The sequence below is a fragment of the Moschus berezovskii genome, chromosome 28, assembly GCF_049115385.1.
Source record: "Moschus berezovskii isolate FMDL1 chromosome 28, NW_MosBer_1.0, whole genome shotgun sequence".
Lineage (NCBI taxonomy): Eukaryota > Metazoa > Chordata > Mammalia > Artiodactyla > Moschidae > Moschus > Moschus berezovskii.
Genome location: NC_142487.1, coordinates 25,128,770 through 25,200,553, shown reverse-complemented (window position 1 = coordinate 25,200,553; position 71,784 = coordinate 25,128,770). Strand labels below are relative to the sequence as shown.

General features: G+C 46.3%; 1 protein-coding gene across 1 annotated transcript; it reads right to left on the bottom strand.

Annotated features, from left to right (window-relative positions):
- Positions 1 to 15,495: 15,495 nt before the first annotated feature.
- Positions 15,496 to 24,213, bottom strand: ST8SIA3 (ST8 alpha-N-acetyl-neuraminide alpha-2,8-sialyltransferase 3). The gene is made up of 4 exons (XM_055416863.2): positions 23,763 to 24,213; positions 22,159 to 22,278; positions 18,634 to 19,191; positions 15,496 to 15,778 (listed from the first exon to the last, which is right to left on the bottom strand). Exons 1-4 carry the CDS (start codon positions 23,939 to 23,941, stop codon positions 15,496 to 15,498), a joined length of 1,140 nt encoding a protein of 379 aa, XP_055272838.2. The 5' UTR covers positions 23,942 to 24,213.
- Between the last annotated feature and the right edge of the window lie 47,571 nt (positions 24,214 to 71,784).

The following is a 71,784-nucleotide window of genomic DNA, read 5'->3' as shown; positions in this document are numbered from 1 at the left end:
TGGACCAAACAAATCTCTGTGGCCCTTTCACTGTCTGATCTTTCTCTCCTTTAAGTCACTTAGTCACCCTCCTTAACTGTCTTCTACACTTCATTAAAGATAGGTTCAGTGTGTTCCATTTCTGAGAAACATATCTCCAACTGAATTTCCACCTTAGTTCCCAATAGGCTTTGCTTACTGATTAAGTCGCAAAAGTTTCTGGAAGCTAAATTGGAAGTATTAGTGTTTGTAACTACAGTTGCTGAGATCTATATCTATATATCTGTGAAGTCTGCTACAAGATGAGAATTAGTTTTAAATTGATCTCTAAGTGTCGAACAACCATGTCCACTGGAATGTTTTAGACATCTCTTCTGAACTTATCACTTCGTGTCATGGGTTGGTCAACTTTCATATTTTCTCCATATGTTTTTTTTCCCTTTCGACATGGTACATGTACGCCAGCCAGAAAACCCACTTATCCAAGAGCAGTCTCCCTGGCACTGAGCAACACTGTGGTATGGGAAATAAGTTCTTTGTATAGTAGGAGCATTTTCAGAATTTTTTGATTTTGGTGGTGGTGTTTGATTTGTCCCTGAATCCGCTGTTGGAAGCACATCCATTTATTGTCTATAGATTCCAAAAAGCTCTGTAAAATATAACGTAAGGACATGATTTGCACCACTCAGTCAGGCTGTTGGGATTTTGCAGTTTGGGACTGTGAAGGGGAATAATGGCACCTGGAGCACAGCGGAGCCTGTGCCTCACTGAATGGGGTTCCATGGGTTCTTCTCTATGGGTCCTTGAATTCCTTGGTGGATGGGGTAATGTTGTAAATGGATGTAGTGGGCTGAATTGTGGTCCCTGAAAATATGTCCACTTGGAATGTGACTTTATTTGTAGCAAGGGTCTTTGCAGATGTGATAAGGTGAGGATCTTGAGATGACATCATCCTGAATTAGGGTGGGCTCCAAACTTCTTATAAGACAGATCCAGAGAAGACGAGAGAAGGGGAAAGGTACAGACACACAGAGAAGGCCATGTGAAGATGGAGCCAGACGGAATATGTAGCCGAAAGCCAAGGAGTGCCAAGGGTTGCTGGCAGCCCCAGGAGCAAGAAGAGAAACATCAAACAGTTCTCCGTCAGTACTTCCAGAAGGAATCAACCTTTCTGAAAACTTGAATTCAGATTTCTGACCTCCAGAACTATTACAGCATAAATTTCTGTTGCTTTAAGGGAGCAAGTTTGTGGTAATTTATCATGACAACCCTAGGAAACAAATACAATGAGGGTTGTCAAATGAAATATTTTACATATAGGAAGGAATGTGTTATTTAAAGCAAGGATTGGCAAACCAAAGCCTGAAGGCCAATCTGGTTGCTTACTATTTTTGTAAATAAAGTTTTATTGAAACACATCTGTACTCATTTCATTTATGTTCATTTATGTATCCTCTCTAGCTGTTTTTGCCCTACAGTGGAGGGTTGGGTAGTTGTGATAGAGACTAGGAGACCCACAGTAATGAATATATTTACTCATTTTGGGGCATGTAAATACAGGTTTACTTAAGAGAGGGGATGATGATAGGGAATGGGGAATTCTGCAGTTATCTCATTGACCTCCCTTAATAAATCTGCTTTGAAAGTTTGTATGTTCAAATTTTGAATTTGCTTAAAGTCACACCTCTCTTATAGAAGTGGAGATATTGATTTTAAAAACTTCAACCAAACAGCTGGTCTATGGGATTTATGTAGCCTTAAGGTAGATTATTTACTTCATCTTCCTCATTTTGACTTCTTGGACTTAATGTGAATTGAAAGCATAATTAGTAAATAATAACATACTCTCAGAATAAGGCAATGAGCTATCTATCAATATCATTATATCGAAGGCCCGTCTCTCCTAAATGGTCCTGGTGTTTAAGGACGTGATTGGATGGACTTCCTCTTTTTGATGTGTACAGTTCTCCCAGCTCCCAAACAAGAGATGTAGCAACTGAGTTAAGTAGCACACAACAGTAGCTACTTACTTACCTTAGGATCATATACAAATAAGCATTACTTCTCTGTTGAGGAGTCATCCTGTTGATGAAGCATGCTTTCCCCCTAAACCTTGTGCCTTTTTAAAGCCTTTAAAACTTTTCTGAAATAAAGATTTACAAATTTGGGCATTGAACTTCTTGAATATTTCTGACCAGTTTTGAGAAAGACTTCTCTTAAAAAAATGAGTCATATCTCTTGAAAATCTACTTAAAGGGATTTATACAGAGAAACAACCATTGATGTTCAAACATTCAAAGACGTTCACATTCATCAAAGCACTATTTATAGCACTATTCGTGGCAAAGAACTCAAACTTAAATTTGAAACAATAATGGAGAATTAGTTAAATAAGATAGAGCTTCCATTCTGTGAGTTTATCAAAGACTATTTAATAACATGAAAGGCTTTCTTGATATATTTTTAAGTGGAGAAAAAGCAAAAGAACGCAACAGTATGCACGGTAAGGAACAAACACACACTCAGAAAAACAGGTGAAAGTTGTAGCTGGTTTTTACGATTCTTTTGCTTATCTCTAGTTTCTCATATTTTTTCAAAGAATATTTTTATAATAATAAAAAAAGAGATAAAGTGAGCAGATTTTGCTTTCAGATATTTTCATTTAGATTTGAGAATTGGTGATATAAAGATAACTTTGCTGTTTGGGTCCCAGAACATTAAAATGTGGCTTATGAGGACAATGCAGTTTAGGTAAGTCACTTTCACACCTAAGCCTCAGTTTCTTCATCTGGAAACCAGAGCATTGAATTCATTACATATCTAAGTTCCCAGTCACCTGTGACATTCTGTGTGGTATGAGGTAGTGTTCAGAGCAGCCTGTCCATCAAGGTAACTTACTCACCAAAAATGCCTGCCTGCTGTCGTGTCTGTCTCTCTGTGACCCCATGGACTGTAGCCCACCAGGCTCCTCTGTCCATGGGATTCTCCAGGCAAGAATACTAGAGCGGGTTGCCATGCCCTACTGCAGGGGATCTTCCCCACCCAGGTATTGAACCCACATCTCTTATGTCTCCTGCATTGGCATGTGGGTTCTTTACTACTAGTGCCACCTGGGAAGCCCCCAAATGGGGTCTACCTCCACTTATTGAGGCTGGTACAGACCCTGGGGAAGGCCCACTGGAGAAAGAGCCCAGACTCTTGCTTAGACTAAGAAAGCCAATTGCCTTACTGGCCTAGGAGAGTTGGGTCAAGTTGGCCTTTCTATGGGTGAGGTTTCTTTAATCTTCTTTGTTTTGGTCAAGTTGCGGCAATGCATTTTCTTAGGGAAAAAAATTCTACTTTTAAAATTTAATTTGTACCTATTGGCCCCAGGCAAAGAGAGCCTGCAATAAACTTGGTGTCAATTTCATGTTTTGCTGAAGTTTCTGAAGGGTTTTGTTTTGTTTTAGAACAACTAAACTGCTACTCTGTGAGAGGCAATGGGGGGGCAATCATCAGCTTGTCAAGTAGTTTTCAGAAAAATAAGCCCTGAGTATTACATCTGGCCTCTAAAATTCTTATTGCCTTTGCTTGAATATAATGGGGCCATCCTTTGCTCCGTTTGCCTCGCTTCCTCCACCTGCATTCCATCCTCCCCTGGAGCTGCACAGGGTGGAAGATATTCCCTTTAATGTGCTGACCTGTTTCCCCAGTGAGATTTTTAAGCTCCCTCCGGCTAGGCGCCGTGGTTTTGTTCATTTTGTATCCTGTTCCTGTCCTGCCTGGTGTCACACGTAGGTGACCACGAGCGACTTTTGATTTGACTTTTTTAAAGAGTACTGCAGCCAGCCCTCTCTGATGCAGCCCTGTTTACCGAAGGTGGGCTCTTTCACCCTCCATCAGCTCTCCCTTTGCTTGAGATTACAATCAGGACGCTGCGCTATGGTGCATTCATATGCTGGGACATTCTTTTTTTACTCTTAAGTCTTTTAAATTTGTTACAATATCGCTTCTGTTTTATGTTTCGTTTTTTTTGGCCTCAAGGCAGGTGGGAGCTTAACTGCCAGACCAGGGATCAAACCTGCACCCCCTGCCCTGGGAAGGCGACGTCTTAACCGCTGGATCGAGTCCCCAGGATCGTCTTAACGTTGGAGCGTGCGTATTGAGAGAAACAATTCTGAGGCTGTTTACTCCTTCAGTCAACAAGTACTTATTCTCGGTGCTCGCTGAGGCCGCAGAGTCGGAGCGGAGGGACGACTTCTGGCACCTGTGATGTCCGCACAGCAATGGGAAGGGAGCGGATAGGAGCAGCAGCGGAACGCAGACTCGACGGTCTGTCCGCGCACCTGTCTATCCGTCCATCCGCCAGACACCAGCCTAAGTTCCTAGCACTGGTTTGGGCACTGGTGGCATAGTGTGATTAAAACCGTCTCGCCTGTTTTGGAGAAGGCGGAGTTTACAGTATAGTGGGAAACATAGAAAAACAGTGAATAAATAAATAGATACTGTCTTTTCAAGTGAAGGAAGAAAATCCTTCGAAAAATAACTCAGGGAGAAGCACTGACATATATGCACTTTACCAGGTGTAAAATAGGTAGCTGGTGGGAAGGTGCTCCGTGACAGGGAGCCCAGCCTGGCGGCCCGTGATGACTCTGAGGGGTGTGATGAGGAGACTGGAGGGAGGCTCAGGAGAGAGCTGGTACATGTATCATGGTGGCTGACACGCGCTGTCGTACGGCAGAAACCGACAGGACACTGCAGAGCAATTTTCCGCCAACGAAAAAATAAATTTAAAAACATAACAAAGGGAAAGGGGATGGAGGCCGACGGGGGTATTCAGGGCAGGTGGGCTGAAGAGCGACCAGAATGGCCTGAAGATGCAAGGGAAAGAGCCCTGGACTGAGAGTCAGTTTCCCGTCTCAACGCTGCCACTCGCTCTGCAGCAGGAGCCAAGCTCTTAAGCATCCTTCTCTCACCCTATTACTGATGAGATAAGCTGATTATGTGACTGTACCACTCAGGACTGTACCACATCATTATTATTAATGTTAAGGCCTGTTGCATGATTTGCATTTGAAGAACCTGGGGAAAAATTGGGCATTTGGGGGCTAGTTAGTATTAGCTACTAGTTCATACTAGTAGACAACCAAACTCAACCTTTCTGGAGTCCTGCAAGTCCGCAAGAATTCCTTAAAATGCAGGGGATGAGATAGGGAGGATGTGTTTAATCTCTTCATTGGATGCAGGGTGTGTGGAGTGTCTGTGTGTATGTCTGTGTGTGCTGTGTGTGTGTAGTGTGTGTGTGTTTGTGGTGTGTGTGTGTCTGTGTGTGTCGTGTGTGTGTAGTGTCTGTGTGTTTGTGGTGTGTGTGTGTCTGTGTGTGTGTGTCTGTGTGTGTGTGTCCCGGAATGGGACAAAGACAACCAGTAGTGCTTTCCAATGCACAATAAAACAGTTTATTTAAAAACAATGCATTCAGTACTGTGTTTGGCACAGGAGGCAATGAGGCAGGCACGTTCACACTTAACAGGTACATTTGGGAAGCTGTCGAAGCAGATCATTGCATTTTCTTCACAAACTACAGTCACAATATACACGCGATTACCTTTACGAAAGAAAAAAAAAAAAAAGATCATCCTTGTTCACCAAGAAGGCAGGAGGCTATTTACACGTTCCTCAGTCCAGCGTGCTGGCTTCAGTCTGGTCTCTGCAGCCCTGTCCGTCTGGCAGCTCGTTTCTAAGAATGACTGAGGCTGCCGCTCCTAAGAGATGTGAGTCTGAGTCCTAGGGCTGAAGCTTCGTCCAGAGAGCAAGGGGTCTCCTGGTTTGCTGGAAAGGAGTAAAGCCTTCATTGCCAGTCTCTCAGCAGGAAGTAGCTTTTCCAAAACAAATGCATCTGGTGCGTGGGGGAGGGCTCTGTGGTTATAACAAACTTAAGCATTTATTTTTCCTGACACATGCTTCTTCCTCATTTCTATTATGATTTACAATCACTGTTCTCCTACCTTTTGACCTTTTGGTTCCATCATCACTCTATAAAGAAGTTTGTTCCTTACCCTACATTGTTATAGCATTCTTAAAATGATGCTAAAATGAGGTGGTGAAACCAAGTAGGTTAAACGAGAGAGGGTATCGTATACATTCTTTTGTCTTGATTTCTGATTCGTGCTTCCACAATAGATTGTCAACTTCCCATCTAAAGAATGGAGGCAGAATGGGGCGGTGTTGGGAGACCCAGACTCTAGTTCCAGTTAACAAGCTGGGAACATAAGTCATTCTCTGTTTCCTGAACCTCAGTTGTCCCATCTCCACCTTGAGGATATTCACCTAGAATCTAGAGCTGAGTTAATGTCTAGATCTGTGAAGTTCTGCGTGAATAAGTGACACTGCACTGGGGTGGTTCAGTGCTTTTGTTCTGAGTCCTGGGAGAATTTCAGTGCTAATTGTTGACACTCCGTATTTGGATTTCAGCCTGTCGATAAACCCCTCCCAGGGTTCTTGGTAGTAAGGCTGTGTTCTGCCTAGTAAGGGCTTAGATCTGGATCTTGAGATGTGGTTAAAGAGCATTTCTCTCGTGGGTGCCTATTATTCTAAGCCTTGCAAAATGGTCTAGGTTCTAGGTTTCTGAGGGAAATCTGTTCCTTTCTGCAAATATTTAAATGACTTTATTTCACCTGCATACATTGACCAAACCTCTTCCACTATCTACCCGATTTTCTTCCCTACCTCGCAAGATGAAAATGTTGTGGGGCGTGGCTGGTTCCTCACTGCTGGTTTTGCTGTTAATTTCTTCCTAGTAAAACTGGGACCACTGTCAAATCGCTTCTGTTTGTAGCCGTGAGCTAACCTTCTTTGTGTAAGAGGAAAAGAGAGATAAAAGCCTACTTTGTGCCCAGGTTATATGCAAATTGTTCTGAGCGCAGAGCAAAGCATTTTAACATGTACCCGACTCATTTAAAATAAAGTGTAGTGTATTAACTATAGCGGAACAAGCTCATTTTGATAATTGTTAAGAAGGACAGAAAACAGAGGTATACCCTGACTTTTTGAACGTAATACAGAAAATGTCCAAGTTGAGTTTCAAACCTTCACAGTCTAGAAATATTTTACAGAACCTGCAGGGTATCTCACTACAGCAAGGAAAGTAGACTTGGTCCTTTATGATCTAATTTTGATTTACCACATACAGAATAAAAACTTATGGCTACTCATTGTGTGTAAGGAATTAAGTACACTTTTTTTTTCCAGCATTGCCTTCCAAAGGATTTAGTTAAACCCACCTAAAAGAATGACTTCCATCCTAAAACCTTTAATTTGCAAACGAAGCTTGTTCTGTGGCTCAGTCTGATTTCCAAACACTCAAGAAACAGGGCTTTCACTTATGACTAGTGGTAAGAAAGAAGGAAAGCCATGCTCAGTGCCCAGAGACTGCAGTGGCCGAATGTTTGCTGTTAGGTTTTTTTTTCCAAAGTCCAGCCTTAGCTAAGGGCAAGGCATCACGTGCTGCCTTCCCTTACTGTGTTCCTAGCAGTATTCTTATTGAATGGCGTTTTTATCCCACTGTGAATTTTCTGAGTGCAGAGAGAGTCCAGCTGAGTGCATACTCAAGCCCTGGGCAGGGTTGTAGTGCTTAACCGAGTGTCCCCTTGGTGAGGTAGAGACCTTTGAACCACAGAGCCTCCCCAGGTAAGGGCGATGGGTCCAGGAAAGCTAATCGGATGTCTTTTTCTCCCCCCTGCTCCTTTGCAGGCACTAATTTCTGGATGCCTGTCACTTTTGTGCCACATCAGAAGGTTGAGGAGTAAGTGGACAGGGAAAATTAGTCAAATAGGGAAAGAGGCGATGGACAATAGGATGTGAGGAAAGATCAGCCAAACATGTTTCAACTGGCAGTTAAATTAAAGAGTGTTTACCTGGAAAGTCACCTTTGGAAATCAGACAAGCCATGGCTAGTAACTCCTTAAGGTTCTGAGGAGTCTGTTGAGAGGTTCCTAAGAGTCACGTGGCTAAGGGAGTATTTTGAACCCTTTAAGGTCCTTAGCCTCAAGGACCAATAATATATTAAAAATATAATCGATCGAGGTGGCCATGCCTCTCTGTGGCAAGCAGGGTCCACGGGTGCCCCTCGGAAGCCACGGCTAGCCCTTCTATTTGGTGCTTACTGACTCAGAAATTGTTCAGGCAGTGCTGCGCTGGAGCCAGCTCATAATGGCTCTTGAGAGCATGTTGTGACATTTCAGCTGGTTGCCGTCAAGTTAGTAGTTGGAAACTGGCTATGAGGAGAGTACCTATAGCATGGAAATTGGAAAGTCCTGCAAATCAGGGCTCCATCATCCTTCAGAGCCAATTGTTAAACATTTAGCATCACACCAAAGAGCTAAAGCTGTCTCTTAACCCCACAATAGGGAAGAGAGAGGAGATCTCCAGTATCTCTGATGATGAAAGTCTTTGCAGGTGCACAGCTATGGAAAGGAGACTGGCCGAAACTTCATTAGGATGTAATTTAAGAGCAATTCAGGAGTGAAAGGTGCTCAGTCGTGTGACTCTTTGTGACCCCATGGACGATACAGTCCATGGAATTCTCCGGGTAAGAATACTGGAGTGGGCAGCCTTTCCCTTCTCCAGAAGATCTTCCCAACCCAGGGATCAAACCCAGGTCTCCCGCATTGTGGGCGGATTCATTACCAGCTGAGCCACTAGGGAAGCCCAAGAATACTGGAGTGGGTCGCCTATCTCTTCTCCAGTGGATCTTCCTGAACCAGGAATCGAACCAGGGTCTCCTGCATTACAGGTGAATTCTTTACCATCTGAGCTATCAAGGAAGCCCTTCATTAGGATGGAGGGACCTTATTTAACAGAGGCTGGCACCAGGCTACCAGTGGCAACTGACCACCCCTTTTATATTCAGCTGGTTTTAGAACCTTAGCTTCTTGTTTTTTTTTTTTTTTCTTTTTTGATTGGTTTCATTTTAACTTGAACATCTTTGCATTTGGGGGCATTTCCTGCAGGTTGGGAAATAAGACCCCTTTAGAACTATTTTAGGCTCTGGGAATGACTTCTAAGTAGAATCTGAATGAATTGTTCAACCTTCCTATTTCTCAGTCTGCCTGTTTTTAAAGATGAGTGACCTGAGATCGCTCTTAGTCTGAACCAGAGTGACATATAAAGAGCTGGCCTTGGGGGGTAAAGTAGGTTAAAGCTGTGTTCCCCACTCTGACTGTCTTCAGGCCTGCATCCATTCTGACAAAACTGACCAGTTACTCTTCACTTAAAAATTAGTGGCTGGTCAGTTTAGCCAAAAGAGTTGAATGGTTGAGTCACTAAGGCTGTGTTTCTGTCATCGTGATAAGTCCAGGGAGCAGATCTGATGATGACTGCATGAGGAGTGACACGCGTTCAGCGACTTTCGTCAACATGGTGTACATGACTTCACTCTATATATTTGGTTCCCAAATTGTGGCCACATCAGAATCACCTGGGAATCTCTGTAAGCGGGCTTTTATTCCAGGACATTCTGAGCCACAGGTCTGGGGAGGAGAGCGAGGATGGCATTAGCTCCTCCCTCCTTCCAGCTTGGCTTGCTGGTGGATGGGTAGCGAATCCAGGTCCTCTCTCCACAACCCCATTGTCATCTTAAATCGGAGTCAGTTACTCAACAACAGGCCCATCACTGTGATTATCCATTGTAATTAACAACAAGAGAATGAGCTTCATTGAGGATAAAAACATCTTCAAACACATATATCCTCGATAAGTCATCACAGTAAAAAGAAATCTTAAGGAATACTGCGTGATACAATAATGACATTCTGTTTCCCACTTTAAATGTTAAATCTATATGGCAAAGCAATCAAGGGGTGAGAGAGGCATATTTCATCATTTTGTTCTGTGGTATCAGCTCACCTGTGGCCTTGATTAGTTGGGCCACAGGGCCCAGACAGGACCAGCAGGTAACCCAGGGGCTCTAAGTCCCCAGCACCCACGACCCTCAGCCTGGGCTTTTCAGCCGCACACACGCACAGCCCCAACTTTCTTTGTGAGCAAAAGCATAGTTCTACACACTCAGGGAGAAATAGAGGCGAGACATAAACTTTGGCTTGGCACATTCAAACCGCTGCAGGGAAAAGGATCCAGAGTTATACAGAAAATGGCTGTCTCTCATCTTGCACAGGAAGACCCAGCCCCAATTATTCATTGTTATTTGTACATCTTCTCAGCATATGGAACTAAATGCAAGAATGCGAAGTCTGCTCTTGAAATTACTTATATTACATGGAAAGGCACTGACAAAATGTACTTTTACCTAGAGTCCTCAAACGAAAATTTTACATGCGAAAAAGCACATAACGGCTCTCAGCATTCAACTTTTAAATTACGTATACATATTACTAAAACAAGGTTTTATTAACATGATTAGGTGATTAAGATCCCAGCTGTCAACTGAGCACCGTCAGTAACTTCACTGTGGTTTACCAGATTTATCAGAATCATCATTTACTGAGTAGGTTTCCTCTCGTGTTAGGGGAGCATGTAGGTTATTACCAGTGGACTGCTGGATGCCTAGGCAAGCATCTCCTTTTCTGTTTTGCATTGAGAAATAATTTTTTTTAACTGGAGGGAAAATCTTTTTTCCTCTTTTTCAGCTTTTCTAACTTATTTTATTTTCTGTGCCTTGTAGACCCCAGACCATAATCACTTTCTCTTTGAACCCACTTTTATTGGATGCTGCTGAGCCAAGAAGTGCTAGATGAAGCGTCAAAATTTCTCCCCTGATTACCTGTGCAATCTCAGGAAAATCATGTGGGTTCTCTGTGTCTCCATTTCTCATTTTGGAAAGTCAAGGATTAGGACCAGAGATACTGAAAGGCTCTTCCATTTCCAGTGTCCTCGGTCTCTAGAATTCTGTCCCTGCTGCCTCTGCCCTCAAGTCAACACCTCTTTGCTGACTGTGTCTAATAATTAATACTTTGCCCAAGTCATGGAGAAGAGGGTGGCAGAGGATGAGATGCTTGGATGGCATCACTGATTCAGTGGACGTGAGTCTGAGCGAACTCTGGGAGATAGCGAGGTTACAGGGAGGCCTGGCGTGCTGCAGTCTGTGGGGTTGCAGAGTCGGACATGACTTAGCAAATGGACAACGACAACAACCCAAGTCAAGAGAAAGGCTTTTCTATTCCTCCGCTTCCCCACCAGTCAGGTTACTTCTGACGTTCACATCCGGGGATAAGTGGCTAACTGGAGGCCTGGGCACGAGGAGGCCAGGGGACCCTCTCCCTGCACAACCTGGCTGGTAGCGCCATGGTCAGGGGCCTGCCATCAGAGTCACACAGATGGCCCAGCGGTCACAGCCGGCACTGCTAGGCGCACACACTACTAAATGCACGGCACTCGCACCGCGGCCAAGGACACTGAAGACGCAGAAGAAAGCAGAGGAACTGCAGAGGCTTACTCATCAAGTACGGAGAAGAGTTTCTGCGTGTGAGAGGGGCTCTTAACACCACACCTGAACGCTGTCTCCCCTGGATCTGCATGCCTGCACAGGACACGCAGAACGACTGATGAAACCGAGGGAGTAGCGTTAAGCAGGTTGTTAAATGTTTGTGGGTTTTTTTTGTTTTTTCTATGAAACTGAGCCGGTCATTTGTGTTGGTGTCACATGTAGACAGACCTGGGGGCTTTATGGTGATATTTTTTCCAATAGTGAGGGTAAACTCTGCCATGAGTATCTGAAAGAAAAGAAGTGTTAGTTGCTCAGTCATGTCTGACTCTCTGTGACCCCATGGACACTGTAGCCCTGCCAGGCTCCTCTGTCCTTGAAATTCACCAGGCAAGAATACTGGAGTGGATTGCCATTTCCTCCTCCAGGGAATCTTCTCAATCCAGGGCTCGAACCTGGATCTCCTGAATTGAAGATGAATTCTTTACCATCTGAGCCACCAAAAAGAAGAAAGGTTCTGACAAAAGGATGCACTTAACCTATAACCAACAGAGCAAAGTCAACGGAAAAACCAGGGGTTGGTACCTGTGGCTGAATCAGGAAGGAGGACCCACAGGCCTGTCTGCCCATGCCACTGCTGCTGACCATACAGCCTTGGAGATCCTGGCTATTTAACCACTGCCTTCCTAATCTGCGCTCACGGGACCCACCAACTCTTTTGGCTGAGACAGTAGTTATACAGGTTTAATCTTTGGAATAGTCTTTAAAAACAAAAAGACTTTTTGTATCATCAGCTGGAGGCTGTTTTTCTCTATGCTGAAACTGTAGGTCAAGGGCATAACTAACCAATAAAAATAGCAGTAAAAGGTGCCATATATTCGGAGAAGGCAATGGCAAGCCACTCCAGTACTCTTGCCTAGAAAATCCCATGGATGGAGGAGTCTGGTAGGCTGCAGTCCGTGGGGTCGCTAAGGGTCGGACACGACTGAGCGACTTCACTTTCACTTTCACACATTGGAGAAGGAAATGGCAACCCACTCCAGTGTTCTTGCCTGGAGAATCCCAGGGACGGGGGAGCCTGGTGGGCTTCCGTCTATGGGGTCACACAGAGTTGGACACGACTGAAGTGACTTAGCAGCAGCAGTAGCAGTGCCATATATTGAGTGCTGACTACATGCCGAAAACTGAGATAAATGCTTTACCCACACGCTGAATCTAGGTTTTTTTTTTTTTTGCAACAGAAGGATAAAGCCTGCATATAAAGAATGGATAAATTATGAGAATTGTGGTTAACCACTATGGGAGGACTTGGGATTTTCTTCAGAGATTTTTAATGACAAAGGGAAAGGTGGTCTTTTGGGATCAGCTCCAGGAAGTCCTACCTGGGAACAGGAGATAAGCCTTATCTCTCCATCGTGGTTCTGGGAGACAGGTCTGTTTCCTCAGCATGTTGAGTTTTTGTGAAAGTGATGGATGAAATGATGGTGGGAGATGACAGAGTCCTCTCACTCTAGGTTAAAGTGGAGGCAAGAGTGAAGTGAGATTTACTCAGTCTCCCTGAACTTAAAGAAAAATCCTCAAACTTGCCATTCTGAGGACAGCTAATTTAAATGGTCCACAAATAGAACAATTAACTGGCTTTAGGGATTCTGGTCTTTTGCTCTTTTAACCTGCCCGGTTCAAAGTGTCCACATATTTAGTGAAATCTAGTGGGCACATTGGGGTTAAAACTCCAGAGTCAGGATCTGGCCCATGTTCAGTTCAGTTTAGTCGCTCAGTTGTGTCCGATTCTTTGCAACCCCCTGGGCTGCAGCACGCCAGGCTTCTCTGTCCTTCACCAACTCCCGGAGCTTACTCAAACTCATGTCCATAGAGTCGGTGATGCCAATCCAACCATCTCATCCTATTATTGGCATTATCACTCAGCTGAAACCAAATGAACTAAGTGCTTCGGAAGATCCAACTAAACACTCCCGTCAGTTTCCCATTTCCCTGTGACCCTAACAGAGAACAGCACGAAGATTGTAATTTTTTCTCTTTTTTTTTTCTTTTCTAATATAGTACTTTCTACTTTAAAGTGATAAGGGAATAAGCATGTGGTTTGGGTGCCCATAAAATTGTATCATTGCATTTAGAAGTGTTTTGGATATCTCCCCCCTAATTATTTCAAGTATCGAGCTGTTTTAGTGGCTTCCCACTTCAGAACATCCATTCCGATGTCTTCCTGTCTATTTGGATGATTGTCACTCAAACAACGGAGTGAGGTCTGTCACCAGTGGTAACACGTTTGGACCTGTATGAGTTTTCTGTCACTGGTTAGTATCTGGATCTGTGTAAGCTGCCCTGATTAGCTTTCTGGGAAAAATTAGAAGAAAACAGCCCTCTTCAGAGCCAGGCAGAACATGAGCACAAGAACTGAATCTTTCCTTATCAAATCAGACTTATATTTGGTTTGATTTTCGGTGTGATGGTGCCTTCCCAAGGAGGGGCAGGGAGCTGCTTACTGAACAATAGCAATGATTTTAAACAGTATTTGTAACATTACAAGCAATCTAGATGAGATTTCTGGAAAAGAACAAGCTACCCCACCCAAATGTATTATAAATGTGCTTGACTGGCATTTGGAGAGAAGAAAGAAACTCGTATTAAAATTTAACATCGACTTGGCCAGACTTTGGGCTGAACTGGAAGAACAAAGTGCTGCTCGGAGAAAAGCTGGGGACAGGAGTGATGTGGTTTCTGCTCCTAAGGCTGGAAGGGGAGCGGCTGAGCCCCTTGTAGCAGGCCCATGCATCTCCAGTTCCAAGGGTTCGTTTAGGACCAGTCTTGCCACGAAATAGTGGTTTTTCCTTTTGAAATGCTAGATTTGTAGAGCCAGTTTCAGTGGGAAGAGGGAATATCTGATGTCTACCATCGCCTTGGAGTTCTGGAGCAGTGCTGATGGATGCGGTGACACTCAGGATGACCTCGCCTCAGCGCCGTTCACATGGGGGCCTGGCCAGCCTCAGAGCATCTCCTCTGCTTTGACCCTGCTGGTTCTCAGAGGCCCTGACCATGGTTACAGCACTTCAGGGGCCGTGGGATCCATAACAACTTCTAAGTATTCTCCTTCCTTCCTCTTCTTCTATAAGTACCAGACTCAAACTGACTCCCTGCCTGTACGTTCTGGGGGAATTCCCAGTCCAGTGCTTGGGTTGGGGCTGTGGGAGGCACCGTGCCCAGGCTGCAACACCCCTGAAGGGGTAGCATCAGGATGATTTGCCATAATAGCACTCAGGGTCACGAGATGAGATGCCACCCGTGCCACAGGCTTTCTTAGTGATGGTCAAAGATGCCCTGGATCATGTGCTTCCCAGCAGAGAGGAGCTGCTCTGCTGCAGGATGGCTGCATGGACCAGTGAGAACTTCCTGAGGGGCATTTCTTATAAAAGGAATCACAAGGGGATCTGTCATGATCCACTCAGTTTGTCATGAAACATCAATTACCCAGAGCCTTGAACATATCAATTACAGATGCAAGACATACAAGCAAAGCTATTTCAACATGACTCCTAGCCAAATATAGAACTCCATGGTGGTAGGGCCAGGAAAGTGGCTGTAGGGGTGGAAGGGAGAGGGTGGGAAGGGCGGGGTGGGGGGGAAGAGAGAGGAAGAGAGAGATGATATTTGCAAACCAGCTTTTTATGTTTTCATTTTGAAGAGTCTGATCCCACCCAGGCAAAACTGAAATCCTGCCCAAACTTCTGCCCAGAGGCCTCTGATTGCAAGGACTCTATCCAAGCAAAGCCGTAGACGCTACAGCTCTACTCCTCACTAGAAAAAAAAAAAAGGAGGCAGTTTATTATTAAAATACAAATGTGAAAATACTTCAAACCATTTCATTAGCAGCAGAGTTCCCAATGCAACAGTCCCTTTATCAATCAAGTTTAGATCACGAGGCTTCAAAGCATCTGTCTTGCTAAGACCCTTAAAAGAGCAGGGCCGAGGGGAGAGAAGACCCCTTTGCTCTTAAGGGGCAGACAGTCCTTATGAGAGACTCTCTAGGGGTCTATTCTGACGGGCTACTTGCTGTGAGTCGGCGCACTTCCCGCTCAGAGTCCTCAGGCACAGTGTGACAGGGTAAGCTTGGTGAGCCCTTCCCCATGCATTCGGTACAATAGCTGAAACTCAGCCGGCAGCTGGTGGGACTCCTGCCATTTGGTGGTAAATTTGGTTCCTTTTTTGTCATAGTAATGGTATGGAAGATCTTCCCTTGTGTTGGGGTCAAATCCAAAAGGCCAGAATCCATACAAGTGGATCTCTTCACAGACTGCTGACGCCAGGGTGTACATGAGAATACCCGTGCTCAGCCGTTTGGGCGACAAGTGTTTGTTTTTCCAGTACCTGTGGAGTAATAAGTACAGGTGGATTCAGAGGCCAGTGTTGAAGGTTTCCGTCAGATGAGTCACTGTGACCAGTTTGGGGAAGTGAATTTATCCAAGTAACTTAACCAGTACTACTCTGAATCTATCTTTAAGACCACAAAAAAAAAAACCCCTCAGGGCAGGGTCATCTACTTTGTGAGATCCAATGCCAAATGAAAACGTGGGCCCTTTTTCAAAAAATAGTCAAGAATTTCAAGAGGGCAAAGCAGAGGATTAAACCAAGTGTCGGCCCTTCTGGGCGCGGACTTGTCTGTTACTGTGGAAGTCCCACGTTTGAAGCCGTCCCTGCTCCATGTGTGTTTAATCGCTTAGTTGTTCCAGCTGTTTGTGGCCCCGTGGACTGTAGCACGCCAGGCTCCTCTGTCCATGGAATTTTCCAGGCAAGAAATACTGGAGTGGCCCTGCTCTGGGTTCTCCTAAAGAGTGGTGTCTCTGACTTACTGGTGATGCCGTAAAAGCCCACCAATGAGAATGACCATGCCTCAAAAGGGCTCTTGGGAGTAGGGAGCAGGTATTTAATCTAAGGGGCCCTCCTCTGTTTCCTTACTCAGAGATTAAATCTTTCTTTGTGGGTTTGAAAAGATTGTGGGGCCTTATTTTTTTCTACCCTTTTGTGAAAACCACATTCCCTGTTCCTGTATCTCAACCGAGGGCTTCCAAGCCCTTCTTTGATGTGCCAGAACCTAAGAAAAGTATTTATTTACAAACTTTCTGAATTTTAAAAAAATGCTAAATAATAGTTGTTGTGCCTTCCATATTTAGATAGTAATCTGAAGCCTTGCTACCAAACTGCCAAATATCTGAGACTGCTGTGGCGTGAAGGAGTGTGTATATGTGTGCATGCGTGTGCCTTTGCACTTATGACTGGCTGTGCAAGCATACTCAAACTGTTCATGAATCAGATTTCCTCCAAGGTTTTGTTGAATCACTGTGTTTGGTCCAAGCCCAAGTGGGTCATTCTGGCTACTCCACAGGCCTCCTGAGAGGCTGGGGGCCAGGCAGGCCACACAGGCCACTTCTGGAAGGTTCTGTCACATGCAGTTAGACCCTTCTTCACATGGACGTTCCCCTTCAAGGTGAAATTCACAAGTTCAGTCTTTGTTTTCATCTTCTAACCTAAGGGGCTAGAGTGACTTCTGACGGTTCTTTTGGTACAGCTGTGCTTACATGGAGTGAGAGGGGAGCAACATGATGAAGTCAGAAAGACTGCAGGGCAGGTTGCAGGAAGCCTGGCTTCTAATTCTGGTTCTGCCCATTTTGGGCAGTGATGTTCGGTAAATACCTCGTTCTTTGTACCTCAGTTGATACGTCTTTAAACTTAGAAGCTCGGTTATATTACCTCTTAAAAAGGTAACCATACATCCTGGGAAACTGAAATAGTCCCCGTTTTTGTCTGGTATCTTTGTTGTAATTCTTAATAGCGCCCTTTCTCTTTCCAAGAAAAAGTTCCAGCGTGGACTATAAATGCTGGCATCAGCCTGCCTGTTAGATACATACCAGCTGATTACATGATCATTCTTCCTTACATGCTAGGTCAACTACAGGATCTTAAATCTGGAAGATGTTAGAGGACTACCGGATGTCTACTACGTACCCATCTGCGATGTGACAAAAATCTTAGAACCTTTTCTTCCAGACCTCCCAGAACCCACTCTAACTTGCAGTAACACCTGGAGAGTCTGTGAGGACGCTGGGGCTACTCGAATAGGGGACATTAGAGGTGAGGCAGTTTCCTCAGATGATTTATAGAAAAAAATTCTGCAATTCACCTTGTATTATAAAATTCCCTTCATTTTATAAATGTGGTGTGTGTGTGCGTGTGTGCTCAGTCGTGTCCGACTCTTTGAGACCCCATGGACCACAGTTCACCAGGCTCCTCTGTCCATGGAATTTTCCAGGCAAGAATCCTGAAGTGGGTTGCCAGGCCCTTCTCCAGGGGATCTTCCCAACCCAGGGATCAAATCCATGTCTCTTGCATTGCAGGCGGATTCTTTACCATCTGAGCCACCACGGAAGCCCTTAACTGCCTGCTCCCAATTCTGGCTACTCATTAGAATCATCTGGGGAGTTATTAAGACATATCAAGTGCCTGAACCACTGTCCTTCCCCACCAGACAAATCACGTTAGGATCTCTTGAAGCAGAGCCCAGACAAGAATATTTTTTAAATCTCTCCAAGTGATTCTGAGGTATAGCCAGGGTTAAGGCTCATCAGACTAGATGAAAATACTGCATCCTGGTTAATCTGTCTTTCAAATTACAGGAGATAACAACGAGCTGCTAAAATACTTTTCACACGTTTTGGCACTCAAACCTCCAATGATAAAAGCCAATTATACAATTTTGACTTGTCTAGGTGGTTTTCTAATCTTGGCCATCTAAAAAAAAACCACCCATCAAATAAAAAGGAACATTTAAAGTCAATTGCATCTTTAAGAAAACCACTTGATTTGTCTACTTTAGTTGTTGGCATTATTGGGACATAGCCGTTCATTCAGAGAAAATTATTGATTTGTGGTGATTTCCATGACTGCTTGTTAAGTTTCCCACCAAGGAAGGGGACGGGGGATGGAGAGGCAAAGCTAATGAAACACTAGTACCTCCATTTGACACTTGGTTATCAGCTAGGGTAGGAGATTGAACTTCTTACCTAGAATGATCTGTTCACTCATTATAAAATGTCAGAGTGTGTTCTAAGGTGCTATGCTAACCACAACAACTAACTAATCAGATAGCTAGCTCCCACCCCCAAGAGATTACGATATTGATTTGCCATCTGGTAGGGTGTGAGTTAAAGGCAATAAAACATACACACCTGTTGACATGTTGCATTATATTTCCAGGCCAAGCCAACTGGAGCTTTAACTGACCTCTGTGTTCAACAAAAAAGTCAACTAACGTCCTGGTAACAGTGGCCGACGTATGGAAGAAAAAGGCAGGGATCCAAAGAATGGCCCCATCAAGCTTTTTCAAACTGAGAAAAAAGTTGTTACGGTCCTGAATGGTCAAAAGGTTGTTGTAATATTTTTCCAGGATGCTGGGGTTGAAGGTGGTGAGGTTGGTTTTCCTTCCAACATCTCTTTGGAAAGCCTCCGTAGGGGCGAAATTGCAACGGAAAACAAAATCTGACTTATCTATCTGCGGTCCACACCGGCTCCCTGTCAGGATCCCACTATTTCCAACCACAGCGCAAATGTTATAACGCTTATTCACAATGGGAGAAACATCTGGAAGCAGTGATCGGAAGTTATTGCTAATAGAGAAAACATATTTATGGCTGGAATAATCATAGTGCATCAGTTGTCCAATCCGAACACTATTCTTGGTCAAAGAAAAATTTTTTATTACATCGACATGCTGAAGAATTTCTTGCCTAAAATAAAAAGAGATTCATTAAATGTATCCCATTCAAAAGAATTGATTTTCCATCTTAGATCTTACACTGTTTCATTCAGGCAAGAACTGTAGGCACACTGAACCCAAGAAAGATGATATGATCTTAATAATTGAAGGGAGAACTGCTTCAGGATTACAGACATGCTCTAGTCTCTCAAATTCTGGGTGTAATCCTCTAAGGCTTGTAAACATTGTGATTTATGGTTTTCAGTTGCTGATTCTTTGGATTTCTGCTCTACCCGAAAACTGTATTTGATCAAGGGGGAGGCATGGGCCAAACTCTGTCAGAAGATGCAGGCAGACAATTTACACAGACCCCAAAGAGCTCACATTAATACACAAACATTGGTGACTTAGAGCTTGCAACTAGGGACTGCTGCTACTGCTAAGTCACTTCAGTCATGTCCGACTCTGTGTGACCCCATAGACGGAAGCCCACCAGGCTCCCCCGTCCCTGGGATTCTCCAGGCAAGAACACTGGAGTGGGTTGCCATTTACTTCTCCAATGTGTGAAAGTGAAAAGTGAAAGTGAAGTCGCTCAGTCGTGTCCGACCCTTAGCGACCCCACAGACTGCAGCCTACCAGGCTCCTCCATCCATGGGATTTTCCAGGCAAGAGTACTGGAGTGGCTTGCCATTGCCTTCTCCGAACTAGGGACTACTTGTTTGCTATTGGACTATAGTGTACAAGGAATATCAAATATCACTGGTGTCCAAATAAGGGTCAAATATATATGAGTCAGTATGGTACTATCTATTATTAAAATATGAAAATGGTAATAGCAGTGGGAGTAGTTGAATATTTAATAAAAATGAGATGATAATCTCACTATTGTCCTTTGAATAATGAAAAAGGAATCTTTTTCTACTTGATTATATAGAAACCCAATTAAGTGAGAGAAACCTAATTCTTTAGAAAAAGAAACTATTGTACATCCTGAAAACATGTGTATATTCTAAGAATTCAGAGGATAAATAGGGAAGGGTGATACTTAGCACTAATTTCTGGTTGCTTTCATGTTGAGCATTAAGTGAAATTAACCATCTCCTCTTAAAGTCTCTGCTATTTAAAATACTTAAGAGAGAGATTGGTCATGTGTTACTCTGCTACTAGCTTCTCCAGTTCTAAGAAATCACATTGAACTTCCTCTTTTTAAAAAAAATATCAGGAATGAAACTAAATACTTTGCATACTATCACTTTACCTGGAATCTTACTTTTTGAAAAATTACTTCAATTTGTCAAAATGCAGAGCAACATACACTGAAGGCTTTAAACCAAACTTCCAAAGTTACTAAGTGTTCACTGCAAACTGTTACAAAGGTAAAAGTTTAAAGTGACACTGGGCAAATTAATTAAAGATTACCTAATAAATGGACTGAAAGAAGGGAAGTTTTGAGAAGGAAATATTTTTCTAATTGGTTATTTGGATCACATGGCCTAGTGTGGGGAGAACATTTTTACTGAGACAGAATTATGTTTTAGGAAATATATATTTGACCCATGACAGTTTTCTGCTGCTGCTGCTACTGCTGCTAAGTCACTTCAGTCGTGTCCGACTCTGTGTGACCCCATAGACGGAAGCCCACCAGGCTCCCCCGTCCCTGGGATTCTCCAGGCAAGAACACTGGAGTGGGTTGCCATTTCCTTCTCCAATGTGTAAAAGTGAAAAGTGAAAGTGAAGTTGCTCAGTCGTGTCCAACCCTTAGCTACCCCACGGACTGCAGTCTACCAGGCTCTTCCATCCATGGGATTTTCTAGGCAAGAGTACTGGAGTGGCTTGCCATTGCCTTCTCTGGACAATTTTCTGGGCTGCCTAGAAAATTAAGTTGGATTAAAACCACAAAAGTTAAAAAAAAATTCAGAGTTTTAGAATGAATGAATTATTATTATTATGGACTAATTTCTAATTAAATAGTGTTTTAAAATTTTTAATAATAATATGACTCTATGACAGCTTTTCAAGTAAACATTTTCATGTACCATGGATAGCTACTGAATTTGTTTTAATTCCATCATTAGATTAAAAGAGTGCGATAACTAGAAATTCCATGACCAAACACAACGCCCTAAATAGAGCGGTAACATAAACTTCTGTAAGATGATACTCATCCCCTAATGAATACACTAGATGGTTCACATTCCATTTAGCAGCATGATTATCCCACCAAGAAGGAAGAGGTAATGACTTAGCTGGGATTGCTAAGAGTAGATCAGAAATCACAGGGAAATACATACATTCGCATAAATCTCATCCTTCTTCCCTTACCTCAAAAAAGAAAAAAAGAAAAGAAAGGAAACACACACCAACTCCATGTATAAATGAAACTGCTGTAAGACAAGCTGCTGTAAGAGTAATTTTGGGTAGCTTTTACAATATATTAAAAGCTATAAAAGTTTAATGAGAACAATCAGGTTAAAAAACCAAAACCATACTTAAACATCTGAATATATTTGGACTGAGATTTTTCACTAGTAATTTGTTGGGGATGAAGTATAGTGTCTTCTGTATTTCAGTGAGACAATACTTTAAAATTTTTTTTTTTTAAAGTTTTTCTTTTTCCTGGCGAGGGGCAATGAAAATGCATTGGGTGGTCTGTTAGTCATTAACTTTTTTTTTTTTTTTTAATAAATGGTTTTGGCAGTATTAGCCATACGTATTACCTATAAATCATGGTGCTCAATTAAGTTCAAGTTAAGGAGAATACTGGAAACATCCTTTTTTCCCCCCCTTCTTTTCAAATTGGCCTTATTGATGTTTTCCTTTTATGAGGGGGCACTCCATAAACAGAAAAGGGTTACTAATCAGCCTTTGGGCAGTCAGGCCAATAAGCCAACGCAGATACACCTCGGGTTGGGGGGAGTGGATTTCTGTTCTGTTATTATTTCGTTTTTTTGGTTTTGAGCTCCAGAATTCAGAACAGCTCCTGGATCTCCTGTCCTACCTTTGATGTAAAAACGCTGTCCGATTAAATGTCCACTTAGGTCTGGCTTGGAGTTCATGAGTCACAGAATGCGGGAACGGCACCAGTGACGAATCTAGAAGCTTCAGCGCGAACTGCGACCTGGAGAGGAGCGTGAGCACACGGACAGACGTGCTGGGCTCGGCTCGGGGCGGCCGGCGGAGCCGCTAGGGCCCGGCCGGATGGCGGCGGGGCGGGGACGGCGGCGGGGGCGCGGCCAGTTGGCGCAGGCCCTGGGTGACACCCCGCCCCAGAGCCCCCTGCTCGTCTGGGTCACCTTCCGCTCCCCACACACACTCGGGAGGAAGAGGGGAAACTGGGGAAGCCCGTCTCCATTGTCCATCCCTCCGGGCGCGGGAGAGACCATAAAATGGCCGTCTCGCGGAGAGCAGGGCCGGGAGCCCGGCGCTCGGCCAGAAGCGGCTGAGCCAAGGGGACCGGGGAGTCAGCACCGCGGACAGCGGCCGCGCCCGGGCGGGAGGGCCGGGGAGTCAGCACCGCGGACAGCGGCCGCGCCCAGGCGGGCCCCGCCCGCGCCGCCCCCGCGCCGCCCCCGCGCCGCCGCCAGATTGATTTTTGGAGAAACAGGCAGATGAACCCAAGACCCTGGGGAAGGCTTGGTGGGGGGTGGTTTGGGGGGTGGTTCCTTCCTTAACCTCTTCCTTCCCGAGCCTCGGTCTGATTTCAACCCCTGTCCCTGACCGGGGGCCCTCCGGACGCCTGCTCCACTCCTTCCCTGGTTTTCGCACCTCGGGTCTGGCTGAGACCACAGGGTGCAGTTCGTATTCGCCACCCGCCCCTCTAGAGGCTCTGTAGACAGAGCTCTTGGGGGGGTGAGGGGACGGTCACAGTTGGGGCAGAGAGTCTCCACAAGCTCCGCCAAGCTTCGCCCGGCGCCTGCCTTCTCGGCCCAGCCTCGCGCCCGGCGGTGACTTGGATCCGGGGCGAGGGGAGGCGGCCCTTAGGCGGCTCGCTTCCCGCAGAGGGCGGGGGGGATTGCGGAAATCCCGGAAAGAGTTGGGGGGAGGCGGGGAGAGGCGGTGGGCGATGGCGGGGCGGGGGGTAAGGATCGAGGTCGAGGACCCCAGGGGCTGCAAGAGAACAGATCCGCGCCTCGTTTGATGGCTCACGGGTGGGGGGAGGAAAGCAGGAGAGCGCGCCAGAGGAGTCCGGCGCCTGCGCCATTAACTCGCCCAGGTCCGCGCGCGGGGTAGGCGCTCACCGCCACGCATGTCCATTTCTCCATGCCCACTCCCAGATACACACAAGGCCTCTCCATCCACCATCATTCTCCTTAAACCACCCTCCCCACCCCCACTCTCCCATTTTTGAAATGGGGGAAGGGATGCCAAAGAAGAATATGAGAATGCAATCACTTTGATGAGGACGACGTCTGGGTTTAAAAAATAAAAAGCAGGAGGTGGGTGGCGGTGGTGTTAAGAATCAGAGCGAGGCATGGAAGGACCACGCAGTTATCTTGCCCAAAGTGTCTCGGAGAAGGCAAAACATCCTCCCTCCCCCAACCCCCCGACCTCCCGCCCCCATAAACCAGATAACCCGCGGGCGCCCAGAGGCCCCACACTCACCGGAATCCCGCGTGGAGCATGTACATTCGGGGCGCCCCTGGGTTGGCGTACTTGGGAGTGGTGAAGATGCTCTCCTTTTTCAGGGACACGTAGCTGATGAGCGATAAAATCAGCAGGGCGACGCTGAGCATGACCAGCCCCAGCACACTGGCGACCCGGGCCATTTTGCAATTTCTCATCCCGGGCCGGCTTGGGATCAGGAAAAGCGGGGAAATCGGTCCATTGAGCGGCCAGCGGCTCACTGGCGTGTCAGTGTGTGTGTTCGCGCGCGCGTGTCAGCGTATGTGCCGGGGGGAGGGGGGCCGGGCAGGGGAGCTGCGCAGGGGCCCGGGGTAGGGGAGGGCAGGAGCCACAGAGAGAAGCCGGGCCCGGTAGGCAGGGGCGAGCGGGCCGGCGAGGCTGAGCAGGGAGACGGAGGGTCTGCGCGGCGCCGCGGCGCTGGAGCGGCGCGCAGTGCGTCTCCGGCCGCCGGCTCAGGCTCCCCCGCGCGTTTCCAGCGAGGCTGCCATCTCCTCTGCCGCCTGCAAGGCAAATGTGATTGGAATAATGTTACAGTTCGATCTAAGCACAGGATTTAATTAATGAACTCTAATCTCCCAAATAACCGGGGGAGGGGTGGGGGAGGGAGGGGTGAAGAGAAGGTGGAAGAGGGAGGCGAATTGAGGCTCGGAAGCCTGCAGCCCGCGTCTACCCGGCCTTCCCCGGCCGAGGGTGCTGGCGAGGGCGATGCCTGTGGCCAGACGCCCAAACTTAGTTCCGTGGAATACAGAGATAAATACCCGGGTGGGTTGTCCTGGAGGACACACACCATCGGGGTGTTTCTGAGATGCTGAGAGAGTGGTTTTGGGAGCAGATATTAAAAAGCTTCTCTTCTCACCACTGAGCCCGGTCCCACCGATCCATAACTGCCCTAGCACCCCACGAGGAAGCCCTGGAGAGCCACTGGGCCTTGTGAGCGTCTCAGACCTTCTTGGCATTTTCCATAATCTCTCCCCATCCACTTGGGCTGCCCAGCACATCATTTACTTCTCTCTAGAAGATGGGCCGTGCCTAGCAGAGCTGTAAGGGGAGCTGTGAGGGTGGGGGCTGGACTCCCCCACTCTGTCCTCCCAGTGCCTGGTTCCCAGCACACTGCAAGTAGACGACTGGCACGCCCCAGAGTTGGCCAGGACTACAGCAGGGCGCTCTGATTTAACTTTCCATTTCGTACTTTTCTGACTCATCCCTGTGGCCCGACCTTCAGGATGGGCAGCCCAACTTTGCCTTGAAGCTTAGCTTAGCTTGGACCAGAAGCCGCGTGTGTGCTTAGTTGCTAAGTTGTTTCCTACTCTTTGCCACTCCATGGACTGTAGCCCACCAAGCTCTTCTGTCCATGGGATTTCCCAGGCAACAATACTGGAGTGGGTTCCTAGTTCCTTCTCCAGGGGATCTTCTGAACCCAGGGATTAAACCTACGTCTCCTGTGTCTCCTGCATTGCAGGCGGATTCTTGACCCGCTGAGCCATGGGGGAAGCCCCAGACCAGAAGCTGGAGTATGATAAACCTTCATCCATTATGAATGCCCACAGCCCTCCTTGGAGGAGCCCAGGAGCCAAGGCAGAGGGGCTGCCTTCGAGGGTGGAGGGAAAGCTCACCAGGTAACACTTTGTGTTGCTTGACTTGCAGTTTGTTTTAGCATATTCATGTGTTACCTGGTTTAATGTCCATTGGAAACAAAAGTTAATTCATTTTCAGGCATGCTGTTGAATGCTCAGAAGGCAACCCACGTGTTTCTTTGGCTCTGTCCTTTGAAGTTAACTGTGGCTTCTTCCCTCTATGTTTACTCTTGGCCTGGTCCTTTTTGCTGACAAAGGTCTGTCTAATCAAAGCTATGGTTTTTCCAGTAGTCATGTATGGATGTGAGAGTTGGACCATAAAGAAAGCTGAGTGATGAAGAATTGATGCTTTTGAACTGTGGTGTTGGAGAAGACTGTAGAGTCCCTTGGACTGCAAGGAGATCCAGCCAGTCCACCCTAAATCAGTCCTGAATATTCACTGGAAGGACTCATGCTGGAACCGAAGCTCCAATACTTTGGCCACCTTATGCAAAGTACTAACTAATTGGAAAAGACCCTGATGCTGGGAAAGGTTGAAGGCAGGAGGAGAAGGGGACAACAGAGGATGAGACGGTTGGATGGCATCACCCACATGATGGACATGAGTTTGAGCAGGCTCTGGGAGTTGGTGATGGACAGGGAGGCCTGGTGTGCTGCAGTCCATGGGGTCGCAAAGGGTCAGACACGACTGAGCAACTGAACTGACTGACTGACTAGCTGGTCCTTCCAATAATGGTCAGCAAGCACTAAGGACAGAAGCCGAGGGGAGAAATTGGCCTTCAAGAGCCTTTTCTAATAAAACAAGTTGATGTCTTCCAAGGTGACTGTGACTTCTTTCTGTCTTGAACTTCTGATTGTATGGGCTTTGGTGGACCTGATACTATGGCCTATCTGTGGGCTGTGATTTCCTCAAAGCGGTGAACTCCTGGGCTCTAAGGTCCTGCAGAACCAGGGCCGCGTCTTCTTCTGCCCTGTTTCTGCGTGTGGTGTGTGTGTGTGCGTGCACTTGCACACTCACCCTCGGTCAGCAAGTTTTATCCGACTCTTTGCAACCCCCTGGACTGTAGCCTAACAGGCTCCTCTGTCCATGGGATTCTCCAGGCACGAATACTGGAGCAGGTTGCCATTTCCTACTCCAGGGGATCTTCCCGATCTAAGAATCTCCATGAACCCGTGTCTCCTGCATCTCCTGCCTTGGCAGGCGGATTCTTTACCACTGCGCCACCTGGGAAGCCCTCGTTTCCACATCCTCCCTGTGTGTGGTGTAGATGTTTAAGGAGTGTTTGAGGACCTAATAAGCTCCCTGTGAAACACACATCTGGAGTGGACAGCAGTACATGGAATGCAACTGTTTCCAATGGAAAAGACAGTAATTTGTACCCACTCAAGACATTTTATATCAACTTCTAAAAATGTAGGTCAAGAGGACACAATCTTACCCCCGTGGGACTTTTTCCTATGTAAAAGTTAGAGAGAAGGCTTACAGGTCTGTGCGTGATGAATATTTGAACCATACTTTTTGAATAAATACAATTTTATAAAAAGAGATCATATGACTATAGTGTAAGATGCCCAAAGGAATAAGACCTTATGAGAGCTGTCTGGGAATGACACACGTTGGAAGAAACTCTTCTTGAGCAGGAGGTGGAGGGGCCTGCCCTGCAGTCCAGGACACTGGTTACGGCTCCAGGCCCTGGAGTCAGCAGACTGGCCCTCGGACGCTGACTCTGTGACCTTGGAGAAGTTGTCCGTTTCTGTGCTTCTAGCTCCTTATCTACAGAACTGAAATAAAGACCCTCCAGGATCGGAGAAAAAATTAAACAAGGCAGGTAAAGGCCTTGGCACAGCTCCTGGCTTGTATTAAACAGTTAATAAATATGAGCTAAAACAGCCTGGGTACGTTTTTAGTGTCTTTCTGTGACCCCATAAATATCCTACTGTAGAATGCAAAGAAAAAGACGTACTTGGTGAGGCATTTTCCTACAGAAAGTGGCAAAGAAGCTCTTTGGTTCTCTTACAGCATTACAGTTTTCCTGGGACATATGATATGGACTCATTCCGCTTGGATTTAAAAATTGATGTATTGCTTATGCTTAGCACACCTCTGTGAACCTTCTGAAGAAAGTCCTGCTAGGATAATTCCCAAATTGCATATGGATCACTGAAGGTCACATGATGTAAAGGAACCAAATTAGCTAGAAAATAAATGGGCATGCAGGAATCCTATGCCAGGCCTAAAGGCAAAAATGGATTGCTCAGTAATTACCAGAGTGAAAAATCTTGGGAATGCTTCATCAAAGAGCAACTGAGGTTACAGAATCTGATATTTTTCAGGCCTGGGTTTATAGCCACTTAGTAAAATAAAAATCAGGTACTTTTACAAAATATCACTTTTCAGATTTCATTGGAAATCTGACCTCTACAGGAGTTCAGGAGGATGAATACAAGATATATATATATATATATATATATATATAAAATATAAATGTATATTATATATATATCAAGACTTCTTTGACTTTATATTTCCTAGGGGAGTTATTATTTCATATGCAAGTATTTCCCCACTTTTTCGGTGGCACAGTGGTGAAGAATTCCCTGCCAATTCAGGAAACATGAGAGATTCAGTTTCCATCCTTGGGTTGGGAGGATCCCCTGGATTAGGAAATGGCAACCCACTCCAGTATTCTTGCCTAGAAAATTCCATGGACGGAGGATCCTGGTGGGCTACAGTCTGTGGGGTGGCAGACAGCTGGACACAGTTGAGTACACACACAGAACATTTTTTGCAGATACAGTTCTGTTGCCCTGTGTGGTTCCTCACCAACGCATACCTAGCAAGAGTAAGTTATAGGCTCCACTTGGATGGGAAATCTGGGAGGGATGGCGTCTTTGGTTAGAAACAGCATCGCTCATTTATTTATCTCTGTTTTCTTTCATCAGTTCACTAAGCAGATCATGCTGGTTGTCATACACCCCAGTGGGCAGACATGGGCATCATACCACCATTCTCAATGACACTTACAGTCTTGCGAGGGGAGAGAGAAGGAGACCTCCTGTCTGTGCTGTGTGACCAGCTCAATAACGAAGGGTTGATGAGAGATCTGGGTGATGACCCCTGTCTGGAGAGGTTGGTGGTGGGGTCCTTCACAGAGGGAAACCTCTGAGCTGAGTTTTAAAGTGTGAGTGGGATTCACTAGGTAAAGAACTTGAGGACACCCCAGGAAGGAAGAAGACAGGAGGCAGGGAGGGTCACGGTGAGCTTGGGGAACAGCAAGAGCGTGAACTTATTGCCGCAAAGACGGCCCTTGAAGGCTCTTGGTGACACTATACCTTCAGCAGCGCCGCTCAGAACCGTCCACAGTCTGCAAAGAGCAAGGGCTCAGTCTGACTTGAACTGAGCCTGTGTAGGAGCAGCTGGAGTCAGACCCATGGAGAGAGGGAAACAGCGGCTGCTCACGTGGAGACCAGCTGATGCATCCAGGGACCCGCCAACCTCTTTCATGCCTTAATTTATGAATGAGAAAAGCGGACCACTTTCCGTTATAAGACACCACTGAGTAAGACATCACGGAGCTGACTTTTGGAAGGACAGGTGACTTCTCCGTTCGAAAAGCCACTGGGAAACCCAGCAGATGATCCCCAAGCCGCATGTGAAGGAGTTCGTTCTGTACCCTGTGGCCTGACTCTTGTTTCTGGTGGGTCTAACGCTGGCCGCAGAGGAAAGCTCTTGGAATCCCTCTGGATTTCTACCTCCTAATTCCCTACAGAAGACAAATACTTTATGAGTTCAGAGGTAGGAAAAGCCATTGTGGTCAAAGAAAGTTTCACAAAAGCTCTCAACTGGAATGGAGTCTAGAAAGATACATGGAAGTTTCCAGAAATGGAGATGGTCACAGGGGCAGGGCAGTCAGGGGCAACCAGGTCGAACAAAGATAGAGGCACAGGAGAGAAGGGCACGTCGGGGCCAGCGAATGGCTAAGGCCCCTTGGGGTAAAGGAGACACAGCCAGTGTGTAGAGAGCTCTTTTTAAGTGCTGGGTGCTTTGAATGCATCATCTGTAATCTTTCCTCGATCGGGTGAGGAAAGCATAATTCCCTTCACTTTATCGCTGCAGAAACTGATGTTAAGGATTTACTCAAGGTGAAGCCTCTTTGACTTTGAAGCCCACCCTTTAAAGCAGCTCCAGAAGCAGAGAGCTGGAAGTGTGTGCAGGCCTGGGAAGTTTGAAAGCTTAGTCGTTCGACAGAATCACTTCATGTGGCTACCACTGAAGGTGAAAATGATGGTGATGTCAACTCAGTTTTACTGCACACCTGCTTTGCGGTGGGTATCATACTGGGCATTTTGCGATGATTACGTAATTAGATTACTAACTAAGCTCATTCGATCTCCATTCCATCCCTCCGATGGTATAATGTGTGTGTGCATGCTCAGTCACTCAGCTGTGTCCAATTCTTTGCCATCCTTTTGATGGTAGCCCACCAGGCTCCTCTGTCCACGGGATTCTCCAGGCAAGAATACTGAAGTGGGTTGCCATTTCCTCCTCCAGGGGATCTTCCCCACCCGGGGATCTAACATGCATCTCCTGTGTCTCCTGCACTGCAGGTGGATTCTTTACCACTGAGCCACTGGGGAGAAGTCCTGATGGCATAATGACTACCACCTTTTTAAGAATGAGCACCTGAAGCTCAAAGAGGTTAAGCAACTTGCCAAAATCACGCAGCGAGTGGCTTCAATGTCTTCCACTGATACTTCAGGGCCAAAAGGAAGAGGAGTCTGAACCTGCTTCCTTGGGCACTATGTCTCAGGGTTACCAAGGAAGAGAAAGCATATTAGCCTCTTTTAAAAAGCCATTTAGGGACTTCCTTGGTGGTCCAGTGGCTGGGAATCTGCCTTGCAATGCAGGGGACACAGGTTTGATCCCCGGATGGGGAACTGGGATCCCACATGGCAGGGAGCATCTAAGCCCGAGAGCCTCAACTGGAGAGAACCCAGTGTGCTGAGGCTTGGACCTGATGCGGCCAAAATAAGTGAATACATTTTCTTTTTTTAAGGAAAAAAAAAAACCCAAGCCATTTAATCACAAGGGTGGGGAACGCGTGGCAACAAGGAAAAGACTGTAGTGATACCCGTGAAAAGCCGTATCCGGGGGGAGACTGGGAAGGGCATAGGAAGGGGGTGGTGCTCAGCCGACCTGTGGGGTCACTCTGGAGACAGCACCTTATTTTCATTGTCTGTTTCATGCCACTGCAGCACCCAGCACACGTCCAGCGTGGAAAGAAGGCAAAGAGCTTCTCTGATGTACAGCATGACTGAGGTCCAGGTTAGGGAGAAGGTCGGTCTCCAGCACTGACTGCAGAGATGGATCATTTATCTTGAGTGGGATGGGTGAGTTGGCTTGCTTATTGAAAAGAATGGGTTTAATGAAATACAGAATATAAAGCACAGGAGGGGTGAACGCCCTCCTACCCTGATCTCCCCAGAGACAGCTGCTCTTGCCAGCCAGAGGCACTCTGTGCGTTCGTAGGCATCTGACTGCATATTAATTTTTACAACACAAATGTCAAGGCCAGTTTGGAGTGATATTTGTTTCAAGTGATATATGTTTTAGCTATATCTTTTACAAAAGACATTTTTTTCCATAAAATTTTAACATTCCAGATGTTTGAAAGGATTACATTTTCTAGAAGCTGAGGAGTTCCTCATTTTGCACCCACAGACTTCTCTTAAAGCTCAGTGAAGCATCTCTATGCGAAAGGAATACAAGAACTTCAAACAGCCTTTTCTTCAGTGAATAAATAAAGTATATTTGGAAAGCTGTCTTAAGGCTTTTTGCGGTCCAGTCCCTAGGAAATGGTGTGGAAGGAGCTATTACGTTCAATTGTGTTAATCTCCAGGGTCCTTGCATAGAATTTCGACTTTTCAAATATTTGCAGCGATTATTTTTTTCTTGAAGCGGAGGTATTATACTTGGAGAAGCTACTTGAAAAATAATCGTACAGTTAAGTTTTAAGCTATTCTTATGTCAATTGTGTCTCTGTATGGCACTGGCTCTGGGAACAGGAAATCACCCACAGTGAGAGCAGCTGCAGTGACATTTCCTAGGGATGAACAAGGGAGGTGTTTTTAAAAGAGAAATCTAATTTTAGCCTTCATCTTGAGTTTTGGGGCACTTTTTGTCCCTTGTGCTTCTGAAACTGTAATTGTCAACAGCGTACCTTTCAGAGCTGGGGGAAAACCCTTCTGTTTGTATATTATTATAACAAAAAAAATGATAAAATTTCCATGTGATTTTAAAAAATGCACTACCACATGCTGATTTATTGATGAGGACAGCTTCAACAGATGAAATGGTAGAAATTGTGGAAGGAAGGACAGCTAAGAATCCCCTCCCCAGTGCCTGGCTCCCAATGACAAGCACGTACCTCTACCTGAGATTTCTTTTGTTCACAGGGAGGTCACAAGAATAGGAGGTCACTGGACCTCCCGACATTGAAAAACTCAGTCTCAGCGGAGCAGTGGGGAGGTTGAGCCATGCCATGTTACACACTCTGGCCCTCCATGCTCTGTGTCACGGCCACCAAATGCCATATGACAGTGTGTTATTCCTTGCCATAAATAAGGGGGAAAGAGACTAAGGGGGATTAAATAACTTAGCCAAAGTCGCAATAGCTTTTTTTTTCTTTTAATGGGATTTTAACATAGGACTGAGTGCCTGCATAGTTATTCCCCTTTTCACCAAATCTGATTGCCTTCCGTGCCAGGTTAGGGTCTGTACACCGGGGCATGAAAGATGCTTCCTCAAAGTGAATGTTTCTCATTTAAAAAGGAGCCCAGGATGTGGTCCCCACCTTGGCTTCTGTATCCCTTTCTCCTCATGGTCAGCTTTTTACAAGGATGTCTGAACTTGAGGAAGGTGGTTTCTCAATGGAGATGACTAATGTAAACATGGGAGGAATCTTTTATGTCTCTATTTCAAAATTCTATTTTACTCTGTAGTTTTACATGAGTCTGGTTGGAGGTCGTGTCAGATGAGGGAGTGTCGTACTTGTGTTAGAAGGAGTTTTGTTTAACCCTTTGATTTTTAGTTGGAGGATAACTGCTTCACAGTATTGTGTTGGTCTCTGCCACACATCAGCATCAATCGGCCGTGGGTACACACATGTCCCCTCCCTCTTGAACCTCCCTCCCATCTCCCACCACGTCCCACCCCTCTAGGTTGTCCCAGAGCACGGATTTGGGCAAACTCCCACTGGCTATTTTACGTTTGGTAACGTACATGTTTCCGTACTACGCTCTCCATCCATCCCACCCTATCCTTCCCCGACTGTGTCCACAAGCCTGCTGTCTATCTGCGTCTCCGTGGCTGCCCTGCGGATGGGTTTGTCAGTGCTATCTTTCTAGATTCCATGTATATGCGTTAATACACAGTATTTGTTTTTCTCTTTCTGACTCACTTCACTCTGTATAATAGGCTCGAGGTTCATCCACCTCATTAGAACTGACTCGAATGTGTTGGGGGAGGGCAGTGTTGATGTTGGCCTTTTTGCAGGTAGAAGAAGTTGAGTATAGACCGTCAGAGGACTTGCCGACAGGTGGAGAATGTGACTACCACCTCCCCCTAACAGCAACCCAAGTGGAAGGAGCCAGGGTGGGCTCAGAGGTGAGAGGTAGGTAACCGATCTTCCTCAGGATATCTCTGATGCTTACACCGGTTATCTGACACCTGGCTTCACTCCTGTGTAGGGCTTTTATTCTTGCTCTGAGTTCAAATGCTCAGTAGGAAAAAAAAAAAAAAAGAAACTTAACCACTGTGTATGCTATGTCCCTGACAAAGAATTTTATTTCTTGTATTTTTCCCAAAGGAAAATCTCCAACCAAAGTGAGTAAAGCACAAGTTGTGATGCTGCTTTTTTGCACCTGTGATCATCTAGGGTTACAGAAAGCCTCCTGATTGGAACTTAGTCACCATAAACGGGTACCACTGCTCACCTGGGGGCAGGTGCTACCCCAAGGGAATCAGCATGCGGGGGATTGAGAGTATCGCTTCATTCCTTGGAGGCCTGGCATGACATGTATTTGTAGGCATATCCGGGGATGAAGTTGACTCAAAGGTGGTTACTGAATGCTCCTGGTTTGGGCTTAGCTTTTGGACAGCCTTTCCGCATCCGCTAGGCAAATGCTGCTTTTCTGACCCTGCAGCATCGTCTGCACTGTCAGACCTCTGTTCTCTGCCTTCCTCTTTCTCTATGATAATTAGGATTGACGACCAAATGGGGACCTTGTAACATTAAACTTACCCCTTAATCTTCACAGCAACATCCTTCAACTCTTTAGTTTTATGTGGGATGGCTGTGTAGTTAGCAATGTTAGGTAGGATTTGTAAGACTGTGGAAACTGCATCTATTAAAGATCTGGTGTAAGGCTAGCTGTGAAAAAGTGAGGGCTGCAGACAGCATTAGACCTTTAGACAGTGGCTGTGAGCACTTATCAAAGGATGCTCCCTTTGTGAGCTCAGTGTGGATAAGGATGCTGGTTCCTCGTAGGTCTCTACAGCTGATAATCACTATCTTTAGGGCCATCTTTGGGGAAAAAACTGACAACCGTATAAATCGTACATTTTTATAGTCCTTCAATCTTTTTTCAAAGTACTCTCACATCTATTATCCCGACTTCACCTCCCAAGGAAACTGTGAGCTGGGCACAGCAAGTATTTCTATCTTGATTTCATAGATAAGAAACGAGGAGGTTAAATCCCCAGCGAAGCAGAGGAGACTGAGGCTAAACATCCTTGTCTGATGTTAAGACTGCTAGTCTCTCTACTGAAAAAACCTCTCCTTTTTTATTCTCTGCAATCTAGCCTCTACTGTGGAAGTCACTTTATTTAAAGCAGTGTTTCTCAACTTGACCTGCACATTTAAGTCACCCGAGCAACTTAATACCAATGCCCAAGCCCCATCCCAAACCAACTGCGTTAGGGTCTTGGCAGCAGCTCCCAGACATCTGTGCGTTTTAAAGAGCCTCGGGTGATTCTGATGGACACTGAGGATGAACCCATTGCCAGCAGCTGACCGGTGGCAGCTCTCCTGTCAAATTCCATGGCATTCCCTTCACCATTAGCCTGGAGCCACTGGACGTTAATTTCTTCTTTAAACCCACTCCAATGCAGGAGACGCAATAGACTTGGGCTCGAGATCTCTGGGTTGGGAAGATCCCCTGGAGTAGGAAATGGCAACCCACTCCAGTATTCTTGCCTGGAAAATGCCATGGACAGTGGAGCCTGGCGGGCTACAGTCCATGGACCCAGAGAATTGGACACGACTGAGCGACTAAGCACAGCACGGAGAAAGAAACATTAAATCTTGTATTTATATTTGATTTTCAACCCCTCCTTTGGAAAATGCCTAGTTTTTGTATATGCCTTATGATGTGCAAATATATAAGTAGAGTTATATATAATTTATAAATTTTTAGATACAAGTATATTGAGTGCATCTAAAATTTTTGCAAATGGAGATGAATGATAAAAAAACTTTGCAGACCATCGATTTTTTAGAAATTCCTGGCTGAAACCATCAGGAAGAGTCCAGAATGCCACTCCTGGAATAGAGGGGAAAGGAAACAATTATTCTAAGGCATCAATGATTTGAGCAAATGTTTTTGCAAAATCTGCCAGTAGTTGGTTTCTCCCAAGGGCCCAAAGAGCTGGGTTTACTTCTCTCTGGAGAGGTGGGTCTGCTCCTGGCTGGACCAATGTTCGTGGAAGGTGCCAGCACTTCCCCCCCGGGACTGAACACCCTGGTGCCCCTGGGAAGACAGCTGGCACAGGCCTTGGGGTTGACTGCCTGCCCACACAGTCTTTCCCACCACTCCTTTCCCAGCAGCATCCCGGTTTTTAAGTGGTTCTTCTGTTGCTCTGTGTAATCCTCTCCCCACCCCCACCCCACTTTTCGTCTCTCCAGCTGCCCTCGGTGTTCTCTTTGCCCAGATTTATCTAGATACAGGTGTTGTGGGGAGGGGGTCTGGCCAGGGTGCCCTGATCCAACACTGTCCCCTAGACACTGAGTTTTGGGGAGGTGATGTCAGACACGCGGCCCCTCCTCACTCTGCCGGGAAGTGCGGTTCTGTGGGCCCAAGGCCCGCGACAGGGTGTCCTCTAAGACTTAGGGGCGGGTGTCTGGGTTGAAGAAACTGCCAAGTCTGTGACCCTGAGACATGCCAAGAGTCAGTGCAGGAGTGACGGCAGGGGACCAGAAGCAGGGGCTGAGAGCCAGCTCAGGGGGTGGGCAAGGAGTCCTCCTGAGGGAGCCCCTCCCCGCTTTGCTAACTGAGCGTATGTACCCTCCATGAGGGTGTCATAGGTGCCTGGAGGACTTAAACCAGAAGATAAAGGCATCTTCCTGGGGCACCAATTTGGCAGAATGGGGGAAAGAGTTTTTACACCAAAATAAGTACGGAAAGCGCATGGAATAAAATACAAAAAGCACCTGCACTTCAAAGGTGAAAACAGATTTTCCCTGCAGATCTTTTTTCTGCCTCTTCCCAGGCCTGAGGCTTTGCCTCGCCGGCATCTGCCTGTGGGAAGCCCTGCACCAGAGCATCCATCCGGGGTAGGGTGGGGGGTCTGATCCCTGTGAAGGGCCAGAGACCCCCGCCTCCTACCCTAGGGGCGGAGCTTGAGAGGAGCACTGTGGCCTTCAGCACAGCTGCCCAGACCACAAGCGGAGCCGGGCGGCGGGGTTGGTCTTGGCTGCGGGGCTGGTCTTCACTGGGTAAAACCTGATCCCAGCCAGGCCTGCGGTTTCAGCCTCACCTCTCTGCAGGTAGCTCTTGCTTCTCGGTGTCACTTGCCTGAGGGAACTTGGAACTAGGGAGAAGTTTCCACCGTGTCAGAGCCAGGGCCTTTTCTAGCGGGGAGGGCAGAGATCATTCTAGATGAGTCAGGGCTGCTCATTGGGCTGCAGAGTCACCGCAGGTCAGAGTGGTGAGGACTTGATATACCCTCAGCCTAAGGCCATCATCACCTCCGGCGGACCCTCCTGGAGCCGGGAGAGGCAGTTAGGCTAATGAGATGGCAGTTGGCAGAGGCAGATTCACAGTTAACATCTGTTTTTGTAAAAGAGATTATTTATTTATTTTTGGCTGTGCTGGGTCTTTAAGGTATGATTTCACTTAAGTATAAAAGTGAAAGTGACAGTGTTCATCACTCAAGTCATGTCCGACTCTTTGCGACCCCATGGACCGGAGCCCGCCAGGCTCCTCCACCCATGGAATTTTTCCATCCATACCTCTTTTAAGTGACAGTTGCTGCTTGCAGAATTTCTCTAGTTGTGGCAAGCAGGGGCCACTCTTTAGCTGTGATGCACGGGCTTCTCCCCTTGGGGACAGGTGCGTGGCTCTGTAGCACAGCTCAGAGTTGTGGCACACGAGCTTGGTGGCCCCATGGCATGTGGAATCTTCCCGGACTGGGGATCAAACCCATGTTCCCGGCATTGGCAGGTGGATTCCCATCTGCCGTATCATCAGGGAAGTCCAACATCTTTTCTTTTTAAATTAAAAAACTTTAAATTGTATTCTAATAAGAACACTTCATATGAGATTTATCCTCTTAACAAAGTTGTAACTGTGCAAATACAGTATTACTATCTCTAGGCTAATATTGTACTGCAGATCTCTAGAACTTATTCCTCTGGCAGGACTGAAATTTTATGCTCGTGGGGTAGCGACTCCTCATTCTCTCTCCAGTTTCTGGCAACCAGCATTCCTCTTTTTTTTTGTTCCCGTGAATTTGATAACCTGCCTGCAGTACAGGAGACCTGGGTGGGGAAGATCCCCTGGAGAAGGAAATGGCCACCCACTCCAGTACTCCTGCCTGGAGAATCCCATGGACAGAGGAGCCTGGTGGGCTACAGTCCATGGGGTCACAAAGAGTCAGACATGACTTGAGCGATGAACACTGTCTCTTTCACTCTCTTACCTCCTTTAAGTGAAATCATACGGTGATTTCTGTCCTTCGGTAACTGGCTTATTTCACTTAGCATAATGTCCTCGAGGTCCATCCACGTTATCACTTAATGCAGGATTTCCTTTTTAAAGGCTGAACAATATTCGACTGAGTGTACAGACCACTGTTTCTCTGTTCATTTGTTGATGGACATTTGGGTTGTTTCTACATCTTGGTTATTGTAAATAGTGCTTCTGTGGACATGAGCATGCTGATGTCTCTTTGAGATCCTCATTTCAGTTCTTTTGGATGCATTCCCAGAAGTGGGATTGCTGGATGATATGGTAGTTTTATTTTTAGTTTTGGGGGAACCTCCATACTGCTTTCCATACTGGCTACACGGTTTTGCATTCCCACCCATACTCTGCAGGGCTCTAATTTCTCTGTATCCTCAACAGTGCTTTTTGCATTTTTTAAATAACAGCCATCCTAACAGATGTGAGTGATATCTTATTGTGGGTTTGATTTACGTTTTTGTGATAATTAGTGACATTGAACCTCTTTTCATATACCTGTTGGCCATTTGTATGTCTTCTTTGAAGAAATATCTGTTCTGGCCTTTAACCCACTTTTTGGGCTTCTCTGGTGGCTCAGATGGTAAAGAATCTTCCTGCAATGCAGGAGACATAGGTTTGATCCCTGGGTTGGGAAGATCCCCTGGAGAAGGGAATGGCAACCCACTCCAGTACTATTGCCTGGAGAATCCCATGGACAGAGGAGCCTGGCAGGCTACAGACCATGGGGTCACAAAGAGTCAGACACGACTGAGTGACTAACACTTCTCCCTTTTTTTCCACACTAACCCACCCTTTAATCAAGGTGTCAGTTTTTTGCTGTGGAGTTATAGGAGTTCTTCATATACTTTGGAAATGAGCTGTTTATCAGATAATATGGTTTGCAAGCATTTCCTCCCTTTCTGCAGGCTGCCTTTCCACTGTCCTGATGAAATCCTTCACGTGCAGAAGCTTTTTGGTTGGATGGACTCTTACTCGTCTGATTTTGCTTTTGTTGCTTGTACCCCTGTGTCATACCCATGAATTTATTGCTAAGGTTAATGTCATGAAGATTTCCCCCTATGTTTTCTTATAGGAGTTTTATAGTTTCATTCTTACATTTAAGTCTTTAGTTTATTTTGAATTGACTTTTGTGTATGGTATTAGATAAGGGTCCATTCATAATGTTCCATGTGAATATTCAGACATCCCAACACGTTTGTTGAGGAGACTGTCTTTTCCCATTGTGTGCTCTTGGCATTGTCATACCAGGGCTGTTTGCCCTCCTTAGTGCCTTTCATCTGAGAGTAACCAAAAGGTTCATCTGCTCCGTCAAGGCCAGGCCTTGCCGCGATGGTCAGAATTTCTTAGAACAGCCTTTGCTAGAGATTTATCTTAACAAAAAAGTGACACATAGAAAAATATATGTGGCACTTCCCTGGTGGCTCAGTGGTAAAGAACCTGCCTGCCCATGCAGGAGACACAGGTTTGATCTCTGATCTGGGAAGATCCTACGGACTGCAGAGCACCTCAGGCCATGTGCCACAGCTACTGAAGCCTGCGCCCTGGAGCCTGTGCTGAGCCTGTGCAACAGGACAGGCCAGCACGATGAGAAGCCCATGCACCGCTGGAGAGTAGCCCTTGCTCGCCCCAGCTAGAGAGAAGCCTGTGCAGCAAAGAAGACCCAGCACTGTCAAAGATAAAGAAATAAAATTATATTAAAATTATTTAAAAATAAAAATATATCCACAAAGATCTTTATGGCAATGATATGGAAAAAGTAAAATACAGGGACAGATCAAAAGGCAGATTGGTCTTATTCATTATGTAACAGCTTTCAAAGGTACTAATATATGTATATATGTTATATATAATTTATATATTTATATATATTATATATCACTGATTATATAAATTATATATATATATATTTTTTTTATAATGTTCTTGGAGATGATTGTATCTCCCCTGACAGGTGAGTGTAGAGCGGACTTGTGAACCCAGAGAGGGAAGGAGAAGTAGAGGCAAATTCAGAGGGTGGCACTGCCGTCTGTACACCAGCGTGGAAAACAGCTAGTTGGTGGGAAGCGCGGGATAGCCTAGGCACTCAGCCCAGTGCTCTGTGATGACCTAGAGGGGTGGAGTGGGGTGGGGTGGGGTGGGAGGAAGCCTCAAGAGGGGATATACGTATACGTATACATGGCTGAGGAAAAGGAAGTGGCAGCCCACTCCAGTATTCTTGCCTGGAGAGTCCCATGGACAGAGGAGCCTGGCGGGCTAGAGTCCATGGGGTTGCAAGAGCCGGACAAAACTGAGCAACTAAGCAGCCACAGAAGGAAAGCTTCCCTGCTGGCTCAGATGGTAAAGCGTCTGCCTGCAATGCGGGAGACCTGGGTCAGGAAGATCCTCTGAAGGAGGGCATGGCAACCCACTCCAGTACTCTTGCCTGGACAATCCCATGGACAAAGGAGCCTGGCGGGCTATGATTCATGGGGTTGCAAGAGTCGGACACAACTTTAGCGACCAGAGAGAGAGAGATCCATGGCTGATTCACCTTGTTCTACAGCAGAAATTAACACAACATTGTGAAGCAATTATATTCCAAAAAATATAAAATACACTTGTCACTTTTTAGATTAAAAAAGAAAAGGTATTCTTGGTAAGAATATGCACTGGCTTAGGGCCTCAGTGCTAGACACAAGGTCAGTGGAAACAGCTCTATGATCCTGTGGATGCTGGACTGTGAGGGGTTTCTACTTTCTTTATAATTTTCTGTGTTTTTTTCCCAAGTTTTCTGCTATGACCATCAATTATATTACTTTCATATTATTTTACCTTGTAAAATAAAAGTGAAATGGCTCTTTAACTGATTATAATTACTAGTTAATGGAAGTTTCCAATGTGTTCTGTAATTTCTGAGCTCACTGGGTAGCCCACATCTTACCTTCAGTTTGATTTTTCTTTGTGCTGAAGAACTCACATAAGTGGTTTATGAAGAGAGGGATGGTGGGCGGTTAAAAAAATTATTCATTTCTGAATACTTAAGGTGTTTATATTCTGCCCTTATTCTTTAGTGAGCATTTAGCAAAGTGCATAGATTTTGTTGTTTCCTTCAGCATTTTGAAAGGTACTGTCCTGCTGTCTTATGGCGTCTGTCGCTGATGCTGAAAAGATTGAAATTGGTGCAGTGAGCGTGTTTTTGTCGGTAATCTCTCTCTCTCTCCCTCCTTCCATCTCTCCCTGATAGCTTTCATGATTTTATCTTTAATATCCTATCATTTTACTAGGCTGTGTCTAAATGGAGATTTCTCTTCATTCATTCTGCCTGGCACTGAGTATACATTCTCAATATGAGAATTCATCTCTCTGCAATTCTTAGGCATTTCCTCTTTGGGTATTTCCTTGCCATCTGTTCCTAGGTTCTCTTCTTCTAGAAGTTTGAGCATATGTATGTTTGAATCTTTTAGTTTATACTCTATGTCTCTTTAACTATTAAAAAAATTTAATTGAGGTAAAATTTATATAGAGAGAAATGCATAGATGTTAAGTGTACAATTTGATGAATGTCTGCACCTTTATAACCACAACCCCCATCAGAATTCAGAACATTTCCATCACCAAGAATGTTCCCTTATGCCTCCATCAAGAAGTTCCCACCTTTATAGACAGTCATTCTTACTTTTTCCACCATGTATTAGCTTTCCTGTTTTTGAACTTCTTATAAATGGAATCATGCAGAATACAGTTTTTGTGTGTGGTCTCTTTCACTCAAAATGTTTTTGAGATTCAGTCATGTTGTTTGTACCCGTAGCTCATTCTTATTTACTTATGTATCTTAGTCAGAGTAACATTTCATTGTAGAAAAATACCAGAATTTTAAAAATCCGTTTTCCTGCATCACCTAGGGAGGGACGGGTCAAATCTATTGATTATTTTCCCCCTTGAATATGAGTCATGTAGAATCAGGAAAACAGCTGTTGAAATCAACGCTGTGTTACTTTTGCCTCTTGCTTTCTCACTCTTTACCCCCTGTTAGTACCTAATGTTCTTCTCTTACCCAGCTCTTGAGCGTTTGCACCAATCTCCCCTGTCAACTAACAGAAGAAATATGATTGATTATATTACTCACTGATGTGAAACACTGGGGAATGTGTAGACAGAATAATGTGTGTGTGTGCTACGTCACTTTAGCTGGGTCTGACTCTTTGTGACTCCATGGACTGTAGCCCGCCAGGCCCCTCTATCCATGGGGTTCTCCAGGCAAGAATACTGGAGTGGGTTGCCATGCCCTCCTCCGGGGGATCTTCCCGACCCAGGGGTCGAACCTGCGTCTCTACGTCTCCTGCACTGGCAGGCGGGTTCTTTACCACCAGCAGCACCTGGGAGGCCCAGACAGGATCACGCCTCCCCTTCAGTGTCCATGCCCACATTCCCAGAACCCGTGAGTCCATTACTTTACGTGGCAGAAATAACTTTGCAGATACAGCTCACTTAAGGATTGTGACTTGGGAAGCTTCTCCTGGATTGTGGGGTGGGACTCACAAGGATCTCAGGAGAGGGAAGTTAGATGGCCAGAGGCACAGAAAGAGAGGGGGCAAAGGACGGGTTGGGGGTCTGTCAGAAAAGGCCGTGTGATGACGGAAGCTGTGAGGCAGAGACAGAGGCTGGAGACTGAAAGAGGCGGAGACAGGCTGGAAGATGCTATGCGGCAGCTTTCAAAAAGGTAGAAGTCGGCTGGGACTTAAGGAAGGCAGGCAACCTCTAAGAGCGGGACAAAGTAAGGAATGACTCCTTTCCTGGAGCCCCAGAAAGCAGGCAGGCCTGCTGACCCGTGTTAGCCTTCTGACCTCTAGAACTGCGAGAAGTTTGTGTGGTCTTAAGCCATACATTTTTAGTTGTTTATTGCAGCAGCAGGAGGAAAGCAGTACAGGGGCAGAAGGTTTGACCTCCCTGGAAATGCTTGAAATCTAAAATAGACCCAAAGGAGACGCGTGTGACTTCACTCAAATGAATGGGTCTCTGATGGCGGGTTTCGGCCACACACGTGACCGTGTGTCTCACGTACAAGGCCTGCTTCTGGGGTGTTCTTCGCGCGCTGTATCGCCTGCATCTCCTTCGCCAGTGCCTTTGCTTTGGATGTGGCTTGACTTCTCTAAGAAAGCTCCTTCCTGAATGCTGTTGAGCCGGAAGGGTCCTGGCACTGGGTCGGGTCTTACTTTATCACATCCAGACAGACAGAGTGAAGGGAAGGGGCTGTGGAACTATGAGGGGGTCTCAGCCTGGAGGCCTCGTGGGGCCCTGGACACCTCAGAGAAGATGGTCAGTGGATGGAAGGAGTCACCCGAGTTCTCGGCTTTGCCCAGCAAGGTCTTGCCCTTTCAGCCCTACAGGCCTAGCGAGGTCACGTGACTCCTCTAAGCGCACAGAGGAACAAGTTGCAGTAAGAAACAAAGGTGATTTTGCTTCCGATTCTTCAGAGATAGCAATATGTCAGCAGCCCCCAGAGAGGCTGAAAGTAACTGAATCAGTGCTAGAAAGTGAAGGATACCATCCGCGCGGAATGGTGAAAAGGACTCCTGAACAGTATCTTCATTGATTTTTTCTGTAATTGACACAGCATCTTGGTTTGCCTTTGGGCTTCAGAAGGAGAAAACGGGGAGCCTGTGTACACAGCTTCCTTGGGTTGGAATTTAATAAAAAAAATAGAATCCCTTGAATCAGCTTCCTTCATTCCATTTCTCTTTCTCTTTGTCTTCTCTCTACTCTTTCCTTCTTTCTGCTTTTCTTTCTTCCTTCATTTCTTCTTCCCATCTCACCCCTCCTCACCAGTTTGCCTCTCCCCACCCCCACCCTGCATTTCCTTTTGTGTAGATAAGTGTTTAGACAATAGATACCCCCGTACCAGGAACCTGTTTTTGCTCGATGGGACATCGAAGACCTTAGGAAAAAAAAATAGCACATTCCATCTTTTGTTTGCTGAAATCTCATGGGGTCAGAAGCTCAATATTCTTTGTGTGTGTGTGTGTGTGTGTGTGTGTGTGTGAAAATATAGCTTTAGAACAATGGCCATGTCTGAGCACTGCCCTCTAGGGTAGGCTGCAGCGAGAAGACCGGGCCTCCCTCCAGGGGCTCCTGGGGGTCCACCCCACAGGAGAAGAAGGGTCACTTCCTCACCTGATGGGGCACCCGCCGGCCCACTCCCCCCAAAACCCGGACCGCAGTGGGCGGAGCCTGGCTCTCAGCCGTGTTGCTGGTTATGGATTTTATAAAGGGGAACAGCAGAGGTCAGCCAGATGGTTTTCAGGAGAGCTTCCTGAAACGAGTCTCTTTGTAGGGAGGTCTGGCTCCTAAGCCAGAAGGAAGAGCTGTTGGCAGGTTTCTTAGTAGCCCCTGGGAAGTGCTGGGGAAGCAGGATTTGGTGCTGGGGAAGGCAGAGCATGGTAACCTCTCTCTGTCCCAGGCTTGCCTATGTTGTGTCTGGAGGAACCGGAGGGCATTTCAGACATCCTCGCATAAAGGTATTCCATCAGGTCCCAAACCCGTCGGGGCCCTGAAGAGGTTCAAAAATTATTTAACAAGAAGTAAAATGAACCTGAGGGTTGATTGGTGTTTTGAAGAGTAAACTTCAAATTTGCCTTTGTGAACCATGTTCGCTCCTGCAATGAATATAAAGTTCCCGCTAAGTGCCAGGCCCTGTGTTTTATGTTGTGAATATAACTGTCAGCTAGAAATCAGATGGCGTATCCTCTTTTAGAAGAAAATGTAAAACTACCAGTGTACTGGGTGCGATGGAGGAGGATTGGGGGGTGTCCCAGCAGGGATAATGGGTCGCGGGGGGTGCTGACTTGGTGAGGAAACAGCTCCCTGAGCAAGTGGTGACTTGGTGCGGGGAGCTGGAATCTGCAGGAAGAGCAGCGCTCATCGGGGAAGGGAGTGGGAGAGTCGAGTGTCCAGGGAAAGAGGGAAGGCATGTGGGAAGGTCCTGGGGCATCGTGGCTTCCGGGAACGAACAGGAGCCCCAACTAGATGACCAGTGAGAGGGTGGGAAACAGTAAGAAAAGGAGTCGGAGAGTCAGGCCAGGGCCCAGGCTACAAAAGCATTTGGAGCGCTTGTTAACAGTTTTAATGTGTGTGTGTGTGAGAGGTAGAGACGGAGTCCGACACGGAGGTCTCAGGAGCGGTGGATGGTATTGGTTGGAGCTGGGGTGACGGTGGAGACCTGGATGGAGTCCAGAGACACTTTCAGGGAAAGTTGGCGGCACTCGGTGATGAACTGGCAGGGAAAGTTGAGCAAGGGGAAAGAGCTAGTGTCTCCTGCACTTCTGGCCCGAGCGACCCTGTAGATGGATGGATGGCAGCACGGCTGTAAAATACAGAGCCCCATGGAGAAGGAAGCAGATTCAGGATGGGCTGGATTTGGTATTACCATGTTGCCTTTGAAAAAAATCTAAACGGAGACGTCAGGTTAACGTCCCTATGCTCTCTATGGCTCTTCCTGCCACTGATCGAGAGCTCCTGCCCCATACAGTTTCGTCCGACCCCCAGAGTATGCCGGTGAGCACAGTAAGTACTGTCCTCCCCTTTAGATGACAAGACTGAGGCTCCGAGCGGTGGCCTGGCTTGCCTGAGGCCTCCCAGCTGGAAATCTGCACCACACCTGGGATCAGGTCGGTTCCTTAGACTCCAGTGTGGGCGCCCTCTCCTCCCACCACGCTGCTCTCTAGTCCCATCTTGAGAGTAATGATGAGCTTCCTGGCGCTGTGGCAAGCTGCTGGGGGAAGGTATCTTGTCATATGGGGGCCTCTGCTCTGGTGGCCCTGTAGTGAAAGTCGCTCAGCCGTGTCCCACTCTTTGCGACCCCACGGCCTATACAGTCCGTGGAATTCTCCAGGCCAGAATACTGGAGTGGGTAGCCATTCCCTTCTCCAGGGGATCTTCCCAACCCAGGGATCGAACCCAGGTCTCCTGCATTGCAGGTGGATTCTTTACCAACTGAGCCATCAGCAGTGGTCCCGTAGTCTGCCTACAAATGAGGTGCAGAGCATCCCAGGTGCTAATGGTAGAAGCTGATGGTGTCAGACTGCTCTCCTGGGATGTTTGTGTGTGGCTGGGGTTTGAGGTCACATATTACCTTCAAGATTCAAGATTCTACCGAGAGGTTGACTTGTTGACTCACTGATTCTTCATGACGGCTCTGTGGTGTGGCGGAGGCGGGTACTGTGAGCCGCATCTTCCGAACAAGTAGACACACAGACCTTGATGTAAGTTGCACGTCCAAAGTGGCTCAGCTAGAAATCGGTCAAGGCTGAGACGAAAGCTCAGGTCAGCCTCCTGGTAAGTCCATGCTCCTTGAGTGAAGCTTCACTAATTCCTTGGGGGCTGAGGAGCCAAGCCGGATGGCCTTGAAGGGACCTTCTCATGCCCCAGTTTAATGATTTGAATCATGAAAAGGCTGTGAGAAAAAAACCACAACTGAGCATGATTGTAACGTGAACGGTCTGTTGCTTTTTGTTATTTTTCCTTGAATATCAAGGGTCACCTCTGTGGTTGTGTGGAATACTAATGCCCAGTTTTGCCTGATCTTATTTTTAAAAATATCAAGCTCCAAATAAAGCAATAAAGCAATTCTTATGGAGCTGTCTTAAGGAGGAGAAAGTGGTCTAGTCTACTCCTTTTTCTTTCTGGCAGGCTGCTTGAAGCTTGGGTGGGGGCGGGGGGCAGGGGACGGGATTCACTAGAGAAGATTTAGAAGTGGCTTAAGGAACCAGAAGCAGGAGAGGTGTCAGGCATCCTCTTTGAGCTGGGGGCAGGTTTCCCCAGCCTCTGCTGCCTTCCTCTTGGGACTCAGTTTGCTCTTTCCACTCAACCTGAGTGTGTCTCCAATCCCCCTTCCTCCAAAATGGGGAGACTCCCTTACATCAGTGACTTGCCACCCCAGCCACACATTAGAACTGTAGGGGACTTAAATATTACACCACACACACACACACACACACACGCACACACACACACACGCGCACACACACACACTACACACACACACGCACACACACACGCACACACACTACACACATACACACGCACACACATGCACACACACTACACACACACACACTACACACACACACACTACACACACACACACTACACACACTACACACACACACACACGCACGCACACACACACGCACGCACACACACACATATACGGATCCCAGGGATCGAACCCCAGTCTCGCACACACACACGCACACACATGCACACAGACGCACACACACACACACACACACACACACACACACGGATCCCAGGGATCGAACCCCAGTCTCCTAGGTCTCCTGCATTGGCAGGCGGGTTCTTTACCACTAGCGGCACCTGGGAAGCCATATACATAGAAGAGCGTCTCAGGTGGCAAGGTGTTAAAGAAGGGACCTGCCAATGCAGGAGATGCAGGAGACACAGGTTCGATCCCTGAGTCAGGGAAGATCCCCTGGAGGAAGACATGGCCACCCACTCCAATGCTCTTGTCTGGAGAATCCCATGGACACAGGAGCCTGGCGGGCTACAATCCATGGGGTGACAAAGAGACTGAGTGACTGAGCACACACGCACACACGCGCGCACACGCGCGCACGCGCGCACACACGCACACACGCACACATACGCTGGGTGGCATCCTAGACCAATTAGCTCAGAGCCTTTGGCTTTGAGGTGGGTGACTGTAAGGTCTCACCCGGGCTGAGACCCACTACCCAAATGTCAGTGCCCAAAAGCCTTTTTGGGGGATTTTGGGGAAGAGTTAATTTAGGAGGTGGGCGTAGGGAGAGGAGCTAGTGAGGGTGACCAAGGCAGAGTCTCTGAGAGGGAGAAGAACGTTAGCTGGGACTGAGGTTGGCAGTGGTCAGTGACGTATCAGGACAGGAAGGGAGACTGGGAGCCGGGGGGACTGGGCAGGAGGGAGCGCTGGGTCCAGCCCTTAGGAGTTCCAGGGGAGTCATCGTAAGGGTGCGATGGGGGGATGGAAGTGACGAGGGATTGGGAGCTGAGAAGACAGGAGTGGGGAGGGTTTATTTCTTTCAGGGAAGTTGGTGGCAGAAGCAATGGATCCTGGTCGTTGTGGCCAATGTGAAGGAATTTCTTTTCTATTAAAATGGGGCAATCGATCATGTTTATGTGCTGAAGTCAGCACCAGCGAGGAGGGGAAAGGTGAACGTGATGGACAAAGCTCCCGTGTTCTTCCCAGATCGTGACCTGTTTTCCGTCTTGTAACTTCTCTGTGCCTCAGTTTCCAAGTCTGTGGAATGGGGATAACAGTAAGAGCTGCTTCCAAGGGCCGCGGAGAGCAGCGTGTGCTCGGCGTGTAGAGGCATATGACGTGCGCTTGCCGCCGTCCCTGCCCATCCTTGCCTCCTCCTCACCTTCTTCTCTCTGCGATGGGCCCCTGCTCTCTGCCCCAACCCCATCCGCCTGGGAGTCTGGCGTGGGAAAGCGGTGCCTCAGCCCCCTCCCCGCCTGGAAAGGTGGTCCGGACGTGCTGCAGAGCAGAGGAGGGAAGTTTAGCTGTCCTGCCTCTAACTCCGGCTTTTTGATGATTTCCTTTACGGTCTTTAATAGCCATGCTAATTTTGTCTCCAGAATCTATACTTGGTCCTTGCAGCATATGGTGCAATGACAAATTGCTCTCAGCGTAGCAAAGTGAGGGCGAGGGCTCATCGCCAGGACTTCCCATTCACTTGCCCGGCTGTTGGTTCCCAGTTCCATGTCTGAGGGTGGGGCTGTGGAAAGACACCAGCCCACTTAAGCTCGAGCCCTTGTCTTGCCAGCAAGCAGCTGTGTGACCTCAGGCTAGTGGCTCTGTGATTCTGGGTCCACGTGACTGCCTGTGACAGTGCTGGACCTCTGTTCCAATGGCTGAGCCCCATTTCTTGACCTTCCGGGATTATTACGTGCCACTGCCACCCCTCCCGGGGTCCATGGTCTCTACATCTGCCCACTGAGGCTGCTCAACAAGCCAAGGGGAACCCTGTGGAGGGGCGGGGGTCACAGGAGGGGATGCCAGGCTAGGCCGCATCCCCAGGGGGCCCCCTTCTCTTCTGAGAAATCCATCATTCGCACTTGACTGCTCTTGTGTCTAAATCAAGGTCTGAGTGAAGGAGGCGTCCTATTTCAAGTCTTTCCCATCTCAGCAGGATAAGAGTCAGGTCCTTTCCTGAGAGCTCCAGGGCCGTGGGGGAAAGGTCTGCCAAGTGGAGAGGGTGGCTGATCCCTGAGAGGGGAGAAGGGGGCAAAGAGCTCTCGGCGCATGGGTGGCCAGGCAGGGGCAGTGTCACGGCTGGCAGCTGTGCTGACTGTAAATCTCTTTCATCATCATCTGAGTGGTGGAACCAGTGGTTCAGAGCTGGGCAGATTGGGGTTCTGGTCCCAGAACAACGTATGAGCTGAAAGACCTTCTGTCGCTTCTTAAAATGCTGCTCTGGGCTTCATCCGCACACACAGCCTTCCTCAGAGTGATGATGACAAATGCCGGGTGATGCTCGCCATGGATTGGGACCTGTTCAGTCCTGACAACCCCATCACGTCTCAGCTTGGAGGCTGTTGTTCAGTCGCTCAGTCCTGTCTGACTCTTTGCAACCCCATCGACTGCAGCATGAGCAGAGGAGGGAAGTTCAGCTGTCCTGCCTCTAACTCCATCTCCCTGTCCTTCACCGTCTCCCAGAGTTTGCTCAGATTCAGATCCATTGAGTTGATGACGCCATCCAACCATCGCAAGCTCTGTCTAGTTGCCGCCAGCAGGGCCTACTCTTTTGTTGTGGAGTGGGGCACAGGCTCTTGGCATTTTGGACAAAATTCCTGAAATCAAATTCTGAATTGTCTTTTTGATGTCAGACTGACTTAGGCTTTCCAGAAGATTTCAAAAGGTTTGCTCTCTCTTCTTATAGAAGAGTAATATATCTATTTACATAAATTCAATAATAATCTGTTCTTGTTGTAATAAGACATAATTAGACAAATCATTAGCTTGGCTTCTTAGTCTAAAGAGACTTTAAAAGATCTAATCTGAGATTCTCTATTACTAGACAATTTTAAGGAACTGAGGTTGACTTTACGGAAATAATAAAACCTCTTGGACAGAAGCAGAACTTTGACTGCAGTATCATATTTGAGAATATGAATAGAATAATTTTTCTTGCTATATTTATGTAAATAATCAGGCCACATTTATTAGAACTAGACTTATGTTGCAGACAATTTAGTTTCACTGTAATTATCTTTGATAAAAATGGAATGACTATAGAAAAAATTTATGTTTTAATAGAAAAAGTATACTGTACCTGTTATCAGATTCTAGTCTGTTCATTGTTTTTGAGGCTTTGTCATTTACCTGTAAACCTCAAAGAAATCACCACAATGGATCATAGATGGACAAACTTCATCCCTGTTTCTGTGTGGGTCACTTGAGAGAGTTCTCCAGAACTCATGATGATGTCATCAAAGACGGTCAAACTGCAAAGCAGGATAATCCATTGGCTTGAAACTACTTTCCTCATTCCACCATCTAAAGAAGCTTTGAAGTCAATCTAGAAATTTTCTCAACTGGCTGCTCTCCAAACTCAGAAATTGAATTAATAATTTGTTCTGACTATTAAGATTTGTTTTCTTTTGTTTCCATAGAAGTGTCTTTATTACCCGATTGATCACTGTATATAAGCTCACCTATACACTGGGCTTCCCTGGTGGTTCAGACAGTAAAGAACCTGCCTGCAATGCAGGACACCTGAGTTCAACCCCTGGTTCAGGAAGATCCCCTGAAGAAGGGAATGGCAACCCACTCCAGTATTCTTGCCTAGAGAATTCCATGGACAGGGGAGCCTGGTGGGCTATATTTAGATTCCATGGGGTCCCAAAGAGTCGGACACGACTGAACGACTGACCCTTTCACTTTTTCACCTGTACACTGCTCCTGAAATAAAACACCCTCCTGTTCATCCTGTCTCAAGTAATCCTGCAGACATGTGACTGCTCGTGTTTCATGTGTTTCTATGTAAATAACACAAATAAAAGAAACCCAATTACACGTTATCCACCAAAATGTAGGTTGACTTAGGTAGAGCCTGAATCTGACTATAACCTATTTCTTTTATTTATTGGTTAAATATTGGCTCCTGGGAATCTCTGCTCCAGGGAACTTTTCAATCCTTGGCTATTATTCTCCGTATAGTCGTCATATTAACCTCTCTAATGCCTTGTGTTTTCTCAAGGGTTTTAAATGCCTTTCATCAGCCCCTCACACACCAGGATCAGACAACTGGAAAATTCAACAATAAAGGTACCAATAATAACAGTGGTGATGAGACCCTCTCTCTAGGTGATTCAGCTGGTGGAAACAGTGATTGTGTTTTTCTCTGGCCTGACTATATTAAAAGTGGTAACCGAGAGTGATGCTCTGCTAGTTGGTCATACTCTGAGCCTGCTAAGAGAATGGCCAAAAGTAGGGAGAAGGGCATGGCAACCCACTCCAGTGTTCTTGCCTAGAGAATCCCATGGACAGAGGAGCCTGGTGGGCTACAGTCCTTGGGGTCACAAAGAGTCAGACACGACTGAAGCGACTTAGCATGCATGCACACATAAGGAAATATTAAAATTAAATACAAAACAGAGACTAGACTTGAAAATTCCCTGAGCACGCACAACCATTTCAGCCAGCTAAGCAAAGCTAAATCAAGCTTATTTAATGAACAAACGTGAACCATAACTTAGGTTATTTTTGGCAAATGTCTCTGATGATCCTAAGAGAAACTTCAGTCACCTTCCTAAACGGAAGTAAGATAATCTCTTTTAACCAGTTTCCTGCCGTCTTGAAACTTCCATTGTGATACTTGCTTACTGCAAAGCTTAAGCCACTTCCTCACTTTATAAAGTGAAAGTGAAAGTCGCTCAGTTGTGTCCGTCTCTTTGCAACCCCGTGGACTACAGGAGGTCAGAATTCTCCAGGACAGAATACTGGAGTGGGTATCCATTCCCTTCTCTAGGGGATCTTCCCAACCTAGGGGTCAAACCCAGGTCTCCTGCAATCCAGGTGGATTCTTTACCAGCTGAGCCACCAGGGAAGCCCAAAAATACTGGAGTGGGTAACCACTTTATAAGCCAGTCTGTAACATCGTACCACTGAGTTTCTTATCAGTTTTGAATTTGAAAACTCCCAGATGGCAATGGGAGTTGTGAAACTCTCTGTTCTTATATGCACAATTAACTCTTACTCAATACTATTTTATTCATCTGGTGCTTTTAATTTTGTCTTTCTGGGTTTTTGATACCAGGAAGTCCTACTTTCCCTCCCTTTGCTATGGAGAAGTAGTCTATGCTCCTTTCGGTCCAGAAGCTCAGCCTTTGCACTGGATCCCATTATCGTTCTTCTATTCACAGATATAGGTCCTGAAATTATCCTTCTTTCTCCTACGTTATTAAAATTCCCCTTTCTTACTTGGTCTTTTCTATCATCACGTGAACAGGCTGTACTTTCTCACATTCTTACTAAAACACAAAACTCTTGTTCATCTCTAGCCATAGCCCATCTGTTTGCTCCCAACCACGGCAAAAACTCTGAAAGGTTGTCTACACTTGCTGTAGTCAATAGCTACCCTCCATTTTGTCTTGAATCCACTACAATAGGACTTTTGCCTCCAGCAATCCAAAGGTATTCTTCTCATCAAGTTTGCTGATGACTTCCATGTTGCTGAAACCATTGAGCAGTTCTCAGTCCTCGTTTTGTTCGCCACAGAACTGAAGTGCGTGTCCTTTGCTCAGTGGTTGCCCCTCTCCTCTGCGGCACGTTTTCCTCCCTTGGGTCTTTACTCTTCCGGCCTCCTTCTTACTCTGCGGACTACGCTTCCTCAGAACCCTTTGCTGGTCTCATCATTCCTCTAGCCCCCAGATGTCCGCATGACCCAGCCCTTGGACCCCTTATTCTTCCTGTCTGCTCTCTCCTTCCATCATCTTATCTAGGTTTCTGGTTTTAAATGTCATCTATATGCTGATGTCTGATAGATTTCTATTTCTAGCTGGGTTCCCGTTCCTGAAATTTAGACTCATATGTTCAATAGGCATCTCAACACCTTCACTTGTCATTTTTAAAACTGAACCCCTGCTCTTTGCCTCCAAACTTGATCCTCTCGTAGGCTTCCCCATCTCAGCTTCTGCATGGCGATTGCATCTCCCCGGGGTCCAGACCAGCCTGGGTCAGAGACACAGCTGAATAAGCACCCCTTCCCCAGGTTACCTGGATGGACCTGGGGAACCCGCTCATGCTGTGACCTTGAACTAATGTAATGGAGATAGTTCAGGGCAGCTAATTTAGGTGACTCAGAGGGAATAGGGTGTTTAGCACATGAACAAATGAAATCCAAACTAAGAGCAGAATCCAGCTCCCAGGCCAGGCAGTTCCCAGTCTGAGATCTACTCATGATAATTCTGATTGGAATTTCAAAAAAGATCAGGAAAATAAAGGCGGATCCTGATATTTCTTGTGTCCTTCATTGAGAGTTTTGAGGCCAGGAGCCATAGCTTATTCATCTAGCATGATGCCCAGCATACAGTGGGTGCTCAGGAAACCTGTATCAAATGAAAAAATATTCACAACTGTGTCTTTGCCAGGGAGCTAGAGAAAGTGGGAGATTTGAGAGCTCATTTAAAAGGGAGTATTGGGATGCAGAAGTCTTGTCTCTGTGAAGCAGGTTTGGGGTAGGGGTGGTTACACATCTGAAGGCATTTTTAAAAGCCTATTTAGCCAGAGCCTGTTTGTGTGCTGGGGTGTGAAACTCTATGAATGTATTATCAGCAGGGCCTTAAGATGGGTTGTGTGATTTGCTTTGGCTAGAAACAGGCTCCTTCTTCACACAATCCCTGGGGGCAGAGAGACCAGCCAGACCACCTGCTACTCTAATGATCCACACACACATCCCCAATTAATGAGAGATGTTTTGGTCTTTAAAGGAACAGTCTCAGCTTGCTCTAACGGTGCAATGTCCAGAATGATAGCCTCCAGCCACACGTAGCATTGGAAATACGGCTGGTCCAAATGGAGGTGGGCTGTGAGTATAAAACAGCCACCAGGTATTTAAGGCTTGATACAGACAAGAGTGTAACATCCCTTATTAGTCATTTTTATATTGAGTGGACAATGAAATGGTAACATTTGGGATATATTGCATAAACATGTTAAATTATAATAGCTATTATCTTTTAAAATGTGGCTACATAAAACTAAACATTTCTAAATATGTGCTCATGTTATATTTCTACTGTACATTGCTGCTTTAAAAGATGTTTTGTCAGAGAGCCCATTCCCAGAGAGCTTATATTTTGTTGAAGAAATTATAAACTCTGAATAGACAGAGAGGAACATAGGATCCTGCATCATGGGGAAAACGCAGATACCCTGCTGTAGTTAGCAAGGAGAGTAGACCAGTTGGCCACAAAGCCACCCCTAGTTTTCCTTGTATTTGATCTTGTTCTCTGAGGCTTCAAGTGTCAGTTTTCCCATCATTTCAATATGCAGGAAAGAAAGCACAGTAATGACAGCTAACATTGTCGAGCTGAGAACCTGCTATGACTATTCTGGCTCTGTTCTGTCACTGAGAACTTACTGGGTGCCTTGGGCTATACTAATTACTTTATCTACTTCTGCATTAATGAGGTGGGCACCCGACTGTCCCCATTTTACAAATGAGCTGGGTAAACAGATGGTACTCAGAGGGATCAAGGTGGCGGAAGTGAAAGGAAGTGGGGGGTGAGGCCCAGAGGGTGGTCCCTGGTATTGCCCCCATTCCTGGCTTGACTGGCAGGTGAATGCTGGCCCGGCGCCCAGGTGGGGGGCAGCTGGAGGGCCCTGTTTCCTTGGCGTCCTCGCCGCAGATGCCTGGCAGCACACCTGTGTGTAGCACGTGCTCATTAAACATGTGTTGATTCACCACCTGAGCCTTCTGCCTTCCCCTCGCTTTCGTCACGCTCCTTCCCATCACATCTTCCCGGGAAACTTTCTCCCTTATATTGCACTGTGATGGATGAAGGATGGTCGTTCCAGTCAAATGGACTCAGGTTGGGGGCCAAGTCCTGCTGCTTCCTGGCTGAGGAAGTGGGAGGAAGGTCCCAGTTGGTTTCCTCGATGGGGAGAAGTAGCACCCATCTCCTCGGCTGAAATGGGGACTTGATGACATGCTGAGCGTAATGAAACTGTAGACATGCAGAAGGTGCTAGTAAGTAATAGGTAGTGTCATTATTTGTTCTTTTCTTATGGCTCACCTCTGGCTCCCTCTCTATTTTCCTGCCCCGATTCTCTGGAGGAAGGGGAGAGACGGATGGCCCAGGGGACCAGGGATCAGAAAGGAATGACTCCTGGCTGAGGCCCACTCTGATCACCATCTCAGGTCAGTTCACTTCTTCCTCCACCTCTAAACTCCTTGAGCTCTAAAGAGAGCCAGTGTCTTGGTCTAGAAAAATATTTTTCTTCTTAAACAATTCTTTCTATGAATATTTTGAGGGCTTTTTTTTTTTTCTCCCAAGTATCTTTCTGTAATTAGCAAGCCTGGGCAGCAACCGTTTGGCAGCTGGTGACCTGCTTTGCATGTGCAGGTAGAAAACAGGGCAGAAGCCCTGTAACAAGATGATTTCAGATGTGACTTTCCTCCAGCTCTCTGTTGTCACAGTCCTACGAGCATCCATGTATCACAGGCACACAGGAGCTGACTGGGGACACTTTCTTCCATTAGGGGGGAGGGTGCAGGCTTGGGGGAGCCAGACCTCAGGCTGGCAGACTTGGATTTCCTTTCCAGCTCCTGCATTCAGGGGAAACACGACTTTGGGCAACTCCCCTTTCCTCTCTGGGACCCTGAGCCCCTTGGTGACAACTCCAGAGGAAGAGACTGTGCCCTCCTTGATTTGTAGCTGGGTCCCTCAGGCCTCATACAGTACCTGGCATATAGTAAGTATTCAATACATGCTTGTTGAGTAAACGATCCTCAGCAGTTTCAGCTGTGACCATCAATAGATGCTGCCGATCCGTAAACATTTCTGGGGGAAAGATGGGTAATAAGGGGACTTAACAGATAATATAAGCTGCTTTGAGCAACCGCAGTGGCTCTTACCGAGTAGGCAATGGCAACCCACTCCAGTGTTCTTGCCTGGAGGATCCCAGGGATGGGGGAGCCTGGGGGTCTGCCATCTATGGGGTCGCACAGAGTCGGACATGACTGAAGTGACTTAGCAGCAGCAGCAGCAGTGGTTCTTCCCATTTTTCGTTTCTTGTTCCTACCCTATGTTCATACTCTGCCTGAATCTACACATAGTATTAGATAATAAAAGGAAGGATAACAGTAAAGGTAGTTGGTTCAGTCAAAAACTACCAAGTAGGGAATTCCCCAGCCGTCCAGTGGTTAGGGGTTCCCTGGTGGCTCAGTCCCCGGGAGGAGGAAATGGCAGCCCACGCCAGTCTTCTTGCCTGGAGAATCCCATGGACAGAGGGGCCTGGCAGGCTATTTTCCATGGGGTTGCAAGTGTAGGACACGACTTAGTGACTAAACCACCAACCACTGGTGGCTCAGTCAGTAAAGAATCTGCTTGAAATGCAGGAGATGTGGGTTTAATCACTGGGTCGGGAAGATCCCCTGGAGAAGGGGATGGCTCTTGCCTGAAGAATCCCGTGGACTGAGGACCTGGCGGGCTACCGCCCATAGTGTCACAGAGTCGTCCATGACCACAGCAACTGAGCACACACGTGCCAGTTGTTAGGACACCACGCTTCCATTGCTGGGGTCCATCTCTGCTCAGGGAACTAAGATCCCGCAAGCCATGTGGTGTGACCGAAAAAATAAAGACAAAGCAAAAAACAGAATAGGAAAGTGGCTCAAAAATGATCAAAACAAAGGAAGAAAGTATCCTAACTATATTGAAAACAATGAATAGGCTATACATATTTAATTTACTTTCTCATTTAGTATATAAAAAATATTACTTGATTTGGGTTTGAGAGAAGGAGCCTGAAACTGAGCCATGTCCGTTTATATATATGGAGCATCTCATTTTCAGGCTGAATTGTCATGATTGGGATTATTCGGTCGGCAGGCCTGAGAGAGATTTCCTTCTCAGCGGCTCGCCCACCCCTCTTAACGTGGGTGCCCCTGCAGGTGGGCAAGAGAGGCTGAGAGGGCCCACAGCCTTCACTTGTGAAGCCCATTAACTCTCATCCCCCGACCAAGCCGACGCCTGCAGACCCTGGCTGAGGCCATTCAGTAGAGGTGAGCCCCTGGAAGCCTCCTCTTTCAGTGGAAATGGGGCTCACTGGAGCATTTGGTCCAGGAAATCGCTCCGTGTTCTCAGCATCTGGTGAGTAATAAATAGTCGTTAATAACCTGGGATTGAAGGTACCTGGAATCCAGAGCACAAAGCAGAGCCTGGGCCTGAAGTGGCGAGCTCTCTTCTACAGTCAGGACAGCAGGATAGCAGGTTGGGTGCTCGTCTCAGACCTTGGAACCAGGCAGGTGTAACTCAACTGCGGGCGGCACGTGGAACAAGGTTGGACCGAGAAAGGACCGCAGCATAGGGCCCTGAAGCCCCCAGGTCCTCCTGGCTCTCCCTCCCCCCCGCTTCCCTGCTTCCTTGTTCTTCTGAATCTCCTTCTTTGTCTCTCTTTACACACACGCTTCCCTTGTGGGCTTCCCTGGTGGCTCAGCTGGTAAAGAGTCCGCCTGCAATGTGGGAGACCTGGGTTCCGTCCCTGGGTTGGGAAGATCCCCTGGAGAAGGGAAAGGCTACCCACTCCAGTATTACGGCCTGGAGAATTCTATGGACTGCATAATCCATGGGGTCACAAAGAGTTGGACATGACTGAGCGACTTCCACTTCACTTACACACACACCCCCAGCCACTCTGAAGACTTGCCAGAGCAGGGAGATACCCACGGAGAGATGCAGAGAGAAACCACATGAACAGAAGAAGCATCATCCTAACCCCTGTCTGATTTTACTTGGGATTGATGGGCATTGTCACATTTAATTCTTTCTATTTTCTAAAACGCTTCCCTGTGAGAGCCGGAGAGGGATTACTTCTCTGCACCTGCCTTTCCCAGCTCCCAGGTGTGTTCTGGGCAGTGCCGGGAGAGAGGCTGGCCACCCCGGCTGCTCCCGCTGCCAATGGGAGGTCAGCGCTGCTGGCTGCAAGTGCCCAGGGCTCCTGGCGGTCAGTGTCATCCTGGCTCAGGCCACTCAGAGGCTGGGCTGCGTGGGGGGAGCTGCAAGAGACACGGTCCCCTGGGAGGTAGGGGCTGCTGCTGCAGAAAGCTTAGTTCAAGGCCTCTTTCGTTCTGAGTGAGAACAGGTCCCCGCCCTGGGCATTGCATGGAATGGACACCACAGGGGGGGAAAAAAGCTGGAGTTGCATTATTTTCTCTTTAGTCACAATTCTGTAGCTAGAATTGCAGAGAATGTCTGAATCTGCCAGGGAGAGGCTGCGGGGACCTGTAGAGGTTGGACTGGGCTCTGAGTCTGGGGACTGAATTGCCACCCGCCTCGGCTCTCACACCTTAAGCCAGGCCTATTGCCTCAGCTTCCTCATCGTTAAGCGAGAAGGATGGTCCAGATCGTGCCACTGTCAGGGGAGAGGCTCTGTGAAAACGGGGCTCCAGGATAATGTGGTTGACAGCACACCCATTCTAGTAATAGCCAACCCTTAAGTAGCACTTGGTTTTGATATGAGAGATATTCTTTTTAATTCTTTGGCATAAAATTTGATATCATATATATGTATATTTGATATAAAAATGTTCATTCAATCCTTGTGAAGCAGGTGCTGTTGTTATTCTTATTTTGCAGATGCGGTACAGAGAGGTTACTGATGTGCCCGAGGTCACACAGCTGGTAAAGGGCAAATCTGAGCTCTTGCCTCTGAATTGCTTCTCTCCAATCTGTGCTCCTCCGTTGCAATAGGGAGGCAGGTATCTGGGAAGTTTTGCAGCAATAAATCAGTTTAGTTTTGTTTATCCCAGCAATTCCCAAGCCGATTTGACCAGAGAACCCTCAGGAAGCATCATAGTGTGGTGACTGAAAACGCAGACTCAAGAGGCAGACCTGGCTGGCTTTGCAGCTTTCCATTCCACCTACAACTGTTATGACCTTGGAAAGTGAGCAACCTCTGAAAATGTCATAAAATCTATAACATGGGGATGATGATGATAATAGGTTTGCTGAGAGGATTAAAGGAACCAATGCATAAAAAACGCTTTACAGAGTGCTTGGCTTCTGGTGCGGGTGTCGGTTTTTACTGTAGAGCTACATAGATTGAGATAAAGGGGTTTCCCTGGCGGCTCACATGGTAAAGAATCTGCCTGCAATGCAGGAGATGTTGGTTCAACTCCTGAGTGGGGAAGATTCCCTGCAGAAGGGAATGGCAACTCACTCCACTATTCTTGCCTGGAGAATTCCATAGACAGAGGAGCCTGGTGGACTATACACCATGGGGTCACAAAGAGTTGGACATGACTAAACGACTTTCACTTTTACTGTAAATGTATCCATATGTTACATATGTAGACATAAGCATGCATGCATTTATCTTTCTGTATGCATATATCTGTATATCATATAAAATTATATATTTATACATGAATTTTATATATAATTTAAAAATATGATTTATATGTAAATTTTATAAAATTTTAATAAATATCTATAGACTGTGTGGATCACAACAAACTGTGGAAAATTCTGAAAGAGATGGGAATACCAGACCACCTGACCTGCCTCTTGAGAAACCTGTATGCAGGTCAGGAAGCAACAGTTAGAACTGCACATGGAACAACAGACTGGTTCCAAATAGGAAAAGGAGTACGTCAAGGCTATATATTGTCACCCTGCTTATTTAACTTATATGCAGAGGAACGCTGGGCTGGAAGAAGCACAAGCTGGAATCAAGATTGCAGGGAGAAATATCAATAACCTCAGATATGCAGATGACACCACCCTTATGGCAGAAAGGGAAGAGGAACTCAAAAGCCTCTTGATGAAAGTGAAAGAGGAGAGTGAAAAAGTTGGCCTGAAGCTCAACATTCAGAAAACTAAGATCATGGCATCTGGTCCCATCACTTCATGGGAAATAGATGGGGAAACAGTGGAAACAGGGTCAGACTTTATTTTTTTGGGCTCCAAAATCACTGCAGATGCTGATTGCAGCCAGGAAATTAAAAGATGCTTACTCCTTGGAAGGAAAGTTATGACCAACCTAGATAGCATATTAAAAAGCAGAGACATTACTTTGCCAGCCAAGGTCCATCTAGTCAAGGCTATGGTTTTTCCAGTGGTCATGTATGGATGTGAGAGTTGGACTGTGAAGAAAGCTGAGTGCTGAAGAATTGATGCTTTTGAACTGTGGTGCTGGAGAAGACTCTTGAGAGTCCCTTGGACTGCAAGGAGATCCAACCAGTCCATTCTAAAGGAGATCAGTCCTGGGTGTTCATTGGAAGGACTGATGCTAAAGCTGAAACTCCAATACTTTGGCTACCTCATGTGACGTGTTGACTCACTGGAAAAGACTCTGATGCTGGGAGGGATTGGGGGCAGGACGAGAAGGGGACAACAGAGGATGAGGTGGCTGGATGGCATCACTGACTTGATGGACATGAGTTTGAGTGAACTCCGGGAGTTGATGATGGACAGGGAGGCCTGGCGTGCTGTGATTCATGGGGTCGCAAAGAGTCGGACACGACTGAGCGACTGAACTGAACTGAACTGATATATACTATATAGATATAGATCCTGGAGGAGGGAATGGCATCCCACTCCAGTTTTCTTGCCTAGAGAATCCCATGGACAGAGGAGCCTGGCAGGTTGCAGTCCATGGAAATCACCCAGAGTTGGACACGACTGAAGTGACTTAGCACATAGATAGTGATGGATCAGTTCAGTCGCTCAGTCGCGTCTGACTCTCCGCGACCCCATGAATCACAGCACGCCAGGCCTCCCTGTCCATCACCAACTCCCAGAGTTCACTCAAACTCATGTCCATCGATACACACAAACACGCATGTGTAGACACATCCTCCTGTAAGTCTGAAGAAAGAATACTCCTGAAACACATACTGGGACGTATTAGTCTATCAATGTCTAAGTTCCCTCTTTTCCTTTCCCCCTATTTTGATTCCTAATTTTGAATTCTAAACTTCCTAAGATCTAATGAATGCATATGTGGGCTTCCTGTGTGAAAAGAACTCAGGTGCACAGGATGTTATACCTGGAAGGGCTGAGGATAGAGATCATGGTGTCAGACTCGCTTGTTTCTTAGAGAGCTGAGACCTGGAGAGGTTCCTGTCTTGCCTAAGGCCACTGTCCATGGTGCCATCACTGAAAAAACAATGTAACCCAATGAATTCACAGAGTTACAGGAGAGCATCTCATCCCTCTCTTGCCCTGGGATGGGGAGGGGCTTCAGTCCCTATGAGCTTTTAGAGCAGATCCCCATAGCATCAGGGTAGGTGCTTTGGGTTTTCCTGAAAACCTATTCATGAGGTTCAAGAACTCCCTAGCACCTCCTCTTTCCAACTGAGCTCCTCCTGGTCTCTCTTTGATTTCCTTCATGAATACGAACCTTCTCTAAGATCCAAATAATGTTTAAAGACGGGGTCATATGCTTCCTGGCCAAGAATATAACTAAGATGGGTGGGACCTGTATGAGAAACTTTAAGAGATTGTTACTGTGGCTCAAGGGAGTGTAAACCCTCTCTGAGGGCATTCCAGTCCCCAGACCCCACAGTCACCAAGGCTGCCCGGGTGGAGATTTCCAGGCTAATGATTTGCCGTTACTGTGTAAATAGTCCTAAAGCTTATGCTCCTCCTGACCTGGGTCTCAGTAGTCCAGGTCAGACTCTAGCTCCTCCACTGGGACTATCTCCTGAGTTTCACACCCTGCTGTGCTGGGTCGACCTCTGACCTTTGTCCTCTGTTGCTGGAAATTGGCTGACCCACCGGACACCATAGTTCTCATCCCCTTTCCATCTAAGTCAGGCAGTAAAGTGAATTTAGGCCAATGGGATGTGGGAGAAGTCATGCAAGCCCCTTGTGGGCCTGGACTATAGAAACCTCCCACGTGAGCCCTGCTCATCTTTTCCCCATACCCTGGGTGGATACTGAAGACCTGAGTGGCCTTGAAAGGTGTGTACTGAGGATAATGAAACCCCTGACGACCTGGGACCCTGAATGACTGTGTGGAGAAGAGTCCCACCTCCATCCCTATTGCCCAGTGGCCTTTGTGTGAGCAAGAAATGAACTATTGTGTTAAGACCCTGATATCTCAGGCTGTTCTGCTAATGTAGCTAGGGTTCCCCAATACATATTTGTATCCCTTCAACCAGTGATGTTACCCATCTGTATTCAAGTCCACTATAGCGCAAGTCCACCTCTGTTTCACATCCTCCTGGGCCCCCAATCTCAGTGTGCCCCGAGCTCTGCGTTCCTGTGCCTCGCGTCATCACACTCAGGCCGTTCCCACCTTGTTACACCCGGGCTGGAAGCGCTATTGAAGAGGACAGATACCTTGTTCTGTACTCACCGTGCATCTCCCAACATGCCTCGCCTCAAGCCCGGCAAACAGTAGGCACTCAATCAATACTTGCTGATCGATCTCAGAGAGGCTGGAATGATCCATATCAAACTCCAAGCATCATCTGGGAGCTCGCTGATTAAACAGATGAATCTTGCAGCCTTTCTTTAACTCCAGTGACCCAGCCTTTGCTGCAGGGAGCCCCATGTCAGAGCCTCCAGGCTGCAGAGCCCTCCTTGCCGACCGGTTCCTGGCTGACTTCCCAGGACTGAGGTGCTCCGGGCCTTTCTCAGATGGCCAGGGCATCCATCAATGACCTGTCGACTGAACGTTATTCTTTGTTCTCTACGATCCTCCTGCTAAAAAGAAAAAAAAAAACCCAACCCACAGTAGACCCCTCCCTCTAGGGCTATTGTTTCTCTTTCTCTGCATATCTGGGAAGACTGGATCGGAACTAACTTCCAATTATTGTACCTGTATTTTAAAATATATATTCACGTTATAAAGTCTCTTGAAAGCGTTATGATGAGGGCCCTTGGAAACTCTGACCCAGAACTAAGGACTTGAACATTGGTTAGCCATGTAGTTTGAACTTGGAGTTTTTGCTCTAATGCTGCAGCTACTGACAGGTCAGTGAGAATTCAGCCTTCCCAGGTAGTTGGAATTATGATGACCAAAAATATTTAGAGTCAGTACACTTAGTTTCATTCATGTATTAATTTTTTCAGTTTTTTCTGTAGAAGAAGTAATATTTGTTTCATAAAAAATGAGACAATATGGCTAAAGCAAACAAAAAAATTTTTTTTCATGTCATGTGAATTTCTGTGAATCAAAGAACTTACTCTGAATATTTTGGTGTACATTTTTTTCCAGGCTTTCCAAAGACAAAATATATATTTTTAACATACATGCTCTACTCCCTGGTGCTTAGATGGTAAAGGCTCTGCCTGCAATGCGGGAGACCCAGGTTTGATCCCTGGGTCGGGAAGACCCCCTGGAGAAGGGTATGGCAGCCCACCCCAGTATTCTTGCCTGGAGAATCCCGTGGACAGAGGAGCCTGGAAGGCTATAGTCCATAGAGTCACAGAGTCGGACACGACTGAGTGGCTAACACTATTACTATCACCATACATACTGTCTTATAAGTAGATTTTTATTAAACGTTTTTCTATCTTAAATATAAAAATTGCCATTTTAAATGGCTTCATATGATTCCATTTTATAGAAACACACCATAGTCCGGAAAGCTATTGTTATCTATTGTTGAATATTTAAGTCTTTTTCTGTTTGTTTGATTTTGCTATTATACATTCCTTGATGGACGTTCTTGTAAGCTTGCAAGCTTAGGATAAATTTTCTTAGGATAAATTCATAGATATGGAATTGCTAGGCCAAAGGGAATGCAGATTTTAAAGGTGTTTGATACCTGGAGCCAGAAAGGTCACACAGTGTACCCTCCCACCAGCATTCTAGCTGGTTTTAAGTTTATTCAGTCAAATAGGTTTGTGTATGTGGATACAACGGGGGAGCAGGAGGACGAGGAGAAAGAGTGTAAACAGTTAACGTATTTTTAAAGCTGTTCATCTTAATCCAATCTGCGCTGGTTGAATTCTGCTGTTCTTTAGAACAGACTTGTGGGTTTCGATCCAGGGTTTGTCTGATGCAGGGCTGCCAAACATCTGAAGCCATCCATCTGCAGGAGGATAAAGGAGACGGGTTTGTTTTCAGCGTAATGCAAATGGGCAGTAGCCCGGAGATCTGGAGAGTCCTGGGTGTCTTGGTGTGTGGGTGGGGAGGTGTGCAAGTTCATTTTGTTGTTCAAGGCCCCCTGAGTCAAGGGCTCATTGTTTCAGTAAGGAAAAATAAAAGAAGAAGAAATCTGCTTTTGAGATGCTCAAGGGAAAGTAAAAGCCAGGTGACGTGTGGGTTGTTTTCTCTTGCCAGGAAGAAAGTGGAGCTGGGAAGAGCTGCCTTCGGGAACTGGCTTTTTAGTGTGTGCAGATATATGAAAAATCTTCGACTTAATGTGTCAAAAAATCTCTTTTCAAAGTCAAAAATAGAAGCAGTTAACACCGCCCCCTCTCCTCCCTGCCATGCTCCTTCTCTTGTCTGCCTCTTGACTCCCACACTGCCAGCCTGCTGTCGGACGGGGAGAGGGTCGTTCAGATCTGTGGTGGGCGCAGATGCTGCTCAGCAGAGAGCGCTTCTGCCCGTGGACAAGACCTTCCACCCCGCCCGAGGTCATATGTCCTGATTAGCTTGGCCCCCGAGGAAGGAAAGGAGTTGGCCTATTAGAGAATCCCTGAGCAGGATCACTTTCAGAAGTGGGGCTCGAACTGTGGTGTGGAGGAGCTGAGCTTCAGGCTAAACAGGATCCTGGGAGATCCAGTCCCTTGTCCAGACTATGGGTTTGTGCTTCTCCAAAAAGAGGTTTGAGACAGTGCCACGCAAGGGAAAGAGGACTGGAATTGAGCCAGGAGTCTGGGGTGATGACTTTGCCCAAGTCAATCGCTCTGAGTCTCAGAGTCTTAGTACATCAAATGGTGATGAAAGGGCTGCTGGTGAAGATCAGATGGGCTAATCCTTCTGGACCCACTGACTGTCTGAGAAAAATAACCCTTGAATTTCTGATGGCAGTTGTCTCTCCCATCATTCCCTATTTGGTACTCTTACATAGCACGCTGTTGGGCTTCCCAGGTGGTGCTAGTGGTGAAGAACCCACCTGCCAATGCAGGAGATAGATGCACGTTAGATTGCTGGATCAGGAAGATCCCCTGGAGGAGGGCATGGCAATCCACTCCAGTATTCTTGCCTGGAGAATCCCTTGGACAGAGGAGCCTGGTGGGCTACAGGCTTGCAAAGAGTCTGACATAACTGGAGAGACTCTGCACGCACGCATGCAGCGCACTCTTAATATACCTCTTACCACACTGAGTGCTGACATGTTCATAGTTTGTATTTGCTGGACTGTTGTGTCAGTTAGGATAACGCTAGGGGCCATGATGATTAAAACCCTTAAGTCTGAGAGCCTTAGTCCAATCGATGTATATTTATCAATTACTTGATTGGTGAGCCCCAATCAAGTCCTTCTATCTTGTGACTCTGTTATGCTCAGATCCTTGGAGTCCTACACATCCAGCCAGAAAACGTGGGGTGTATGTATGGAGGATAGGCACTTTCTTCTTCACTGTCTTGGCTCATGAGAGACTTGTATTCCTTCTGCTTGCATCTCATTGGTGACAACCGTCACATGGTTCCAACTAGATGCAAAGGAAGCCGAGAACTGCAGCCCTTGGCCGGGCACCTGCACGGGAGACAACTGTCTTCAGTTCAAGGGCGAGGCTTAATCTCTGCTGGCCAGTGAGCTGCCTCTTCCACATCTGGGGTCTCTGTGAGGGGAGGGGGCTGTCCTCCCCAGGTCCAGCGTCATTCCTGACACAGGTGTTCAGTCCAGTAGTCTCGCTCTATCTGTGTGTTTGATTCCTGATAACTTTGCCACACAGAGAAAGAGCGGGACAGACGCACCAGAACAGAACCTGTGATTTGTTTACCAATCCCAGGCGACGGGCAGGCAGCTAGAAGAGGGGTCTGCCAACTGTGGGTTGTGGGCCGTCCCCTGCTTGCTGCCTGCTCTTGTAAATGGAGTTTTGTGGGAACACATGCTTGGTTTCATTCATCTACCTACTGTTATGTCTGGATTCCTGCTACGGTGGTAAACTTGTTGGGTACTTGTGACAGCGACTGCAAAGCCTACATATTTACCATCTGGCCCTCTTCAGAAAAAGTTTGCCAACTCCTGCTCCAGAGAAAGAGTTGAGATGATAGACTTGAACCTGCTGCTCTTTTGTTAGTTTTCATCCCCTTGAGCACCCTGAGAAGGAGCATCTCCTGGTACCAAACGTGATTATCAGCCCAGCGTTTAAAGATACATGTTTTTAATACAACACGGTGTCCAAATGCAAACCGACTACTTGGTGAATGCATGAACCATGTATATGGTACTTTATGGGCTTTTTAGAGAATTTTTAAGGTTCGTGTTTATCTTACACACTTTTTTAGAGCTTACAGCTTCTTATGAAATGTAACTTCACTGTAAAGGCATGTTGAATGAGTGCCCAAGTGAATATGACAACACTTTGGGAAGTTAAAGGGATCCTACAATTCACAGTATTACTGTTACTTTAATTTCTTATTATATTTCAGGAAATATAGATAACCCGTATCTGATAGATAACCCATCTGAATCCAAGGAGAATAATCTCTGAACCCCAAAGTGTTCATTAGAAGTTTATATCCTGCTGATGTTATGACTGATTGCCTCTCTCTTCTTGGTCAGTTCATTTTCATAAACAGAAAAGTGTAGCTTAAAAAAAAGAGAGAGATGGGCGGGAGCATTGCAGACATGCTGACTTGTGGATAGTGAAAGAGTTTTGGCATCTGAGCACACGCCAGAGTGGCAACAGAACCTGCTGGCTCCCTTCTCTCCCATTGCTCAGTTTTCTGCACTCTCACTGGAGCTTCCTGGGTCCACCTCCCAATAAACCATTTGTCCTCAGACCCCAGTCTCAGAGTCTGCTTCCAGGGGAACTCAAGCTAAGATAGCTTCTCCTTTTGAAAATTTATTCTGTTGCTCAAACTAACCATTTAATATGGACTCTTGGACACACAGAAGGAAAAGAAAAGAAAAGTGAAAACATTTTCCAATTGCCAATTTTCCCAATCTTGAAACTTTTCATGTAAAGAAACCAAAGAACTATCCAAGGAAAAAAGAAGAGAAGAATACAAAATCAGACATCCTCAAGTTTAAGGACACTTATAAAGCACAGTTATGCTAACAATATCATTTGGAGAATTACAAAAATTATTTCTTCAATGAAAAAATCAGAGTGCCCCTAATAATAGAAATAGTCACTCAGCAAAACTTTTTAAAATTATCACAAGTTATCCTGATGGAAAGCCAGGAGAATTACGGCTCCATATAACTCCATGACATTAAAATGATACCATAATAGCTAGTATGTATTGTTGATTTCTCTGAGCCAAGCAATGTACTCAGTTTTTGGCAAACACCGTCTCATCTATTTCTGACAGCCAACACTGGAGCAGGATTTTTTGTTATTTGCACTTAATGGATGGCAGGGCTGTACTGAGAGAAGTTAAAGAACTTGCGTAGGACTGAACAAGCCTTGTTTTGTGCTGAAATTCAGGCTGAAATTTGCCTCACGCCTTCCTCAGATACCAGGTGTTCATATATTTTCTCTTTCTTAATCAAACTTGCCTAGGATTGGTCTAATCCACGTGCCAGTTTTGTTTTATTGATTTTATAATTTCTTTTTTCTTTAATACCTCCTTCCTTATATTTCCCTGAGATGATGTTGTTTTGTTGTTATTTCTTCCTGATTTGAAAGTTGAGTTCATTTATCTTCAATCTATATTTTGTATTTATAGATGTCTTTATTGCTATTCATTGATCTCAGTGTACTATTTTGGCTGCACTCTATAAATTTTGCCAAGTAGTGCTTTCATTATTGAGTTATGGTTTGTAATTTGCTTATATTTCCTCTTTAGCTTCGGAGTTACTTAAAAGTATGTTTTAATGTTTTTAAGTGCCAGAAATCCAGAAATATAAAAATTAAAACCACTAGATCAGTAAAATAGTATTTAGTAAGAGTCTATTGTACAGTTCTATTGTACAGTCTATTGTCCAGTTCTTGAACTGGAGTTTCCAAATTCAACACTGACAGTAAATGCAGTGGCTCATCACAGGATGGTTTATAAAGTGTAAAAGAGGAAGCAGTTTAACTCTTACAATGATTGGTTGTTGTAGTGGGAATTTCCAAATGGCAGGGGATTGATTAAAAGTGATTATCTTATACCATCTTTTGGAAGATGACTTAAATTTCTATTATGCTTATCACTGATATTTGCAGGAAATAATGTAAGTTAAGTTTCACTTACATTAATAAAAGATAAGCTAAATTTATTTTCACTCCCATGGCTTTGTTTGCTTGGAGGATTTTTAAGCCTAGTCTCCATCTTATTTTAGCACAAGTATAGATAGCTTTTGTAGCTAATGTTTTGTTGTTAATTCCTAGCTGTATTGCATTGTGATCAGTGAAGATACTCTACGTGATGATAATTTTTCCTTTTGGGTCTTTAACAGAAAAGGGAGGTTTAGAATTTCCATCCAGATGAGAGGGAAAGCTATACCTCCATAGGCTCCATAGATTTTTACCTAAAATTGAGAAAGCATAAATCATCCAAGCTAAAGAATGGAAAGGGGTGACTGAGAGAGACCGTGGTGAGACTAAATCGTCTTCCCTGCCGTCACACCTGCCAGTGACACAGACTTAATTGTCTTTATAGCCCCTCCCCACCTAGTTTATTCCCTAGCTGGGGGACTTGATCAGAATATATCTGTAACATAATATTGAACTGAATAGTTACACCCATCATAAAATAATTAGCATTATATCCTAATAGAAGAAGTACCAGCGGGGAGAACAAGAAGAATTGGAGTTCAGGGTGACCAGGTGTCACTGGGTTCATGAAGGAGGAAGTGAGGTTAGAACAGGCCCCGTGGGATGATTAGACTGAGGCCAAGTAGAGGTGGAGGGAGGGTGTTCCTAAGGTGGAGAGAAGTACCCATTCGTGGTGGAGAGAAGTACCCGTTTGTGTGCCCAACGCGCAGTGAGGCCAAACACACCGAAACGTTGGAGACTGGAGCAGAGAAAGGTTATTGCAAGGCCATGTAAGGAGACAATGTTGCTGGTGCCCGGAAAAGTTCTCAGCCCCCCAAAGTATGTTAGACGCTCAGGTGTGTCTGACTCTGTGTGACCCCTTGGACTGTGGCCCACCAGGCTCTTCTGTCCATGGGATTCTCCAGGCAAGAACACTGGAGTTGGGTGCCATTCCCCTCTCCAGGGGATCTTGCTGACCCAGGGATAGAACCCGAGGCTCCTGCATTGCAGGCAGATTCTTTACCATCTGATTCACCAAGAGCTCCCCAGAGGGTTTTGGCAAAGCACTTTTAAAAGCCAGTGGGAGTTGTGGGTCGCGGGGTCTGTGATCAGCTTATGTCCAGCTCTCTGACTGGTTGATGATGAGGTAAGAGGTTGGTGTCACAGGCTTTAACATGATCAGTCCTTAGGCTCTAGGAGGCCTGGGGCTATGTGCTCATATTAATAGGTACTATCTTCCATTTGTTGGAGAAGGGGAGGTTTTTAAAAAAATGACTCAGGAAAAGAACATCAAATATCATGTCTGTGTGTGCTAAGTCGCTTCAGTCATGTCCCGCTCTTTGCAACACTATGGACTGTAGCCCACCAGGCTCCTCTGTCCACGGGATTCTCTGCCTGCTGGGCAGTCTATAGAAGCAGGTGGACTCAGGGACCACCTCATCTTTGGAGAAATGGAGTGGGAAGGTGAGGCAGCCTGCCCCATTGTGGCAGCAAGAGATGTGGAGGTTTCGGAGGTTTCCATGGTAACCAGAAGTCACCACTCACGCCTCAATTGCTTCCACTGGTAGACTGCTGTCTTGAAAGGCCCTGCTGGCTCCTTAAGATCAGTTCAGTTCAGTTCAGTTGCTCAGTCGTTTCCGACTCTCTGCGACCCCATGAATCACAGCACACCAGGCCTCCCTGTCCATCACCAACTCCCAGAGTTCACTCAAACTCATGTCCACAGAGTCGGTGATGCCATCCAGCCATCTCATTCTCTGTCGTCCCCTTCTCCTCCCGCCTCCAACCTTTCCCAGCATCACAGTCTTTTCCAGTGAGTCAACTCGTTAGCATCAGTCTTTCCAATGAACACCCAGGATTGATCTCCTTTAGAATGGACTGGTTGGATCTTCTTGCTGTCCAAGGGACTCTCAAGAGTCTTCTCCAGCACCACAATTCAAAAGCATCAATTCTTCGGCGATCAGCTTTCTTCACAGTCCAACTCTCACATCCATACATGACCACTGGAAAAACCATAGCCTCAACTAGATGGACCTTTACGGGGCAAGAAAAAGTCCTGCCCTCTTTTGGACCTGAAAGCTAAAATTGTTTTCTGAGAGTTGGACCATGAAGAAGGCTGAGCACTGAAGAACTGATGCCTTCAAATTGTGGTGCTGGAGAAGACTCTTGAGAGTCCCTTGGACAGCAAGAAGATCCAACCAGTCCATCCTAAAGGAAATCAATCCTGAATATTCATTGGAAAGACTGATGCTGAAACTGAAACTCCAGTACTTTGGTCAGTTCTTTGTGAAGAACTGACTCATTTTAAAAGACCCTAATGCTGGGAAAGATTGAAGGCAGGAGGAGAAGGGGATGACAGAAGATGAGATGGTTAGATGGCATCACTGACTTGATGCACAGGAGTTTGAGCAAGCTCCAGGAGTTGGTGATGGACAGGGAGGCCTGGCATGCTGTAGTCCATGGGGTCGTGAAGAGTTGGACACAACTGAGCGACTGAACTGAACTGAACTGAGTGGGGATGGGAAGGGGAACGTACATATTTAAAGAGAAAGAGGATGCTCTCCGTAATCATTTATCTTGAACTTTTATTTCTATGATGGAATCATTTTAAAACTGGGAGGGACACGTCCCCAGATCCTGTCTCCCCTTCATCGATCACCCTTGTTCTTTCCTTCCCCTTCTGAAAGCCTTGATCACACCTTGCTCTCTTTGGTTCTTTACCTGGCGTTCACACATCACCCACTCCTGGCTTCTACCCCCGTTACTCCACAGAAGTGTTTTTCGCTAAGGTCTCTGCTCAGCTAAGTCTAACAGACATCTTTCCTTCCCTTAACTTCTCGGCAGCATTGAGCAGAGTTGAGCTGTACTGGATCACACTTTCCCCAATGCAACATGGTGTTTTTTCTCTTTGCCATTCTCCTTGTCCCTTCAGAAGCTCATCGAGTCACTAAATGGTATTTTCAAGAACTATCCCAGGTTCCCATTCCTGACTCACTTTATGCTCCCTGCCCAGGCAATTTCATTTATACCCTTGGCTTTCATAACTCTAAGTGAGAACGGATACCCACATTGGAATCACGGCGTGATCCTATATGTCCACCTTGGAGTCTGAATGGTTTTCCTATTTCCTATTTCTGGTCCCACGAAGGCCATGAAACATACATGATTCTGTATAAAACCAAATCAGCTCTCTTTTCCATTCAAGCTAGCAGAGTTGAGGTGGTACGTTTTCATCAAGGTAATGCAACCTATAACATTAGGGACAGGCTGGGCCCCACTCTGAAGAAGGCTACAATTCAGCTGGAAAGATCAAATATGTGTACATGAAACAATACATCCCAAGGCAAGTGGTGAAGGGATTTACAGAAGAGAAGGCATGAGCAATATTATGGCAAAAATAGCGAAATCTGACTAAATGAGGTTCTGGCGGCTTTCCCTTTGCACAGAGACATCTATTAGAAAGAGAAGCCAGAATTCTACAGTGCTTTAAATTAACACCATCACCAGCTCTCATCAAAATAACACATGAACAACACATTTGAGCAGAACCACTCAATATTACATGCGAGGTTTAAAGATGCCCACTTTGAAATTGCTCCTTTTAATCACGAATTGGAAGCAATGAAATGCAGGAAAAATTATTCTTGTTTCAAATTAATTAGGATTCCCTCTGGTTGAAAGCTTTTTCAATGAAGAAAAAAAAAGGAAAAATAACACTGGATAAAAGATGACAAAGGAAGAGGGTGAGGTACAAATGTTATGACTGTTTAAAGCAATAGCTGCTTGCAAAGCATCCAAAGCTTTCTTCAGCGGTGCTGGTCATGGACCCGCTCAAGAAGAGGAGCCTTTTACTTCTGAGCTAGTGGCTCTTAGGGCCTGCTGGGAGT

Bases quoted from the DNA above. Each gene is read 5' to 3' on its own strand.
- ST8SIA3 (XM_055416863.2), bottom strand. From the start codon at position 23,941: ATGAGAAATTGCAAAATGGCCCGGGTCGCCAGTGTGCTGGGGCTGGTC. The intron at 22,279-23,762 runs GTGAGTGTGGGG...GCTCCTCTCCAG, and splicing joins ATGCTCCACGCGGGATTCCG to GTCGCAGTTCGCGCTGAAGC. The intron at 19,192-22,158 runs GTAGGACAGGAG...TTTTTATTTTAG, and splicing joins ACAGCGTTTTTACATCAAAG to GCAAGAAATTCTTCAGCATG.